This window comes from Seriola lalandi, unplaced genomic scaffold (assembly GCF_002814215.2).
Source record: "Seriola lalandi dorsalis isolate HSWRI2012SDOR001 ecotype SW California unplaced genomic scaffold, Sedor1 jcf7180002054188, whole genome shotgun sequence".
Taxonomy (NCBI): Eukaryota; Metazoa; Chordata; class Actinopteri; order Carangiformes; family Carangidae; genus Seriola; species Seriola lalandi.
In genome coordinates, this window is record NW_019524741.1 from 110,070 (window position 1) to 180,341 (window position 70,272).

Sequence of the window (70,272 nt, forward strand, 5' to 3'; positions counted from 1 at the left end):
AGAAAAAAAAAAACACAATTAATGGTAAGCGTTTAGGAGAGAGAGATTATTTACTGGGGCCCATCCAGTGGAGACAGACACTCAGTGGTCCTGAGAGACAAGCATGTCCATCAGCTTGGGGAAGCCAAGCAATCCAATTAACGTAAAGATCTTTCAGGCGGTCAGCACTAACCGATGGTGTTCATCACCCAACGATAACATTGCTTTAATAATTTGTGATTTAAATCCAGACTAATTTAAGGGCAAAAATGCATATTTCCACTGTAAGAGGTGCAAAATATGCAAGGTCATCTGTTTGTATCAAAACAAGAGGAAGAGTAAAATGGACCAGAACACATCAGTTACACTGGCGTATTTGTGAGATAAAGGGGTGAGGAAGAAGTGATGTTTATGACAGTGTGCATGGAGCATAAAAGACTGGAGTCAGTAGATATGTACTGTAAGTGTTACCAGTCGTTACTCATCAGCACTGAAGGCTGACCACTCTGCAACGAAACAAGGGGATTCTCATTAAGACAACAAAAGGCATGTGAGGATGTGACAGCAGGAAAATTCCTGTGCTCTCTATGGTACGCAGGCTTCACCACAGACCCTCCAGGCTGAGGCAAAAAAGATTGCTGCAATTCAAAGAACAGGACTTTACTTTGAGAGAGGCAAACCAAATGAGAGTCTGGGCCTTGGGTCCCCAGGTCACCTAGCAGGTGGGAATGAGATGAAGCAGAGTGGGGGGGAAAAAACAGGATGGCAGAGTGGGGACATCACATCTGGGCTGAATTAGGAAAGTAATACGGTGGGCCCAGGAAAGTGTTTGAGGATCTGGGAGGCAGATCTCCTTTCCCTTGGAACAGCAGGTTAGTATGTCAGCGGGGAGTCCAGATGAGAATGATTAGAGCTGGCCTTTGAGGAGCAGGTGCCTCTTCTACCTCTGCTGCCTCGCACTGAACGGACTGTCATTAATCTTACATTGTCATAAGGCATTTCAGCAGATGATGCTTTATGAGCTTGTCAAATTCCACCTTGTATGTGGTTTGTTTTAAATGCAGACATTTTTTTTTTTTCACCGTACCGTACCATGGACCATTACGGAGAAGTGCTCCGTTACAAGCCTTGAAGTTGAGACTTGAATCTGCTGTTGCTCTGTGATGGAAGAAAGAAGAAAACAGGGCCTCTTAATCACTGTAAGTGGATTACCTCACCTAACATTACATCACGTTTGAATCTGTGAACACATTATTCGACAATATCACGATTTAAAATCATGTGGCCAGCAGATTTAACATCGCCTGACCAGTTGCTGCCAACTATTGAAATGGAGAAACATCCGCTGACAAAATCCTGTAAGAAGCCAAGAGTAACAACAATGTCTCCTTAATAGTCTCATAATTTCCCCTATGGCTCTATCATACTCACTGTCTCTCCCTGTTCCCACAGCCCTCCTGCTCTGTATAGCAGGGACAGACACATTTGAGAATCGATTCAGCGCTACATTAAGTAATCTAGTAGTCATTTACACCAACTGTTTTTGGAGAAGCATATTAAACAGGCATTAATGTCACTATGAGGAGAATGCAGCAGTGTGGGTGCGATGGGAGCGCCGTCTGATTTGGACGGCCCACGTTGGGGTTTTGCTCTCGGTTACCTCCTCAAGCAGTACAATGAAGTGGAAGATCTCCTTTTTCACGCCACCACTTCCACCTCATTTCTTTGCATTTCATTGTTATCCCTATCTCCAAAACAGTTCAGTCAGTCATGAGGCTCTACCCAAAAGAGCGAAGCACGCATCTGCTCGCAGGCGAGTGGGAAGAGCAGCTGTGGACACAGACCACTGCATGAGAACTGCAGTGTAGGTGTTTGTCAACATGAAAGGCTCTGGACAGACAGAGATACTCTCTCACAGTTTTAGATCCGCAGTGGAGCACTGTGTAGTTATTCAGTCCACATCCTGATTGCGTGCATTTCCAGCACATTCAGCTTCACTTAAGCGTTGTGATACTGATACAAGCAGCAATGTCGGGGACTAGATTATGGGGCTTTTATAGTTTGAAAAGTTCTCCACAACATATTTTACTCATTTTTTTCAACAAAGGATTTTAAAACACACCAAGCTGTATTGTGCATGAAACCTTAAGTGCTTTAATAAGAGTTGTATGGTCTGAGGCTGTGAGCTATCTTAAACCTCAAACCTTGGACAAAGACAGGGATCTAAGCCAAAAGCAGTCCAGTTTGAACAGCTTCATAGACTTGCCTCAAGTGCATTGTGGAGATTTTGGGGTGTAAGAAAAAAAAAGGAAAAGGTTATTTTCACTTTGGAATGGTGTTTTTCATAAAACAAAGATGTTGTGTTCTTATGGAGAATTTCAAAGATAAGAAATTTGACAGTTTCATTCAATAAGAAACAAAGTGATATACAAAAAAAATAGGGAATCAACATTTAGATGTTTTTAAAGTAAAAAAAATATGTTTACATCATTTAAAAAGATGAATAAGAAGAAGCTTAAAAAAAAGCTAAATGTACAGTTAACTTTAATTCAAATAATACATTTCAAATTTAAATATCTGCAAAATATTACTTGATAAAATTGTCCGTTATCAATATTTACTTTGGTCATTTTCGTTAGAAGGAGAATTGCATCAAACTTTTAAAAAGTATATCTAATGTGATTCTGCTTCCCAAAACTTTTACTTTCTCCTCCTCTTGCGTAGGTTTAGGATGGAGGTGTGGGTGGCTGCGGATCAGTAATGATTTACAAATAATAAGTAGAGGAATGAACAAATCAATAAATCAGTAGAGCTCTGGATATTTGTGAGCCAACCTTATTTCTTTATTTATCTGGGTGTTTTATTTGTTTTCAGATCTCCAAGGCAGGAGCAGGAATCCCAAATTATCCAGGGGGTTAGGGGGCGCAGTGCCCCTGAGCCCTGAGCCCCATAGCGGAGGTAACGTATTCAATGGCCTGGGGCGACTGGAGGAGAGGAGCGGCCCTGCTGCATACTGATGGCAGGGAGAGAAGCCAGTAATTGGAGCTGCAGAGGAGAGGGGAGAGGAGGGCAAGCACTGGGAGATGATGGCTTTGTTTTCTCTCTTCCTGTCTGTGCCGCTCAAACTCCTCCCCCCAGACCTCTCTCTCCCTCACACTCACTAAGTAGAGATATGGAGAAATTGAATAGAGATACTTGCTAATTGGTCTCTTGCTGCTTGCTTAAAGGACCATAGACATTCTTTTTCATTGAAACTAATAAACTATGTCTGTTCGTGTGTGTGTGTGTGTGTGTGTGTGTGTGTGTGTGTGTGTGTGTGTGTGTGTGTAGTATATCAAGGATTACATGAAGCACTGTGTAGTTCTAATGGAGAAAAGAAGAAGGTGTGAAAGATTGCTATTACAGTAGTTTTCAGAATGGTTGTTATTGTTATTAAGACTAAAAGGAAAAGCTGCTCACTAAAATGAGCATGTCCTTTAAAAAATCTAAGCGCATTTATAATACCATATCAAAGCTTGACTAGATCATTTACCGCATTATTTCTCTCTCTTGTCGTAAAACATATGCATTTCGTCCATGAAAGCCAATTTAAACCCAGTGCTGCCTGATATGATGTAAATTGGTAAATACTATTTTAATCAGAGCATATCGCAGGTAATTAAGAAAATTACTTTGACAAACAGTTTGAAGCTGGTGTAAGAGCTCAAGCCAACATTGCAATCAGGCTCATTGCTTATGGTGGTGCTCCCTTATGTGGGTATGGGACGCTGAGAAGGCTGTTCCATCATCTACATCACAGAGGATCACAATCAAATCAGCCAGGAGAAAGTGGTTGTGGAAGTGAATCTCTTGCCTAAATACTTCCAAAACTGGCACATTATCCCCACGGCATCCTCTGCTGACACAGTAAATGATATGAAATTTGCTGGCAAATGGCCTGAAAGATGGAGGAAGAGAGGAAGGCGGAGGGAGGGAGGGAGGGAGAAAGGAGGAGGAAGGGGTTCAAGTCACTGCTGTTGGCCAGTCTCCCCTTAACAGGTTGAAGCCCACAGGTCACCAGAAGGACATAAGCAAGTGGAGCTTTCATTTCCTTGTCAAAGAGAGACGCTTTCCGAGGCATGAGTCGCAGGCTAATTGGGCCCCGGTGGGTGACACTGCAGCATCATAAATAAAACAAACAGTTGTGGTGTTTCTGCCACTGGACTCTTTAAACCTTCATCACAGAGCAAGCGGTTCCGATGAAACACCCAGCCTAATTACTCTGGTGCGGGGCTGTTATCTTTTCTGCCTCGCTGTAATTGATCCTTTTTTTTCCTGTATGCATTTATGTTTTTAATCAGAAATGAGAGCATGCTTTGCCTGAGAGCTTGAAGACCTTGTAGGAGCCGATAATTAGCCGCTCTAGTTAATGGGCCTGACTGTGCTTCATGTGCTACATGACTCTCTGGTGTCATAATGTGGCAGGGCTTGGAGGAGACAGTGCTCAGGGGTGATACACATGTGATTAGTCTCCTCACTTCGGCACAGCCCTCTTCACACCTTAGGTTCGAAGTCAGCACCACAAAAGTCTCACTAATCAAGTTTGCTCTCTGTGAACCTCAGACTGATCCATCGCCAGTGTTAGGGGTTTAATCGTTGTTTTTAATTTTCTTGCAAGGAAGAGAAATTCCGAAACACGCAAATAGTGTCTATCAGTTTTCAAAGTATGAGCAGCAATACTTCAAGAGCACCAGATAAAAGTAATGTGGCCTCTTTAATATGTGTGCTGCATTTGTGTGTTTGTATAGCGGCATGTATGCTAATTTGGATAAATATACAACTTGCCCTGGGCCATGAATTATAAAACGGGCTAATAATAATACACTTAAGAGTCTCTTGCTTCTTTTAAATTCACATTGGATCAAAATACATCAGCTCCCCGATTGTCATGTTGTGCATTCTTCATTCTGCTGGGTTTGCTGGAGATTTCACTTTGTTATTCAGCCAGTGGCTCCTTCCTTGGGACCATATATTCATATTCATTCAGAACCTATAGAATGTGTCAAATAGAGGTGTCCTAATTGTGTCCTTGATGAAAGGCTATTAATATTGAACACTTTCACATTCACCCATGTGCCAGCACGGAGGAAATGTGTTTTCCCCTTCTTTCACCGAGACAAAAAGCAGATCTGTTCATATCTCTAATGATACCTGATTCCCCAGGGGTTAGTGGCGAGACTTGCTGTGGCTTCAGCAGATTCATCAAACAAAATATGGTGCTCTTTCCTCAGGAGGCTGAGAGTCACATTGCGTTATATCACTGTTAATTAGAATGAAATATGCAGTTCAATTATTCTTTGTATTGTTTCCTGACGCATGTGCTCGTGCTAACTATAGAGCACTGATGTAACACCAAATGTTAGAAAGCTTAACACTTTATTTCCTTTCTTTTTTTCAAAGCCACAGTGTAGTTTTTTTTTCTCCCGCTGTTTATCCCTGTTCCAACAAAGTAAGCCCATAACTATTCCCTACAGTGGCGATAAAAACAAAGAATTTGAAGGTTCTTGTTCTCATAAGCAGTACTGTCATGACTCTGGCAGGAGCAGGCCTGATTGGCTGGGTGGCCGGGTGTCTGTTCCCATGTGACATTGTTTTTGAGGCAGACAGGAGCTGTCCTGTGGCCAGTGTCAGAACCCAACAACCTCCGATCCTGGAACAGCACCTGTCAGGCCTGCACCTGTAACACTGAGACCTTGTGTCCCCCGCCTCATCCACAACGCAGGGTTGCACTCAGACATGCTTTGCATCTCGCCGGCTCTCATTGGCCCAAGTAATACTCCCGAGACTGGGCATGATCCCAGCTGTTGTCTTCATTTTAATGCACTCTGAATAATATTAAAGCAGAATCAGTTGAATTTATTAATGCAGCTTGCCCCTTAGAGAGATGCTTTTAAAGGCCAATGATTTAATTTCAGCTCTTAAAGGCCATCTTCCATTCTTGAGAAGAATTATGGCTTTTGCCATGTCTTAACACCAGCGTGTACTGTGGCCAGCAAAATGAATTATTAGTAAACTGGAGCTACTGAAAACAGATGCTATTAGCGACCATTTTTCTCTCTGTTGTTATCTCAGTCATATTCCCACCCCTATTCCCAGAGACAACATCAATCCTGGTTACCATGATTTATATCTTCTATCATCGGGAGAGACTAAAGCAATGTGCCGACTGGTTAAGAAACAGCAAAAGCAGGCTACCACATCATTTTAAAAGCTCCCCATGCAGCCTCCTCAGGTATATGTGCTCATATAGGCAAAACAGTCAGTTAACTGTTGCAAACTCAGCTTGGTCTGTCATTTAGATTGTGTTTCCACTGAGCTGATGCCCGGCAAATCCTGCTCTTTATTGGTGTCAGGGTTCTGTCTGGAGGCAGACCATAACCTCTGCACCTTTAATTTAGGCCAGTTGGGACTTGGAGCGCAGCCACTGATCTCCATGACCTGCTTCTCAGGTGGTACAAGCAGACCAAATAACACGTGCATAAGCGCTTTAACACATGTAAGTCAACTATGAGTCGTGCTTTTGTTACTTTGTCCTACTGTGCGCATTATGTCTCTCAGAGAGGAGGTCAGAGAACCTTAACGGCATTGCACATGTAACAATTACTAAGGAGGTGCTGAGAATAGTGGCTTATTCAAATGAGGAGGGTTTTTTTTTCTGCTATGCATCTCCTTGTAAAGCAGCACAGAACTGCAACAGAGAAAGGGTGCACTGTTCTCTCTCTCTGCACTTGGTAGTTTGACGCCCGCTCCGGGGCTGAACATCAGAGGAGCGGCTGCTGAAAAAACAGGTTGTATGGGTCCTTGCACACAGCCTGCCTGTGGTGCTGCCTGAAGGACTGCCATGGAAACAAGGAGTGTGACAGGCTCTGGGGGGATCCGCCACAGCTGCAGGCACTTCCTTTTTGACAGCCTGATGAAGACATCACTGCCACACCATGCACAACAACAACAACAACTACTGGAGAAAAAATGTGATCAGACAATGTTAACTGCTGTGTGGCTCAAATGTTCATTAGCAAGCTTGTAAAACATCCAGGGATTTTCCCCACTGCATTCAGGGCCCATATTGCACAGTGACTTCCTCCACTGAGATTCGTAGCCTTCCCTGGAGAAAATACACTGACAAATAATTCTTTAAATATGATTGCACCTCTTCGAAAAGGGGCTTATTTGTGTTTGTGTGTATGTGTGTATGAGTGGGTAACACAAGTGTGCACTGGTGCATGCAGCGCCAAATCAACAATTGTTGTAACCCTGTCAGACTCTTCTCTATGATCCATTGACTATGAATGATACAGGGAACATCCAAGTCCACAACCTCAGTGCCACAGATTCAAAGATTTGACAGCTTGGAGGCAAGCAACCGTAGTCCCATATGACCCTTCGTAATGTTACTGCCAGCATTTTCCTCAATAATATATGTCCCCATGACACAAAATTATTTCAACTTAAAAACTGCTATTCACCAAAGTGAGTATTTTGGTTTAACTGGGCTCTACGTGCCCACTAATTGTCAGGATCTTATCCTTACATGTTCTGTCAGAGATTTAGATGTCCTGGTGCGGCAGTTTGGTTGTTTGCTGAAATGTCGATTAAAAGTACCCTGGGAGTATAGCTTAATTGGTTTCACCTCTTGGGGACACTTCATCGGGTCTTGCCAGTGATCTGCTTGTACCCTCCACCCCCCCCACCCCCCTTCCTTAGCTCTGCCCTCCTCCCAGAACAGCCAAAACCAGCACCCCACCCCACCCTCTTCACCCCCAGTGGAGCCAAGAATGTAGGAGGGTTTCAGCCAGTGTGTGGGATTTAGCTCGTCAGAAGCTCAGGGTCACCTCCACACCCTCTCACTTTGAAATGGACCCCTGGTGGCAGCTCCTGGGAGAGCCCAGTGATGTCTCTATCAGCCTGTCAAAAGAGATAGCCCGGGGCTCCACCAGGTCCCCCTGAGCCAATCAAACTCTTCACAAAGCACAGATGGATGCTCTTTCACCAGCGTGCTACTGCTGAGGAAGGGGGGGGGGGTGATGCTCAGTCCCCCAGTCAGTTAGAACAAACTCCCATTGCTGGGGTCCAAGCCTCAGTTCAGCCCAACTTCAGTTCTAACTATGTATATTTAAAAAGGCAGTAGCCTACACACCATTTGTCTACTAGAAGACAGATGGCAGGTAAAGGAGGAAACTCATTTTTTTTCATGGAAACAAGATGAGCTGAAATATTGAATAGATGCAATATGATTAAAAATATCTGGTAAATATGTCAATAACTGATTATTTTTTCTGTGTACACTAAATATGGTTGAGAAAATTGATAGGGGATATACTACATCCCTCTACATGGAAAAGCTATTGTGGGGGGACAGATGGAAAAACCAGAGTATGTGTGTGTAGCCATTAGATAGGCCAGGTGATTTTAGTGTAAATGTAAAGCACAAAGTGCTGAGGATGGAGAGAGTACTCTCTGTGAGATGAGCTCTTTCTCTCTCATCTGGACCCTGTTATTGTGAGAAGGCAACAAAGCAATGCATTAGGAAGCACACTGGAGCCACACAGCTTTGATGTGAGCTCGGTAACCAAGGCGCAGCGGTGGCCGGTGTGTGAGCTCTGTTCCAATGGCTGTGTTGTGTAATCAGATGTGTTTACTGTGTATTCAAGTAAAGAAGTGGTGTAATCCATCCTCACTAGAGTGCAGTTATTGCAAAAACACAGGCAAAAACAAGAGCTCAAACTGATCAAGATTCTTTATTCAGGATTCTTGCAAATGTTCCATTTGATGATGCAGACATTATACTGAGTAAAAATAAACTCTCAAATCAATCTAACATGACATAAAATCATAGAAACTTTACTTAAAAAATTAAGTCTGCCAGAGATAATACACATAAGTATATAAATATATATTTGTTGCTAAGATAAAATGTAGAAGGCTGACAGCATATATGTTATATAAAATAAATCCTTACCACAACAAGGACAGTAGAATTCAGTCTCTGTCCTAATATATTAAATGTGCAACAAAACAATTTAATTCTCCCTGATTACTTCAATATCTGCAAGATATATGACCTTTTAACCTTTAATTATATTAACATATGGATAAAGAAAAAATATTGGTGTGGTTTGTTTTCCATAAATTGTTATGCTTGTATTAATGTTACCTTAAGGCAAATTTCTCAGTTTCACCAAAGTCAAAAAAGGCAAAACAGTGGAAGTCTAAGGTAAACCAAACCCGACGCTTTTCATTCCTTTTCTAAATTATATCCAAAGATGAAGGCTGAGCCTTACAGCGCTCTCTTTTCTTTACCTCCCGGCTTGTGATTGACAGCACCATGTGCTGCCCTCCTAGCTGCTGCAGTTCACAGCCCCTGTCAGGGGAGTGGCAAACACACAAGCCAGAGAGCGGCTGGCTGCCCCCAGCAGCAGGGGGCAGAGTTAGGGTGATATGGTGGGGTGGACGGGGTTATGGGCTCTGCTAGTGCTGGAGCATTGTTGTCAGGTAGACTGCGTCGTACCATATTCAAAAGGAGACCAGCCTTTCATCCAGTGTGTCCGCGGAGCCTACCTTTTCTTCCGTGGCTGACTCTGGCTGGTGGGCGCTCTCAGCGCGCTGTACTGCACCTGTAAAAACAAACATGAGTTTGGTCAGAGGCAGGTAATCCGAGCTCAGTGGAGCGCACGGTAATGGCTCCCCTGAGGAGAGCTGGTGCAGGGGAAAGCGAGGCGGGCTCGCCTGTAATGAATCATTTTTTAAACACAGGAGCAGAGGGGATTAATCACAGGGAAGAAGGATTTGAAGAGTCAAGGGTTCCGTACCAGTGTACGCCCCCCCTCATTCTGCACCACAATCACAATATTAGAAACAGACATCAACTGTTGAGATGACCTGCCAGGCCAGTGAGGGAGCTACGAACTGCATAATCACTCACTGTAAGTTATGTCCTCTGAAGAAAACTTTGTTACAGCCTGAGAGTAGTATAAAGTGAGTGTTGTTTAAGTTGAGAAGTTACCAACATCGGCTGATGTGTAACTTTCTTCACGGCTTTCTAGACCCTTGGTGTGACTGATTTCTTCAGGCAAAAACAAGGGCTGAAGTGTGACATTTGAACTTACAACCTTGTTTTTTTTCCTGCCCGTTACATATGTAGAATTAAGCTCAATATTGATTCCCTCATGTTTCAGTCTTTCTTTCAGAAATTCCATGACGTTCAAAAGGATTTACAAAATAAATTCATGTTGTAAAATCATGTTCTCTTTGACATTAAAAAATTCGGTGGCCTGTTTTCATTTTTTTTTTTTCAAAATTGCCACCATAATCTAAAGAAGACTGATCATAGGGTAAACTGAAAAGGAGAAGAGCTGGAATTTGAAAACTTGCTTTTGAAGCATGCTTGCTGAGCTCAAACAATACGGTGAATCTGTTGAATAAAGGTAAGAACTCTATGCTAATTAGCTGGTCTCCATTATTAGAATGGGAGATGGAATGTGGGAACAAAGTGACTGCCTCCTGCATCAGAACATGAAACTGTCCTCAGAACTGACAGATGCTTCTTATTTCGGGACAGACACAGCGTTGTCAGAAGTCCCCGTTTGAGGCAGACTTTGTAGATGTGCACAGGCACTAATTGCCAAGTCACATTTGCAAGAAAGACAGGAGTCAATTTTCAGCCTTTGTGGTGTTTTTGTGTCCACACCTATCTGAGGATTGAAGTTCTAAGTCAACAAAAACAAAATATGTGGTCTATTGTTTTGGGTCTCCTGTGTATATGATGTTAAGGTTATTTTTCACAGTACATAATGAAACGTACTTATGATGAATCTTAAGGGTGTTTTGTTTTTTATGATTGGAGCTATTTTCAAGATGTAGTTTCTCTTTTAAACCAGGCTAAAAAGTATTGTTTCCATGGGATTTGAAAGTGAGTCATTTTCAAAGCTCAAACATTGTATCCCAATGGGGAAGAAGACATACAAAGGATTCGGAATCAAAATGTATTCACCACCTTGTTTTGCCAACTCAGTCAGCCAAATCTCAAACAACACAGGCTCCCTCCAACATCACAGAGAAGTCAGCAATGGCTTGCTGCAGGAGGACATCAAGGGTGCAGCAGAGAAACAGACTGGGGTGAGAGTGTCTTTCCAGATCCAGACTGTCAGGATTTCTCACTGAATTCTGTCTGGCGAGTTACCTGCAAGATGAAGGCACTGTGTGGCACTTCATTTCCTGGCCGAGCAAAAATCTCAGTGAGAGAACGGCGAGCACCCAGCACCACTTACAAAACCCTGACAGCTCTCCTCAGCTCTGTGATGTAAATGCAAATGACATATCAGCCGTGGCTAATATGTAATCACATATGGCACCCAGCAAGACGACTGGGGCTCACGACTACATTAATTGACTCTACCACCCTGAAGTGACTGAGGCCACATCAGAGTCTCTGTGCTGACACAACAGCCAGAGACGTCAGGAGCCCTCTGCCAGCCCTCGGCCAATCACCAGCTTTAATGTCACAGCGCTTCAATCAGACAGGACAAAATTGCTAATAACGGACGAGGCTGCAGCAATATGGCTGAGGACAGATCTGAACATCTCCTCACTCATGCACTACGGCGACTACATGGAGCTGCACTGAGGAATAATTGGGCCAGGGCTGCTTTAAAGGCGAGAGTCCATTAATAATCAAACAAAGCTAGAGGATATATTTCCGCAACACTTGGGAATTCTGGTACAGCAAATAATGCAGACATCTTCAGGGAATTCCCTCCCTATCTGTATGTAAAACTGGACCCTTACCTTTTCAACATCAGAAGGCACCCTCTTGAGGAAATCCAGTATTTCATTACTGTCAATAGTATATGGGTTGCGCAGCTTCTTGGTAAATTTGTTAACGCCTGTGAAAACAAGAACACATTAATAAATAAAGGTGTCACAGCAACTGGCATATTTTTACATTGTTGTCCAGTGTAAAAACTATCAATAATAATAAAGAGCGGTGTAACCCTGTCTACTGTATGTACAGAATGGAGATCCCACCGATATGTCAGAAACCGCATTTCATGATGCTGTTTCAGTTGATCCCTTTCAGACAAAGTGAATTCAAGCATGATCCAATACAATGGTGACAAATATGGATAAAGCAATACTTAATGAATTTGTTACCCTAATTTTAACAACAGGCACACTTTCATCACAAGTTTTACTGACTTGTGTTTGCTTCCATCTGATCATTTCTAGCACATCTATATTTACTCTGCACATGGCTACGTACCACAGAGAGAGAAATATCTCTGGGGTCTTGTAATGGGACCATTATATTCACAGCTCGGTACTGCCTGTACCTCAACATGCAGACAAAGAACCTAAGGACTTAAATATGTGCAAGCAACTTGAAAGGCCTGCCTTGCAACCACAGAGATGGAGGTTAACTGGGGAGGCAGAGGAGTGTCTCAGACTGTGTGTTTTTTGTTTGATATGATGGTTTTTTGGTATTGATTGTGTTGAAGGCAGTGTGGAAGTACTGTGGTTGTGGGCTTACAGCTGGAGGAGGAGAGCCTGTTAAGGGCAGCATATCTCCCTGACCACTGAGATGACTGTCTATTCTGTATGACTACAGCAGATAATGAGAGGCTAGACCAGGAGCCTACAGACTGCCCAAGGACATCATGTATTATATACAGCTTGCTACTCTACCTCTGCTTTGTTTTCACACAAACCCTAGGCCTTGCCTCTGCTGGGCTCTGCTACATCAGCCCACACTGAGCAAAGCAAACCTCTACAGCTGTCTGATCTCTGTGCATCTGCAGAGGTGTAGGGATGGCAGAGTTCTTAAATTACTGTACTTCATTAAATCCTGGATATGCAGTTAGGAAGAGTGAATAAGAGTTATGTTTTACAACAGTGGTATGGGCATTGATTTTTGTACTATTTGATAGGATATTCTGCTCGTACTAATAGACTCTAGCAAGAAAAAGACAGTGGAGGTTTGTTAGCTTTTGGTATTTTCCCACTACACTTTTGATATGCAAAAATTATTTTTTTAATAACAATTTTATGAATTAAATTGTATTTTTAGATGTAGAACTTACCCCATATCAGCACAATATACCGCAGTGGGATGAAATATAACAGCACTGTGGACACAAACAGCACCGAGCAGGCCAGGCATGACAAGAAGGGGACAGACCAATTGAAGATGCTGTAAAAGAACAGTGGCGTGAGATTAACGTTAAGTTCTATTAAAAACTATTATATTTCAAATAAACTGATAATGAGGTTAATAGTGTAGGACAAATTAAAATTGAAATGGTTGAATTACTTCTTGATTCGTTCTCCGATGTTTGCAAGTTCTTCCAAAACATTCTGGACAACCAGCACCACTTCCTGCACCATATGTATCTTGTCCATCAAACCTTTTTTCCCGCTCTCCTAAATAAAGAAACAAAAAAATGTACAGACACTGATGAGGTACACTGTATGTCAATTGTTGGGCAGGGTAGACAATGACCAGTTTATCTCTGCTATGCTATTATGTGTGATTTATCTATTGAATGGCCCATAATGAGCAAACACTGTACATCTTCAGACTATGCTTTTGAAGATGAGACAGACTCAGTGCTCAGAGGCTGTTATGTGGATGGGTGAGAGATTTCAGCTTTTGTCTGCCACACACAATACTGCTGTTGCACAAGTGCAGCACAATCAAGACTCTCTGGTAGATGAAAAGTACACAAAATGGCCATCCGCAATCAGGCAGACTAGACGACCCAGACAAGAAGTGCAGGGGCCTCACAACTTAGGAGAGATTCCATTCCAGCAGCCTGCACAGGACAAGTTTGAACATGTTTTTACAAATCTGTCAGGTCTGGCTTTGTAACACTTTCCCTGCATGAGAAAAACACTGCATCTTGGCTTAGGACACCAGTCCGATGTGTTCCTGTTCCCTCTTTCACTCGCATGAATCTTGTCACAACCATCACTGCACATAACGTATTACTTGCTTTTAATGGACTAAGATAGTAATGACTGAGTCTGGCAAAGCAATAAGTCAACATGTGAGGGGGTTGGAGGGTTGGTTTGTCTAAAAAAAAAAAAGTGATCACATCAAGACTAGAAATAACGAGTGTGAAGCCTTCCAGAGGCAGAGGAGTGACTAGAGATAACATGAGTAACACAAGCTAAAGAAGGCTGAGAAGCCTCACATCAAAAGGAGGAAATAATGACAGGAATGATGACAGAGAGGAGGGTGGGAGAGGAAGAGTGAGATGGGGGAATGAGAGTGTTGGGGGGGGGGGCTCTGATGGACCCTAACAGGAGGCTTGAGGATGTCTATATGTTTATGTTACAAGTCAGCCAAAGCCGCAGCCTGTGTGCATTGACAGGGTCCAGACAGAATGCCTTTATCAGAGCTTCATGAGGCAGCCCCTGGGAACACACTGTCTGCCAGCACAGAGAGACTCCCCACTGTCAGGCCCGCTCTCCTCCACAAAAGGCGCAGGAAGAGAGCAATTCCCACACTAGCAGAGCCTCCCCCACTGGGCTCGGATCTGGACAGACACTGGAGGCTCAGCACTGTCCAAAAAAGGAAGAACTATCACAAATATGCTTTCTTTGAGATTAACATCTCATGGTCTCATCATGGGGAAAGAGGACTATCTGTGTGTACGCATCATCCTTCTCTGCTCCACTGCATTGGGGGGCCGAGCAAACCTTCATGCGTGTTCTTTACTCCACATCAGGTGTTAATTGAACTCTTTATTCTAAGTTTATTTTAAAAGCAGGGAGCACTGTTAGAGTCTGCTAAAAGCCATTACAATCTGTGTCCACGAGCTCCTGATGGCCCCACAGAGCCACGCATTAAGCCTCATCATTTAAGCTCATATTCCTTTTCATATTTCCATTTAAAATTATTTAAGCGACCCAATTACATGTTTTCGAATTCAAACTTAATAAGCGATATGAAGCATTATTAACTGCAGTGGATACAGATGCAAGGTAAATTTAGCCAGAAATACAGCTCCGGCAGGAAAAAGAGAAGCTATATTGGCTTTTATTTCTAAAAGGAAAAACAGACAAATAGATGTACTCTGAAGTATGCATCAAGAGACAGAGCTCTCGTGATTATCATTATTCATCTGCTTTAAGATTCTTGAAATCCTCCATCTCCTTAGCGACCAAAACCGAAGTCCTCCCTACATTAATCATTTGATGATATTCTTTATCTTTGTTCATTTCTCTTTTCAGCATGTACATGAGTGCAGAGAAAACAAAAATAAATAAAAGATCTTCTTCTGAAATGGAAAAAGATGGGTAAACTAGGGACAGACTAAATGAATCCTAAATGTCTACTGATTAGAAAACCTGTGTGAAATCATATTCTCATTTCAGATAAAATTGTAAAAGCTTCCTTTTAAGGTGCAGTAATGGAGAACCAATTTGATCTCCTGCACAAAGGTAAACATGCTCTCCCAGACATGTGGGGTGTTTTCAAAGACTGGAGAAAGCTCATTTAGCATCATTTTAATTAGAATAAACGGTGCCAAATTTGAATTCTCAGACTGAATATTTTTCTAGTGACTTTTCTGACAAAGATAAGAAGTGCATTTAAATGAAAAACACCTGTGTTCCTTGCAAATTATTTCATATGGAGCTAAAATGAGCTAACAAACAATTTGCAGAGATAAAACGCACAAGAAAAGCTCTTTTTAGGCTTTAATGTGTTGTAGGGTTCGTGTGCGGTGGCTCCCATAATGCACATCTCCGATCATGACACGAGCAGTCTGTCTGACTGGTGTGCTCAAGGAGACCCAGCGGTGACTGTGGAGTATCGGGTGAGAGACGGAGTAACCCCCCCCCAGCCCGGTCTAGCACCCCTAACCACCTCCTCACCCTCCCCCCGAGCTCCCCATGGGCTGGGCTCTAGGAGCAAGTCAACCCCAGACCAGCACTGCCAGCCAGGGGGCAATGAGAGGGCTGTTTCATCTTCCATGCTCATTTCTATTGGAGATCTATGGACTTGCTTTGCCTCTCTGTTTCTTTATGTTATGATTAAATATTGTCTATCTGCACAATTGATACCTAAGGCCAAAGGGAAGTCACTTTGCCCACACATAATTTGTAAGCTGTCTCTTTCCCTGAGGACAGATTTGTTCACAGGCAGAGAATCTGTTCTGTATTATCCTGCTGTAACACTGCCTTGCCTTTCGTCTCTCTTTAACATCATGCCTTCACATTCTCGCTGCTCTGTCTGAGGTTTACATATTTCCTTCCTCAAGGGGAAAAAAAGGGGGATAAAAACATATTTGAGTGGTAATCATAACCTTCTCAGAGGAAAAAGCCTTTATTCACATGTTAGAGGAGAGACGAGGGGGAAAAAAAGCAAAGGCTTTGAAGTCATCAAATTTAACACTGATCACTCTTTAACCCCAAATATTTTTAAAGAAGACTTTGATAGGAGGTGTAAAGCTACACTGCTTGATCTAACTGCATGATATCACATTCAAGTGACAGCAAGACCATAACAAGACTTTCAAATAAGCCACTTTAAATTAAAGCTGACAGCTTAAAACAAACATGGGTGAGTGCTTAATTAGTAAATGAAAGGAGATATTTCATTTCCTCTGAGTGTGAAAGGGCTTAGGAGCCTCATGGAAAACCTTTCAAAAAGCTTAAAGAGGCGAAGGCAGAGTTCGGAAACACATGCAGCATACTGAGAGAATCTTAAACCTCTCTAAAGACACTGGGCCTTACTTAAACTCAAAAAAGCAAACATCCCTATATTATACATTGAGATTTTAAGGTAAAGACAAATGAAACACTGACATTCGATTTAATGTGATTGTGAGTGTGAATTTTCAGTATCACTGTTGGTTGTTTAAGCACCAGTTTACAGTTTTCCTAGCAGTGATAGCAAGTGCAGCTTCCCATTTTGTGTGTGCAGACATATCATGCGAGTTTCATCTGTGAATTAGCCCATCCTTTCAGACAGGATTTGGTGGATGTGCCTGTGTTTTTAAAAGAAGCTGGCTTTTTTTCATAGCCCCAGGTCACCACAACAGAATATATTGAGCGCATTATGGATATGAATCCTGGGCCTAGACACGCAGCACAAGGGTCATTGCTTGGAGGCTTTGTGTTAGTTCCACACTTCATTGACATAAAGCAATAATACACATCCCTGTTAACTCTTCCTTCTTTACAGAAAACAGTGGGATGAGTGTAATTGAATATTATTTGCTGTGGGGAAGTATAATTTTCAGTCTACTTAAAGATTTCCTGTTGTTTTTGTTTTTCAAGAGGCACCAGAGAGATGTATTAATAAACATTATCATTTATGATTTCTCATGAACGTGCAAGTGAAAATGACTGATAACCATTGGGGCAGAGTATTAGTTTACTGTTGTAGTATTGTAGTTTGTTCATTTGTTCTGCTAGTAAAAGGTCATTCTCAACATAACTATTCCATTTAGACAATGATGGCACAAAAAAAAAAATCCATCCCCAACAGCTGTGCAAATTCTAATTGATGATGCTGTTTAAATTTGATTTATAGATTTTCAAAGGGCTGCGGTATCTCAGCAGAGTGCATTTGCAGAGTGACACTCAATACCCAAAGGATCAGAATAAAGAGCTACATGCTACAACTGTTTCAAAGATGTTGCCCTCATTTGGGATGCATGAAAAATATTTCTATTCTTAGTTAGAAAAGAGCTTGTGAGAAGAAACTGTCACTGGGACTATGCTAAAATACTGACTAGGACCTGTATAGCTCTTTGGTAGAATATTTTCTCTTTTCAAAGAAACATGTGTTCATTTGTATAAGAATCGCAGCTATTTGCTGAACTAGGAATTTGTAGTATCCAGCAGCATGCACACATTGTCATGTGTTTAATTTAACCTTGGTTATTCAGAAAGGAATATTAGCAGGGTTCACACATCTGGTAAGTCTGATTTGAGTAATGTCACAGTGAGATGTTAAAACAGCCAGTGTTTATCGCAAAGCTTAAAAGATACATAAGATATATTTATAGTGAAGCCTGAGAAGTGATAACGTTCCACCAGAACATATTATCCCTTAAAATGTTAGAAAGAGACAAGATAAAATACCTTCTCGTCTTCCTCTTCGTCGTCACCCATGCTCATGTTCACCTAAGAGAAAATAAAGGGTAGAGGGTGATTTCAAACGAACGGGACATGTGGGCACTGGAGCATTTTTAACAAACACCTAGTAATGAAATTTTCTTTGAGTACATTCACCCCTATTGGGAGAGGCTTGTTTCCATAGAGACTGCATCACAGGGGTGACCTCACACAAAAGCAGAGGTGAAAGAGGGCCTTCTTCACAAGAGCACTGTCACACCAAAGCAATCTCATTTCTCCACAACATAAGCACACAGAAAAACAGAAAGAGGAAAGGGAAAAAAACACATTTAATTTGGATGCTGTTGCCTAGATCACTTTATATCAAGTCATCCCTGACCCCACTGTGGTGCACACTGTGACATTGCCTGGGAACAGAGCTGTGTCATTGCCAGCTAGAGGGTCACAGAGGGGTGACAGAGTCTCCACACTGGATATGAGGGTGAGTCTGGGCTTTAACATTGCCTAGGGACGGCATCTTTTCCAGCAGCCATAAACACAATCACTGGGCCGGGGATGTTGCTTTGGGGAGGGTGTGTGAACAGGCCAGGCCCCTGGCTGGCCAGTGAGAAGGCTTACAACACAGTGAAATTGGGGGGCAGTCAGAAGTGTGAACAGCATTAACCTTCACAGACATGTGTAGGGCAAACATAATTTCCATAACAGTAGACAGAGAGGAGATAGTGGTATACGGTGGAAAGAACTATAGTCTTGCCTTTTCAGATGTGGTGAGACTATATCAACAGACTACAGGCTTTATATACATTTACAGTGATTTAACTTCAGTGGCTTCCTACTGCTTGGTGTTTTATTGGGCCCCTGGAGACACTATAGAAACTAGTCTAACCAGCTATAAAACACATAGAATGCTCCTGTATTATATGCAGGTGTAAGAGTTGTTAATTGTTATTACTGTAAAAATGCAGTTTGCCCAATGTGTGTGAAAAGGATTTAATTCGACCAAGGTATCACCATAGGTAGGTTAACATATAGATTGAATTTGCACTATGCATAACAGCATGCATCTACAGACGTATACGGATGAACATTGAAGAGTTCAGAGTCCTCGTCACTCACCAGGTCCTGGTTGGAGCTGGCCTTCCCCGCAGCGAGCTGGAAGTAGTTCCAGCCGACGAGCAGAAGCAGGAAGAGGGGCAGCATGAAGAGCTCCCAGTGCCACACCGACACAAGGAAGATCTGAGGAGACAGGACATGACAGTATAACGCAAAGCACATCACACTATAGCACCGTCACCCAGCTTTCAAATCTCAGCAGGCCTGTTCCCAAAAACAAAATATACGACGGATTTAACCACGTCCTAAATCTCATGAAAAGCAAGCATGTAAAGCCTCTGAGATTTACAGGCAATGGCAACAGATTTTACTCTCAGTGGTTTGAAAGTAACAGACATTCAGGGACAACTTTTAATATCTTGAAATCCTATTTATATATACCAATAATACTGTGCTGGCAGAGAGCCTTACTGCTCAAAAGAAAGTATGACATGGATAGGCATGGTATGCTGTCTTTTAACTAGCACATCAAATCCTCTTAGATTCGGAGACAGTGAGGCTCTCTGACGAGGCACATATGGCAACTGGAGAAGCATTTGCAACATTTACCCCCTCCGTGGTGATGATACTGAGAAAAGCCAAGACCCCTGATAGAAATAAGATGGATCACACTGAATGAGTAATCCCTCATAATTCTGTAAAGGAGTGGTGCTAAGCACGTTGCACAACACCCACTGCATTTCACAGCAGAGCACTAATTGGACGGCTGCATTTAAACCCATTTAGTGACAACCTAATGAGTCTGTTTCCAACTGAAATTATCAGGAATGTGTGAGGAGGATCACACCAGCAGGTTGACAGGGATGAAATAAAATGTCCCCAACAGCAAGTTGAATCTTAAAATCTATTATAGTGTGATTATGCTCAAATACACCCGACATATGGTCTACTTTTATTTACAACAAACACTTTCACAATATAAATTTTTCCACATACTTTATATAGAATATTTTCTATAATGAATGCATCCTTTGCAACAGTTAGATTTATTGTAGTCTATAGCAAGTTTCATTTATTTATTTATTTTTACAAAGTTTATTTCAAAACATTAAATATAACTGCTATTCTGACCCCACACAATGGTAGCACTGTGCAGTGTAGGCTCAAAGAGCTGCAGGCTGGTCAGAGTACGAACAATATGTTCGAGTTAAGCCCGAGACAGGATGTGAAGCACTGGGGCCTTCAGGCCTCAATAGCAGGCCTGTAAACAGCAGACTGCTCCTGTCATAGCAACCATGCAGAGTCTGTGCATGTTGCTCTGGGGGCCAGTCTACCTACCGCCACACCAGGCCTAGGTTAAAATGGCCACTAGAGAAACGTGAACCATGAGTAATGCAGACACCACTGTGGCCCTAGGCTTCACCACTGTACCGCTTATTATCCCTCCATATGACCTGGGAGATGGTGGGTGAGCTGAAGCGTCACGCAGGAGCACAGCAGGATGACCAGGATGTAGGGAAATGAACAATACGAACAATATGTTTTTATGAGAGCTCGTTTGAATTACGCATACAGCAACAAACTAGAGCTGGTGGGGGATAAAAAAAAAGGTAAACAATGAATATGCATGATGTGCAGAGGTAGCTGCAGTACATCTCCTCTCTGTTATGAATAACCTACGTCATGTGTTGTCACCTCAGTTCCCATGAGGCGATTCTAAAGCGACGCTCCCCTCACCCCAGAGGAATTCAGCTGGCTGGTGGACAGGTAGCTTGTCATATTCCCAGCATTCTCATAAAAAGGGAAAAAGAAAGGTGGGGGGAAATGTGCCTGGAAACTGACATGAGCCCAGCAGGAATGTTGAACCTCCTTGCCCTCCCTGCAAAAGCTGCTACATTAACCACTAAAGTCTAATTGCTTGGTCTCTGTCTTCCTGTGCAAGTCAACAGAGGGAGCCAATTCATTTCCGCCCAGGGAGCCGGCAGAGAGAATCTGTCACAGGTATTCATAATCGCCCACTAATGCAAATTTCTGCTCACCGCGTTCTGGCTCAGTGGACAAGATAAAAGCCTACAGAAATACAATGCCTTGTGTCTAAACTGAGTGCTTAAATGAGGGTATAAACCAAAACTGTCAGAAATATCTTCTCAATTCCTCCCTCATGGTATGTCAGCCCATGTGTTCAGGATTTACACGCTTTTTTAACTGGGAAAACCTCTCAGATTCCTTCACTCAGGTGCACAAACTGAGACTTTGCCGTCAGATATCCCACAGTAATGAGCAGAGGCAGGGCTATACCTTCCCCTTGTCTCCTCACATTCTCTGGAGTTTCTGTGAAATGGAGACAGAACTAATTCCTCCACTAAGTGGTTTATGTTTTATTAGCAAGCGGCTGAGTGATTAAAGGACATGTTGGACAAAGTGCAACCTTTCAGGCGTAAGTGTAAATTCGTAAAAAAATAACCCACATTTTAATTGCCATCAAAGATGGACTCCAATTTCAGTCTAAAGGGCCTGACTGCATATTTTTTCATCCATCAACAAATTATGCATGACAAGTAAAACCTTGAACTTTTTTAAACACGGAAATGCTAATATGTTGCTCAAGCGGTGATATAGTCATTTATTTAACCAAAAAGGACATAAAGCAGCAAACACAAGCAATGGGGGTAATAATTAATGATATACCTGAGCATTTAGGTTTACACACAACAGAGGTGGATAACAAACGACTTGTAATTGAACAAGTGTTAGTATGTATGTCTGGGAGGAGTGTCTCTAATGTAGGGAACCTCCCTTTACAAACACCCTTTAGCTGAAAAATGCCTGTATGATTATGCACAGTGTGCCTAGGGAAAAAAAAAAAATGAATTAATAAAACTATTAGCACACGGTGGAGTAGATGATGGAGATGCACTCTCCTTAGCCACCTGTAAGCGCTTGGAGAAGGGGGCAACCCTGGGCAGAGCAATTCTGCCAGCAGGGTTAAGAACAGCCTGACAGATTTGTTTTATAGTGCCATTAATATGATTCCACTAAATGCATTCTGCGCCTTCTCATGCAGATCCCCTGGCCAGCAGAATCCAGCACCTAATAATAAAGCACTCAGCGATTAAAAGTGTGAATAAAATAACTTAAAGCTGAGCAAGCATGGCAGCTCCCACCACCCACACTCTCCCAGGAGATGGAGAAGGGATCGTAGCAGGAACAAAGGGACAAAGACACCCTCTATAAGAGTTTCTACCATCCTGTAAATTGATTAACAGAGGAGGGGGTGGCCCAGTCTACCAACCCAAACTACTGACTGGCAGACGTACCACCAGACCAAATGGCTGCCAAATGCTCTCCTTATACACCACAGCAGATAACAGGCTATAAATACAGGCGTCACATCAGTATAACACACATAATGCAGTTGATGAGCCAAATTAGTGTAATGTCACAGCACATGGGACCATACGATATAATTACTGTTGCTGTAAAAAAGAAAAAACCAACAAACTAAAAACACCCTTTCCACTGTTTTTTTTTAACATGGTACATTTCAAAAATACCCTTATTTTTAAGTTTTATGTACCATCCAAAAACACGGAAGATTTAATCTTGGCTGTATCTTCACTACTTCTCTTCAGTTGCACTCCACTTGGAAAGCTAAACAAAGCGAGAAGAGCGCCAGCCAACATTATGAGGGTCAGTCATGGGGGCTGTGGACGGATGCCAGATTACGTGAACATATACTGAAAGAATTTAACAAGACTGACTTCAGGCTGCAGGGTTTGTCTGTGTGTTTGTGTATATGGATGTGTGTGGCTGTCTTTGTGCATGAATGCGCACGAGACGGAAAAAGGACATATTTCACGTGTGCGGGTATGTGTAAGTATGGGCTATAATAATATTAAGACAATAAATTAAAATGATTTTTTTTTTTTTTAAAACAGATGGGAGCCTCTACAGAACCTTTAATAGTCTTTACTCTGATAGAGATGTTCTTTTTCTGGGTGAAATCAAGGGCAGTGAAATTAATCTGCATTACTTCCTCAATTAAAATACAAAAAAAAAAGAGATTAATAATGAATCAAAAGCACAAGTAGCAGCTCAGCTCATGCAGGTCTTTTTTTTTTTCAGCCAGGCTGAAACGGAGTCTGGCTGAGGGCTTATGTAGGGGACAGGAGCGGCAGGCTTTAAAGTAGCTGTAAACGCAGAGCAATGAGACATGTAATTTGTGTTGAGCTTGGGCCAGTGTGGGGACAGGCTTTCAGGGGGTGTCGGAGGCAGAGGAAGCACAGATAAGATTTCTCTTCGGGGCAGGTAGAGTGTGTGGGCAGCCATGGTGCTCTGAGCTAACGCTGAATAAATATTTCACATACGCTCAGCTCAAGTCTTATCGACTGGGGAGAGAGGGAGAGAGGAAGAGGGGGAGAAAGAGAGAGAGAGAGAGAGAGAGAGAGAGAAAGAGAGAGAGAGGCTACATTCGAGAGAGAGCAATAAAATGGGGAATTTCATGTCCCTCTTCAGCCGGGCGAAATCGGTTGCAACAGTTCTGGAGTGTGACACAATTTACAATTCAATTTTCAGATCAAAAATGGATATACTAACTTTGATATTTACTGTACTTTGGTAACTCAAGTTCAGAGGTTAGTTTTCCACTTTGTTTACAATTATTACTATTATTCTGCTTTATGGTCGCTTAACAAAAAAACCAAATAATCAACAGAACAACAAACTTAAGTAATAAAATCATAGAAAAATATGACCACAAACAATTATTTTACTTGGATAAATTGGAAACCAAATAAACCATATTAATAATAATGATAACAAAACATGGTGTTGTGTAGTATAATTTCAGCTATTTCAGAGTACACTATTTTTTCTAATTTGTAAATGAAAGGTTAGCCATAGCAAAATGATAAGCAAATGCCACAGCTTGTAAGAACGCCTGCACAGTACAGTGCAATGGTGATAGCAGCTCTTTATCAAAGCACTGAGGAAGAGCAGCCGTGCAAGGCAAGGCATTAGCATTTGCTCGCAGGGCCAACACTGGCCGTTGTCTCCCTGCCTGTCTGACACATGCCAGGGCCACAGCAGCACCAGTTCGAGGCTGGAGCGGGGCAGTCGGCGAGGGCCCTGTGGTGCCTGTCAGTGGTGGCTACACTGACCCCGCACTCCGGCACTGGCCACTAGTGTTTAATCCGTGTCGGGAGCGTTAACACTGAGCGACCTCCTGGGTGACAGATCTGCCATGCGAGCCTTTTCCCCTGAGGAGGTGGGGAGGGAGTGGCATGGACTCTCTCTCCCTGTCAGCTCAGCTCACACGCACGTTAACGCAGCGGGGCCAAGACTGGCCTCGGAACAGCCACACACAGGGGCGGACAGGTCGCCGCCTCAGCTGCCTGGGGAGTGGTGTCCTCTGTGACTAGGAAGGTGGTGAGTATGTTAGAGGCAGACATTATGATACAGCGCACACAATGGGGTTAAACGCAGAGCGCACTTCATCTAGGCTGGAAACACGCATAATATATAACAACAAAGTAGAACAGATGCACAGATAAAACCCTGCCATCTCAGGTGTCAACACGTTCATTTAGTGCAGTATGCAAATATTATTCTGAAGACACTTAACCTGTTCATACTTAAAAGTTACTTCATGCTGTTTAATAATGTTAAATAATAATGATGAATCTAGTTATTTTAAATTGAATAAAGTCCGTTCTCAAAACTGAAATCCATGTCCTAAAACAAATCAAAATGGGAACAATTTCACAGCCCTAATGAAGTGAATATTAACAGGGAAAGCTTATTAATCCCACTAATAAGGGGACATGTTTCAAGGTTACACATTGCATTCAGCCAGCCACAAGAGCTGTCAACTGACACAAATCCATTCAGGGCAGCTAAATAATAATACTGTGTGAAATCAGGAGGCACTGCTGAGCAGCTTGCAAGTAGTCATAGCCTATCATTTAATAATTAATAGATCTCAGACTCAGAACTATGAATACACAGATCGCCATCAGTGCCATCATTTTTTCCCTACTAGACACATTCCCAATGCACAGTCTGTGAGAACTCCCACAGCCATGGCGATGGAGAGTGTAACCCCCATGAGACTGAAAAAACCCACTCCTTTAAGGCCTCCAACTTTTTCAAACAGAGAGAAAACAGATGCAAAGCAGAAACAAGGAGACAATTCACAGGCTCGCACAGTCCTCTCGCTGTTCTCACAAAAGCTCGGCCACACTGCAATGCAGTAAACCACAAATGGGCAGATCCAAGACTCACAAAGCATCTCATTTTCAGGGACAGTGTTAACAAGAACAATTATGACAACTCTGATTATAGCTTTGATCTCGGCTGGGCTGGTGTTCTGGTTAATGGCCCCAACTGCTGTGGCTCTACACAGGTGGTCTCCTGAGACCTCTGGAGCCAGATCTGACCCTGTCCTGCCCTCATCTGGGGAGACGGTGATTCTATCAGCCCCAAAAAAGCGCCCGTTGCAGCTGCCAAGTGTGTTTACAGCTGCACCGCATCAAACATTCATCAAATGCCATCTTTACAGTGTGTGATGTGAGGCAATCAGCATTTCACAGGCTGTCAAATGATGTCTAAAGCGGTTGCTACCTGGCAGTGTCAAAAAGAAATACTCACATAAGGTATACAGGTTTCTTTCTAGTCTAACTCCTGACAGATGAGGTACCTCATATGTTAAAATATTAATTCTACTTAAATACTTAAAGCGGTCTAATGACAGCAAAGCTCAAAATCAGCTTTCAAGTGTAAATGATCTTTTTTTCTTTCTTTTTTTTTTTTTTTTGGTGGAAGAAACTTGTTCCTCTCATTCTAATGCACAGAACGGAGGATTTCACTCCAAGTTGTTCCCACGAATGGCTCCTGTTGGGAAAAGTAACTGATCTCCTTAGTGCTGCCATTCATATTTCCAGCAGTGCTGTAGCTCCATCTACAGGTCCTATTCTTGTGTGCAGCAAAGAACTCTGGGTGACCCCTCTGCAGTCACTGCTGATGTATAGCACATTCATCTCGCTCAGTCTTAGTGAAAAGCACATCTAAAGGCCGTTATTTTATGAAGATTTTAGCTGTCACATTTTCTCTCTCTCAGAGAAAGGAACATGCTGTTGTCAAACTCTTGAAAAGCGCAGATCCTAGGCTCATTACTGTAGCATAAACAAGCAGAGGGAAAAAAATCCAAATTTCTTGTTTGTATTTCCGTTCAGTGATGAAAATGTTTATGAGGATTTGCCAGAACTTTGTTTAAATGCGTGAGAAAGATTTTTTTTCTTTTTCAGTTTTTTTTTTGGTTACATTACCTAATTAGACTCTATTTTAAAACTGCAACCCATTGGGGGGAAATCGAAGGCAACTTCAAACAGTATGGACACTGCTGATGAGATTGCACAATAAAAACAAGTAACCTCCTGCACTTTCAAACAGTGACAATACTGCAAGACTTTCCATTGCTATTCCATAGTTTCCTCTCACACAATAACACTCAGTAGTAGCATAAAAACTAAACAACCCATCAATCTGTAAATGCTCAATTTATATGTTCCAAGGATGTGCAGCTTTCTGATTGCCATTCATGAGGGAAAAGTTATTTTGGTATGAACAAACAAGCCTTCTTCTTTTACTTAAAAAAACAAACAAACAAACAACAACATCAACAAAAAACCCTCATTTTTTCCCGCATTGCCATTCACTAACGTGAACCAGAGCGGTGATCCCTCATGCAAAATTTGAATACCTTACACACCACACACCAACAACCACTTCATAATACATACATGAATCTACATAAACAGGATAGAAATGTAGACTCCATGCTGTGCGGAGGTCAGAAAATTGGCCTGTGGGACTGAGTGATATAATGGCTAAGTATTCCTGGTAAAGCACTACGCGAGCATCCCGCAGTCCCTGTAGAAACCACAACAGCGGTAATGCATTACAGGATGTATATGGTGTAAAAGGGTAAGACTGGTCTGCTTGCTTGATAAATAATGTATTGTAATGTATATTAAAGCTAGACCCACCACTGCAGCATTTCCTACCGGCATACACTGAGAAGCCCTGCGCTGCCTGCCACTGTGGAAAAGAGCAGACACTAGTGGTATAATTATGCACATCTGAGAGGCAAGCAGAGGCCATCTGTCAATGTCTGAATCAGTTACCTTATTACCACTGCCTAAAGATATAAAGATAGGAGTGGGAGCTGCTTTCATTAAGGCACATGGTGGCATGCTGCTTTAGACAGCTCCGAACACTAACTTAATTGCAAATGATGACTTGGAGGAGGAGGAGGGGCTGTACAGGGGCTGGCCTTGGAGTGGGCAGGGGCACAAGTGTGGATAGTGGCATGGCACTAGGCTTGTAATGACAGCCAGTCAAGACCGTGTTGTTGCCCTCACTGACTGTCAGACAGTAGTGTAAGTTCAAAGTTTTTCCTGTTAATAGCAATTACATGCAATATTTACATGTGATTTGCATGTTTCACTGTGCTTCGGGCTTGTTGAGATTATAATAAACCATTGAAAAAAATAAAAAAAACTTTTCACTCGTTGAACTCTCAGTCTGCTGGTGAGTGGGTGATGAATGCACAGTGGCAGATTCACTTTGTTTGGGCGATCCTCACCGCGCACCTTCGACACTTAGACTATTTGAAGCACACCTCGTTGCAGACAAAGGCGTACTCTGACTACTCTGTTACTGTCTACCTTTAAAAATATCAACCACTATGCCGATGGTGGTGTCTGAAAACAGAACAGTTGTTTCAAATAAAAGGACAAAGCAGCCACACTAAATGTCACAAGAATTACCATTTCACTGTCAGGGAGCAGATGACATACAACTGACAAAAATAAGACTGAGAAACACTACACTATAGTAACAATGATGATCATGATGAAAACAGTGAGTGTGTAAGTCTTTTTCTTTCATTCTACGATCTCTATTTGTGTGCTGCACTCCTAAACAGCAGGTGGAGTAGAAGTGGAAATGAAAGATTAGAGTGTGCCACCACACACTCCCATCGCCTGCGGAGGATCTAATTATAGGTGGAAGAAGATGGCCCCATCCCGCTGACCTGTCCCCTGTCAGCCTGCCTATCCTCCTGCCCATATCCCTGCCTCCAAGTCTCTCGCTATCTACCTTCATAGACTACGCTCTTACTGAACTGTCTTCCTCTTTCTGCGCTCCAACTTTCTTTCCCAGATAGCAGCCTGCCTCCCACTCTATCCTTATACAATCGCCTGCATTGTTCTCTGTCTTCCTGTCTGTGTGTCCGCCTGCCTGTCTGTGTGCCGTGCTGTTCTAAAGGCTGTGATACATTGAGCCTGGCCATTGCCTGGGGGGATTTGCACCTCAGGATCAGTGAGAAGGGCTTATAGAATACACCAGGTATGAATTGCATGTCATCCTGAGACAGCGCAGACAGAAGAAAGGCAGTGAAAGGAGAGTTCTTCACACACCCTGTCTGTGACCGCTTCCTCACCCTGACACGGCGCTGGCAGGGCTTTCATAGCAAGTGTACTCTCTTAATCATGACATTACATGTGCTGTACTGAGGGGGATTCACAGGGTGATTTAAGATTATTTAAGCTTAGGACCTTAGATCACATACCCTCATTAAAAACAGCTAAACAGAGACATTTAAACAAGGTTCAAATCTCGGAGGCAGACTGTCACTCCTCCACCCAAGGAAGCTGAGACTGTGATCCTCCTTACACCGTCCCCCGGGTTAGAAGGCTTTACTAAGAAGTCAGATGTACAAACGCCCAAACCCCATCCCTTCAAATACACTCTAATGTCATCAGAAGTGAAGGAAAGCCAAGTGGGGTTTGATTTAAAGGATAAAACACATCCATCACATACACATGGGATAAAAACAGAAGGCAGCCATTGTTTTTCATGGGAAAAAGACTGGCAGCGAGAGAAAATGGCTGAACCAAAGATTCTCCTCAACATCTAATTCACATAAAATGAAAGAGTTAAAACTGGGCTCCAGTGAAATGGGACAAAACTTCTTCGCCCCAAGGCTTAAAGAGAGTTCATTAACGTGAGGCAATGACTTACCAGAAAGGCTATTAGACTCCGTTGCGTGCTCTCCCATTGAAAACAGCTTTTAATGTACTGTAACGTGAACAGAACTGCTGTGCTGATTTTTCGAACCCGATATATATTCCGGGCAAGAACCTAATGGGAAATAATTGGAACAAAACAGCGGTTAGTATCATTTGATACTGGACATAATGTTTATGACTTTGCAATGAGGTTGAATCAGCTTTACAATCCATTATTTGCTACTTGTGAAGTTGGACGTTTAAAGCCAATTAGACTAATTAGCTTGACTATGACCGATCCAAACTGTGACCATGTGTAGCTTTGTTGTGGCTACTTTATTAGTGGGATGTGAGGGGAACCTTCTGGCAAGCATTTTTGTTCCAACTACTAAATTCTGATGAAAAACATCAATAGAGATAACCTTTTTAGAGAACTTCAGGTTGTCCTCCATTAATTTTTCCTCCTTCGGTTGGAAGGTTCTGATACCGGCCCTGACCTGGGACAAAGAAAGAACAAAAACATAACACTGCAATTTAACTACGTTTTTGACTTCACACTATACGATCCAGAATCTTATCACCATTATAACAAACTTGACCCCATTCAGTTTGATCCTTACTTTATTATAGATAACCTCCAGCACCAGTGTGATGTTTCCTTTGGATGCACTTCCCAAGTTTTCCTTCTTCAAGAACAGACACATCTGCTGTCCATTCTGAACCTTTTAGAATTTAAAAATACAGTATATCCACCATCATAATCTATAATATTTATACTACTTTATATTTTGTATATCAAAGGTATGAGAACTTCACAAACTTTAACAAACATACACTCAGTAAAGGAATCGCCACTTTTCCCAAAAAGTTTGGGGTTTTGTCTCCATTTTCATCGAGGACAGTCAACTCTATCACATCATGAATGTCCTTAATTGGCCTGTAACATAAGAGTTACACAAATATTATTGATATTAAAATATACAACATAAAATAGGATGGATGTCCTGATTTTTCTCCAGACGTCTTGCTTACAATGTAAAGGCTTTGTTCCACTCTGGATTGAGGGTCTTGTAGATGGTGTGAGTTTGAAGTTTGCTGTTACCGAGCTCAATAACACATAAGGGGTTACTTTTTCCTGCAAATAACAAATAATTGTTGTTATTTATTATAAAGAAAAGGCCATGAACATGAGAATAAAAACAAAGGAGTGAATTGTTGTTAGAAATTACCATTGAGGTCTGTTGGCGGCAGATCATTTGCCTTTATAACCTTGACCTGAAGGAAGCCAACCTCTCCCACACATTTGTGTGAGTTCTTTAAACTCTGAAAAAAATGTATCTGATTAAAAACATTTTATCCAAACACCTTTCTTAAGCATGGTTAATAAACGTACCCCATAAAATTGCATCCTTAACACCTTTTAACACAATAATGTAATGTCCACCAGCACCACACCTTACTGAATCAGCTGACAACATTAGGGTCTTTAAAGCATCTCTAAAATGTAATTGGCAGCAGAATATTATACCCACATTTGGGGACTTTCTTCTTTTTTTTTTTCTTTTTTTTACACCAAGAAAACACACTTACAAACTTCTCCACTATTTTGTGTTTCTCATCAGGCTTCTCCAAGGGAGCTGTTCCAATGTCAGAGATGGTGACTCCCCAGCAGGGTCTCAGGGTGACCAGAAACACCAACCTGCCCTTTCCTGGGTCCAGCACATGGGTGTAGAGCTGCCTCTCATTAGGTGAAAATCTTGGTAGGTCAATCTCAAACCTGAGAAAAGGAAAATCACTCATTGAAACACATAAGTCCAACTAGTTCTGTGGAGGAGCCAATGTGAGCAAAATTAACACTACCCACCAGGAAATACTCACATTCCCCATGATTCCTCACCCTTCCTCCCTCTCTTTGAGCACACCTCTACCTGCAGAGGTTCCTGGTTATCTTCAAACTGATTGAAGTCAAACTGCTCTCTCCACTGGGGATTGGCCTGAATGCAAAGGTTCTGAGGGCAGTAAAGACACAGATTCAGCACGTACAGTAACGTGGAAACACACACTCTCACACATTTTGACGCAATGTCGGGTTTAATGCATTATCAGACTGAGCAGCTCCTGCATGACAGGTGGATTAAGTCTTCATTCAGTCCAACCAGAACAAGGCAGGAGAGGAGAAAGAGAGGCGTGTTGTGTGTATGTGTCTCTATTTGTGTGTGCTTGTATGTGTACACCTCAGTAGCCACTCTGGGATTGTAAACACTGACAGCTTCCAATTAGAATCAGCTTTGTTCAACAAACAAACAAGCAGAGAGGAAAGCAGAGAGGTTTACAAAAAAATGACACGACAACACAAGACAAGTGCACCATAGAATCATCAGGGGGGAGGCCAACAAGTACAGGTAGATGAACAGGGCATGCTGGGTATGCAAATGAAGGCAATGAAGCCCAGCACCTGAAGCACAGGGAGAAGTGAGTGGCAGCCTTGCCCAGTCTAATGAGCTGCCTCCGCCATGGCCCAGTGAGCCAAGGTGGAGGTGAGTCACTGACAGGCACCTGCTGAGAGAAAGAAGCGGGGAAGTAAGAGATAGGGGCTGGGAAGAAACACTTGAAGTATAAAGAGCAGACATTAAAGAGACAGAGGAGCATGAGAAAAAGAAGTGTAGGAGAAGTGGGAAAAGAGAGAGACTTTTAAAAAAAACAAGTCCAACCTTGCTCTTATACTTCTGATCACCAAGGCGAAAGCGGACATAAATGTCACCATGGCCATACTGAGGCAGGTCCTGTCCCTCTATCAAGGTGAATCTGAGCACCCCAGACCACATCTGGTTCTTCAGCTGGTTCTTCTGCGTTGGTTCAGCTGGCCGCTGGGTTGGTGTGGCCTGGTTCTGCTGCAGGGCAAAGATACACACAGACAGTTTTTTTGATTTTTTTTTAAAGCACCATGTGTGTGGAGACTCTGTGCGTTCTCCTCTGTTTACCTGCTCCTGCCTCAGCCTGGCACCTCATCATGTTCACAGAGTGCATGAAAGTAGGACAAAGGTTTACACTATACAGCACATCTCTGTTGGAGCACATTAGCACATCTCTACTGACAGGCAAGCCACACCACGGAGGCTCCTGGAGAGAGAGGAAGAGAGGGACGTCAGCAAGCAGCCAGATGTCCCTGGCTGTGACAGTCCCACTCATCACTGGCTCCCAGACTGAGTGTGGGGAGGCAGGACACTTGGCATACTGCACCAGAGACAGCAGGCAGCAGTGAGTAATGATGCAAACCCCACAGCTCTCTCATCAGCAAATTATGCATACATGCAGTATGTATGGCCAGCATCAGAGTTTACTGCATGTTGGCAAATTCATCCAATTTTAATTTAACCAAAGAAATAACAAATCTTTTCCACTAATGTGAAGCTATAAAAATAAAAAGATGTTGTGCATTAGAGAACTCTGGAAATCAAGGACAAGCACAGCAAATAATCCACTTCTCCTGCCGTGTGTCACAGAGGGAGTGAGAAAGAGAGGCCTTGATATGTTTCCATGTAAGAGTTCCCGTGAGGCCATGCGGTGATAGGCCAGGGCTGTAAAAACAAACAGCAGAGAGGTTGTGTAGGGCTGACTGTAATTAAAGAGCAGGACCGTAATCTGCTCTAGCCTCTTTGATTGCCCAGCTCCTTCAGCTGCCCCAGCGATGCTGCTTCAAACAGCCCCACTACAACTCCCCTGCCACTCCGGCCCCTCCTCCTCACTACGGGGTCACAACCCACATTGCCACCCAATCCGAAGGGGATCAAAGCACATCTCAGGGACCTGAATTAACATGGAATACCACAGGCACAGCCCTATAAATATCAGCCCCTTCAAAAGAAGAGGAACAGAGGGAGTGGAGGAGCGATATAAAACAGGCCTCAGCCAAGTCATCCCAAGTGTTTATCTTGGACACATTTCTATCTCAGCGGCCAATAAAACAATTCCACTTAACTGTAAGTGGCCCCTAAAGAGAATCTATTCCTGGTCCTAAAAGGGCTGTGCGATTGCTTCCATATGGTGGGACAGCATGGGGACAAGCACGATGAGCTCAGACCCTGGACCATTTGGCTAGTACCTCAGCACTGTCCATCCACAGCTGTGATATTACATCCTAACATCTGGGTTATTGCCCGCTATGCCTGGGAATTATCAGCCTTGCCGATCTTAGGCATCCCACACTGGCAACATGCCTCGAACAGCAGAGCCCCCCCTCCCACTTCTACCATACGCCCCCCTCCTGTTTGAAACACTATCACACAGCAGAGTTTTACTTCGGCACTTGCCATTCCCTGTCTCTGTGGTGGTAACACAGAGGGAGAAAACGATGTTCTGAAAGAGGGGGAGTAGAGCCGTAAGAGCTGGGTATTCAGCACTTCCAGGATAGGTGTTAAATGCAATAAGATATTGTATGTTTGTCAAAAATGAAATGGGAAAAAAAATGGCATTGTTACATTGTTAAATTAGCACTGTGATTTAGGCAGCAGAACGTTGTGTAGAGTCCCATCACACATTTCTGTCTCCCTTTGAGTATCTTTAACCATCTGTAGTGGATAACCTACAATGTGTATGAAAATGGCTTCATTCCTTTGTCATCTAATTTCAAATTGAGATTGTCTACTGGACCATCAAGAGACTGAACAGTGGCAGATGTAGTGACTACATAGGTGTGAATATAAACCCACTCGCTGCAGTGTGAGTCCCAAACAGCCACCCTCCTATTTCACTCTGAATCTAATTACAGCTGCAATATATTGAAAGCCACTTGAGAAGAGATGGAACTTTGTTTACTACAAAACCAAATACTGCTCTATAATACTAAACTATGGGCTTTTTTATGACAACATATTCAGACAACGCTATTATTTTGGTTTTGATCAGAATGTAACATTGTACCATACTTTTTCACAGCAAACGATACCACTGAAAATAATATGCATTGCAAAAAAGGTTCACTATAAAACCACAAAAGAAATAGGCTATGCTGAAACCAAGGTTACACACAAAAGCCTTAGTCCTGAGCATACACCTCATTCTTTGTTGCACCATAGTACAGTGAGCTACTGCCCCCTAGTGCTTCACATCAGGGTAACTGTAAGCTCTACTGTGTAAATGACAAAGTTAAATGCAGGAATACTAATAGCATTCAGGATACAATTTGAAAAATCAAGTTAAAAAATAAATGTAATGATGTCATAATCCATACCTTATTCTTCTTTGCAGGCCATCTCTATAAAAAGAAAAGAATTACAAGAATCAGTGCAAAGAATCCAGAGACTATGGTGAAAATAATTGCATCAAAAAAATACTTAAAATACTCTTACAGGGCTTCTTTTGATGGTAGCATCTCTGAACATTAAGCAGACTTCAACAATAATCACCCCCATGTCATTTTCTTTACGTTTTGGATCATCAAGACGCAACTCCATTTCATAGGTTCTGTTAAAAGATAGAAAGGCAATGCCTTTGACCAAACTGATGCCCATTTATGAATATCCTTATGATAATCTGTTCCCTGAAATATAAAAGATTTATATATTCCTCACTTGTACAAATCAATATCTTTCAGGGGAATAGCACCGGAACCCATGAACTCGTCAGCAGTCCGATTTTTATCATAGACCTGCAACGACATTACAAACATCACTAAGATTACAAATTTTAAGTGTGGGCTCCTGTATCGTAAGATAATGCACTCGTTTTCAAAAAAACCTTGCTTACTCGAACTTCCACAATGTGTTCTCGATCTCGCAGAGGATGAGAGAAGGACTCGTTCCATTGTGGGTTCAGGTTTTTATACACCACTTTGCTTTTATAGAACTGTTTTCCTTCAAGTTTGAACTTCACATAAGGATCACTAGTACCTAAAATTCAAATGAAATAACAGCAAATCAGCAAGACAATGTGGCCTCAAGTGTTAACATAAAGCATAATCAAAGTGTAAAAACACTGCTTTCATAGCAATCTATGGTGAAAAAGAATTATTTGATGCAAACTATGTTTACTTCGTGTGGAACATATTATCACTTTAGAAATGTACACTGTGTATAAACACACACACACACACACACACACACACACACACACACACACACACACACACACACACACACACCCTTCCCCCATGCTGGTTGTGTGAGAGACTGAAATATGTGAGGAGGAGGCGCACCCCACACATGGCAAAAACAGAGGGATGTAGCTGTTTAATTGTGAAAGAGTAGAAACACTCGCCAGCATGAGGCAACCAGAAACCAAAATCTAGAAGCAACCAGTGTTAATCTCCCAAGCCTGTTAAGAAAGTCTGTTTGTGAGTGGGGTGGGGGTATGGGACTTCTTTGTTTCTGCAATTGCATGCAGATTGGCCAAAAAATGAAAGCCAGTCCCATGCCTTCATTTGTATAGGGGAATAAAGGGGTGCTTGAGAGAGCCTGCAGGGAGGCTTGAATCACATGACAAAGGCCCTGTGGGGATGGGCTGTCAGGCCTGTCAGCTCCCCACTCCAAATGAACATCTCGCAAAGGCAGGCAGGACCCACAGCAGCTCCACCCTGCCAGCCTGTGACAGGGAAACCTCCAGGCAACTTGACAGGAGGAGAATGTGGCAGCTAGCAAGGAGAAAAGCTCTGGCATGACTGAGAACGGTGACGATGGAAATTAATGGGGAAAAAAGGGGAGAACAAAAACCAAGGAGTGGGGGCCGGTGGCGTGGGTCCTTTCAGAATATGTAATGACAATGTATGCCATTGGTGAGCCTTTGGCACGGTGTTGATTGTTGGGCAAACAGTGGAAAGACAGGGGGCGTGTGGGGATTGCATCATCATGGTGCCATCTTGTCAGGGAAAGTAAGGTCTCAACTAGCAGGGAGTAGGGCACTGGGTTAGGAGGTTGTCCTGCCACCATGCAGGAAAAAAAAAACAGTTAAACATCATGGTAAAAAAAAAAAGTCCTTTCACTGTTAAGCTGTGAAGTGATTTCCCAAAGCTACAGGAGCTACAAGTATAATATTAGTTAAAATCACAGCATAACCAAAGGGTTTATATTTTCAATTAGATCAGATTAACATGGCTTTGAAGTACTGTCATTACAAAAACTTCTGCTATAAAAATAATTTTTACTTTAGGTAAACCTAACCACATTAGTACAAAAAATTGTCAGTGAATAATCACTCTTAATGAGACCACACATGAATTCACTCATGTCGTAGTTCCATTTATGTCCACTTGATGTCACTGCTTTCCCAAAGTAAACTCAACAGGGCCTCAGGGAAGGGTCATGATGAATGAAAATTTGTATTTCATACTCTCTGTCGATCTTTCTCTCACAGATCAATATGATTGTCACTGGTGACTCAAATCTCAACAGGCAACCCGGTTATGGAAATCAGTTCATTAAAATGAGGTTATGTTTGATTTTATACCTGGATGGTGTCAATTACTAACTGCAGAAAAAGTAAATACATCAACAAAGTAATTTGAGAGAAAAAACTGCGCGGCTGGAAATGTTTAAATACATGATAATTTGTGGGGTAAGTTGATAGCAACTTTTTCTTTAAAAATTGTGAGCCACATTTTTTGTTTCAAGAAAGCCTATTAGATATGAGATTAAGGATTATAATTATGTGATCATCAATTAAATTTAGCAAAGAATCCACCACCAATATCCCTGGCATACCATTCAAAATCAGCTGTTTAAACAGGTGTCAGTACCAGTGGTTTCATGTAATGAGTACCAATTGCTTTATCCCAGTCTGGCTTTTGTCATACTGGTCTGACAGCATACTTCTCATTTTTTTCTTTGTACATACACCACTTGACAAGAGACGTCATCCTAACAAGTAAACAGGAGCATTAACTGAACACGTCTCATCTTGCCTTTATACACAATAACACATTTCCCATTCACGACTTTCCGCAGTTTGATTGGTTCATGAACACAGCAAGATTAACAAGATGTATACACACTGTGTGTACATGCAGTGCTTCATCAAGGGCGCACCCTTTCTAAAAGCCAACACACAAAGAACTGCATATTTTTAGGGTGTACAAGAACTTCCAACATCCAATTTGGCATCTCTTGATCTGTACTGATGCATCCAAAATTCCTACAGTTAAGACAACAGTGTGATGTTAGCTTATAAAGAGATAGTAATTATCCTCTTAAGATCCAAGTGAGACCGCTACTTGGTCTTTCAGGCTGTGAAAAGCCACAACTTATACATCACCTGCAGGTTGCTGACCTACCAGAGCGCTTGTCCCTGATGACCAGGTTCCTTCCCTGCTTTAAGTTGATGTTCAGGAGGTATCTCTGGAACGGGAGAGGTACTTGAGCCTCAGGCCCTGCCGTCAAAACCTGCTGTGGAGAACCATTCACATTTGTATGCTTTCTCATGTCAGATGTTATTTCAATGGGTACAGTTGTCCAGTAAGTACTCACAGAGTTTTCTAAAGGATCTTGCAGATTTTCGTCAAAGTAGTCATACGGTTCACTGCACATCTACATAGAAAAAAAGGTTGCAATGACATTTTATGAAACATCAGAAGCTAACATTTTGTATAGTATAGTCAAGCTGAGATTTGTGTGCACTGCTCTGTGGTTCACATAAGGATGTTCATCCATTTCAAGACAAACTTTAACGTTCCTCATGACTATAGAGAATGTCTTTTAGGGACAAACAATGTGTCTACAGTACGTAAATACTGTTGAGGCAAAGTGAGATGTTATCAACCTCTGAGTACTTTTTTTATAGAGTTCTTCGTGCCACATTGTGTCTAACTAGTCACACTGGTTTACAACTGGTTTCCATATCTAGGAGTCATCTAGACAAAACAGCACACAACAGCCTTAGTTTCAACTATACCCAGGAGCTGTATAAAGTCAAATCCCAGGTGGTGACTTTATATTTAACACCAACCTTGTGAGGATGCTTTTGATATGTTGCACCAGTAGACTGAATAGTTACTGTCATAAAGTACATGCTCAGACACCATATTAGAGTGTGAGGACACCTCTTAGCATAACAGCTGAAGTATGCGAAATGACAAACTACACTATTTTAAAGTGAAAACATGCAAACATTCAAGTGAATGTGACCAATGTTGAAATATATGTTACTCAAAGTACTTATTGTGTTGATGCTTTATATTATATTTCTGACAAATTATGTGTTTTTATTCACAATGCCTTCATAACTTCACACATGATCCTCTCGACCAATTTACTGTGGCACTAGAGATTGCATACTTGAATATAATTTCTAAGGAATAATTAGTTTCATCTAAGTTTGTAGAAGTATAAGGTCTTTGGTGTATGGACTGGATCGGTTTGGATCAGTGTTATTTCACTAATAACTAAATGACAGGACAAATTTCAAATTACATAAATCTAAAGTGCATGAAGACTTCAAATAAAAACAGGATCCTCTGTAGTTAAATTCACATAATAAAACTGACCTCTATTTCTTCCAGGCCTTCCTCATTCTGGGCTTCTTCAAGTAAAGCCTGTTCTGTGGAGAACTGTCTCATCACAAAGGGAGAGCAAGGTTCGCGGTCCAGTTCCTCCGAGTCTGTCGTCCAGGGCATGTTGACTTGCTCTTCACTGGGGGTGCCACAGGCGGAGTCCATTGAGGTACCATCAGCACTTTCCAAAGGAGTACCCAGAGAATCTAATGTCAGGAAAATGCTATCTGGAATAAGAGCATTTTTTCTGAATGTTTGCGGTGTCTCTTTTTCAGATGATGGCCTTCTCTGTTCAAATGGTGTGGTCCTCTTTTCTATATTTGGCTTCACTTGGTCTCCCAATGAGCTTGCTCTGGCCACTGCTGCTGCAAGAGGACTTGAGAGCACTCTCTCTTCTCCATTGAGACTCTGTCTCTCTCCAAGGTCTGGTCTTTGTGAAAGAACTTGTGTGTCAGTAAAAACTGATCTTGGTGCAGGAATAGGGTCAACAGAAAATGTTGGTACATTTCCGTGGGCTCTTTTATCCACTTGTGCATACAAGGCTTCTCGAGTCCAGTTCACGTCATCCTCTGAGCCTGGATTTATCATATCATCAGTTTCCTCATAAAGGGTCAGTGTCTCGACTGGACCACTCATCCTTTTCAAACCTGCACCCATGTGAGCTGTAGGAACCCAGACTGTAGTTTCTGGGACTGAGTCATAGAGTTTGTCTGTGAAAGGTGGTCCATCAGTGACTGAGCCGCTTGCATTAGAATCAGTATCACTCAGACGGGGAGAGATGCCAAAGGTATCAGAGTCAGTTGACAAGGCGTTATCTGCAGAAAATGCTCCACCTGGCACCAACCGTAGGTCTGGTACAGAAATACTGCGCCGATGAGCCAGACTCCTCCCCTGCTTGGCAAGTGCCTTCTTACCTGGCTTCTTCAGGTTGGGCAACTTAGTCTTCAGACGCAAGTTCTCCAAGAAATTCTTTTTCTTGGTTTCCATCTTGAGTGATATCTTTCAGATAAATAAAAAATTGTGTTACAGGTCTAACACAATGAAACAAGGTGCTTTATGTACTGCTCAGACTCAGTCAAGGGAAATGATATAAACTACAACAGCCAAATATAAATCGCCTCTTGGCGTGGCCAGTAAAGTTATGATTCTATCTTGAAAAAATGTTGGCTATACTCACACTTAGCTTTGAGCAAAAAACACAAAACCTCTGAATATATTTTCCTATTGTGTTCTATATTAGAGTTCCTCTCTGAGATTTTGGCTTGAATAATATTTCATGAGGGCAAATTTTGATCATTGAACAGGTATTACTGTACAGAAGGGGAAGATGTACATTCAGTTAAGACATAGTAACATAGTGGAAGATAAGATAAGCCCAACAATAGCAGAGACATCTTAATTGTTGGTTTACCATCTGAATTAGTGTTACATCAAACTGTACATACTTCTCCCAATTGTCTGTCTTGACCTAATAAAAACAAAACAATGCCTTCTGCTAACTAAATCAGCACCTTACAAAACCAAAACTGGGCGGTAAGCTAGATTATCATAGTAAAATCTTAGCATTAATTATAAGGCCTGATATCTGATCTTACAAACATTTCCAAATTAATTATTTCACCATCATTTCAGTCTTATTTAGTCAAAGAAAATATTGTGCTATACCTGTTCAGTTGACCTCTACTGAAAAGCCTGAAAGAGCAACAAACTGATTCAGTTTCCACCGAGAGCAGCAACAAATTCTCCAACAAGCAGCTCAGCCATCCTAACTATGATGAAAAAGAGGAAGGAGTAAACGACAGTGACTTACCTTTCCTGCTTGATGACAACTTTGAAGACAAGTGATTGGTTGGAGAGGCCAAGCTGCGTTGAAGTAGCCATACCAGTCTCACAGGGTGAGTTTCAACGATTATGATAATGCCAGTTATATGGTGTTAAGGGTTGAGTCCTGCCCAGGACTAGCATGACTAATAGAGCAACAACAGTACAGTATGACAAGTTATGCGGGATCAGAAAAAAAAAACGAGACGACAAATATTCAGAGAATTAAGACACTGTGAGAAAAGATTAGATAGACACTGAAGCACTGAAACTATTATGAAAAAGTTGCTCACTATACAGCAAATTTAACAGCCAGTTTTGTCAGTCTGTTTATTGTTGATTTGAAAATTTGACTGTTTATTTGCATTTGTTAGGCTATTTGTCTGTTTTAAGACTTGCATGCATTACACTTCCTCTAATATGGGTTCTCTTATAAGTCCAAGTATTTGAAAATATACTTAATTCCATAATCTATCCTAATTCTACAATACAACTGTCCTTCATATCTGTCCAAAACAGTCTCAAAATACTGCTGATGGATTGTGCAACATGACTGTGGCATATGAAATGTGAAATGATGAAATGATCTGTTCATCTTATCTCATCCCTCATCTTCAGCACGGATCTGGCACTCAGTGGCTGCCTTGTCATACCAAACTCCATTTCTTTCCCACAGCCACATATTTGTTTACAGTGGAACAAGGTTTAGCCTACGCTCGTCAAAAGTGAGCATTTGTGTTTGCAAAGTATAAACTATAGCTGTCTGTCCACACATAGAAGCCACCCACTGGTGTTCAATCTCCCTCTCCTTGTCTGTGCCTAACGGTGGAGACTACAGTGTATGACAACAGATGTGTTTGAGTTTGGACAGAGTCTTGTTCAATATTTGCCGATGTCTGAAAGAGATCAGGCCCACATGAAAGAACCCCAACTTGGCTCCCAGTTGAAAGGCAGGGCTGGCGATCCGAACAGGGCAAGCCCCTATGGCAGGTGGCCTGTCGCCCTCCTTCTCACACAACTCAAACATCCCAAAACCCTGCTTAGTTACTCTACACATGCATACTGGACCTGTTCCAGGCTGCAGCACAGCTGGTCTGATGGACTTGAAGCCAAGAACATGCACTTGGGGACAAATATACAGAGTGATGCACATGCAAGCCTTTCAGAGTGAATACCGGATGAAAGATTGAACTACACAGCTGACCTTAAAACCCCTGGTTGTCTCGCGGTGTTTTATGATTTGCTATTCAATGGTGATGGAAAAAATGTTTTTACTTATGCATAACCATAGCAACGCCACAGTGGAGAAAATGAGAATGAAGTCCAAAATTCAGAATTCAACTTTGGCAAATAACTGTAAGTAGTAAAATTTACTTTTGTACCTAAAGTAAATGTATTTAGGTACAACGTATAACGTTAACTTGTCATTAACTTGTTTCCACTAGCTAGCTATACCAGTGCATATTTTATGACCTTATTTAATGTTTTGGACGTATTATCCAATTGTACCTTGAAGAAACTCATAACTATTGGTAAATGGGTTTAAAAAGTACCTCCAGCAACCACTTAAATGTATTGAAATCAAAGAATTAAGACTAATTCCAAAACGGAAATACTCACGTAAGTACAAGTAACGCTGACTTTTGAAATTATGAAACTTACTTTATAGATTAAAAACACAAATTCTTGAGTCCCTGTGGATATATATCTGTATATTTAGTTTAAGCCTGTTATCTTTTCACATCTTTTAAATGACCGACTAACAAGTCCAACCAGCGGTTAGCTACCTGTTGTTGTTTTTTTCCAGACAGTTGTTGTCGTGACCTGTTAGCTTCAGTGGTTTACCAACTTACCTGAGCTGAGCTAACAAGATGTATCGACTCATTGTGTTACAGTGCCTTCTGCTGGTGATACCCTGGAATTACACGGATGTCGTCTGCTACTGCTACAGGGGAACTAGGTGACCACTATGTGTCACCTGTGAAATGTTGTTTCTTGTTTCTACTGTGTGGTATTTGCATTTGATCTGTATGAAAATCCATATTATATATAGATAAAACCTAATTGATTTAACACCTTTCAAGTCAACTAAAGGCTAAAAGAGACACCAGTAATAGTTATCCAAAAATATATGAAAATAATAATAATAATAATACTCTGACTGTAGTCACTCTGCATAACGAGTACTTTTACTTTTTATACTATATACATTTAAACTGTGCTATTATTACTTTTTCTTAAGCAAAGGATCTGCCATTGAATCATCAGCTATGTTTCTCTTTTAATATTCATTTCATAACTGGAATTCACCAGAAAGAGTATGTCAGACAATCTTCCTAAATAAATTCAGGGATTTGAAGATTTTAACAGGATTGTATTGTCTGCTTCGATTGTATCATTGTGTGATAGACAATGGCAGTGGCTCCAGACAGTGTACCAACTGATCTATGAGGTCAATAAAATACATTTTCAAAGTGAAATTCAAAGAGGAATAGACATTGAGTTCAGATTGAGCATACACTGAGGTGTTTAATAAAGTTGACAGTTTCTACTGTTTGGGACTTCACATGAGAACAAATTCTATGTAAGAGTTGTTTACTTCATTTTATACAGAATAAGAGAGATAACCTAAATTACACATTAAAAGCCAATATTTGTACTTTTGTGAAGAATACAAATTTTGTACAACAATATCTAGCATAGTATCTTATTTGTTTAATAAAAAGTTCACTTGAATATTTATTGTATGATGAAAATAAAATAACACATTCAAGGGAAATAAAATGTAGATTAACTTAAAATCTCTTTCGATTTTGAAACAAATAATTTCATTATTGGCAACAAAGTCCAGCTTGTGCCGCCAAACGGTCTGAGCATCCAAACCGAAAACAGCTTCTTTAGTTAAGTGAACTATCAACTACAAACACTTACCAAACACATAGTTCTGTTTATAAAAGCCATGAAGCAAAGCAGTGTACTCTTGCACAGCAAAGTGAAGAAAGTCCTCTACAAAGGTTCATTGATTACCCTTTCCTTTCACATTCATCAGTTGTGCACAATTTGGACATAGACCCAAAGAGCAAAGTGTATCACAGTGCATTCACCGTGCATTTTCTTGTGTGAGTCTTTTCTGAGAAGAGGCAGGTCTGGTCAAGTTTGAGTGATATCTGCATTGTTGGTTTTTTTCTTTAACTGAGAGAAAATAAAAGTGGTGTAATTTTTCTTTGGGATAAGGCATTTTCTAACTGTGCATATAGATAGAGAAACTACAAAATTCCCTGATATGTTATCAAGTGCTAAAGTATGTGCTCAACTACGAGGTGATGCTGCCAAGACAGGCAGACAATTTTTGTTGTAGTCATTTATTATTGCTATTTTCACCTGCTGTGTTATACTGGATTACATTATGAACTACTATACATCATGTAATGTCTACTAATGTATATGAACATGAAGAGATTGCCCCGGGGGATCCAAATCAATCAATTTAATTAAATGTATCATATGCATCTTGAAGTTCGGGCACTTCAGGATAAGAGGCTAGCAGTCTCTTGCTAATGCTTTGTGGACTACATATGACCTGTAATGACATCATATTCTGTGTACGTCATGTGAATTGAGGGTAAAACTGCATAGATCATTATGGGCTTATACTGAGAACTACTGTGGTGTTGATGATGGGGGGCGGCGAGAACAGAAACCCTCAGAAACACACACAAGATATGTCACGGCGAATGCAGAGCGATAACCTCTCTTGTACAGCAAACTTCTCATACAAATGTGTGCAATCCAGCAGTGAGATTGAAGTCAATGACATTGCATTGTTGTTGTTGTTGTTGTTGTTGTTGTTGTTGTTGTTTTTGTTGTTGTTATGAATTAGCTGCTGAATTATTCGCTTCTGTGATGATGGAGAAGAAAACAAGTCACAGCCCCTTTTTCCTCTCTGCAACGTGTGATGACTGAGGCATCAGACTTATGTTGCAACACCTTTCACGTACATGACTTAAGCACCTTCAGATTTTCACTTTTCTGGCTCCTAAGGTTCCTAGGCCTACAGTACTCCTACAAGTTATAGGGCATTGATATAAGATACAATTTCTGGAGCCAATTAAGGAAACACAGGAGTATTTTTGTACATAATTATGACTGACATTTCAAGTAGACTGCGATATTTACAACCACATGTGGGCACAGGCATGATAAATTTTGTGTGAAGGTCAGCAGCCACTTCTACCACGTGTGTGTCTTCTGCCTAAACTCCATGAAACCGGTAACAGGATAGTGGAAATAGCCTGAGAAATGGCATGTCTTTCAGTTGAGCTACATGCAATAACAATAGATTATTCTTCAATGTGGGGCTGGGACCTTGGGTTTGAATGTTGGCAGTGTATTCCGCAGCTGCTGGTACACAACTAACACGAGCTAACACAATAGGAGGGAAGAAACCCTATTTCCCCTAGCCTTGTGATCATCCTTCACAAATATGAAAATAGTGGAACTTCAACCTCACAGCATTATTATTACAATGTCTTAAGGACAAACAGTCACCACTAATAGAGAGAGAAAAAAAAACAAATCGACCATCTGGAACTGAAACACATAGGAGATTATCTTGATAATTCAATTTAGAAGAGATGACAGTAAAATGAACACAATAGCAAATATTGACCAGTGAATGATCTACTTTTTTAAGGGTCTACTCTTGTAAACTTGGCTGTGATCCACAAAAATATACTTTTCTTGAAAACAGCGATCGTACAGTACTTTCAGTATGTACTCACACCCTGGTGATATATATTAAAGTCGCTATTTACACAACAAAAGAAAATGTTTGGCTCAAATTTTCAATTATACAAACAGAACAGCAAATGTTCATGGCTTTAGATATTGATTCATGGTCTGGTTTACATGACTTTACACTGTTTGTAATAAAGCACAATAAAAAATTAAACTATGGCGAGAGAAATGGTGCATTTGAGTGAACTGTTAGGAAAAACCATAGCAACTGTACAAAACAACACAAAAGAACAGCTTTGGCTTATATTACTGATGAACTGTTAGCAAATGTGAACATGTTGATTTTCTCACCAGTTCAACTGGACAGGTTCGCATTATCGTAATTGCACATGTATATATCCTACTCTTTTAAATTATAAAATGAATAGTATGTCATTATTGCGATAAATTCTGTTGCTATTTTTGTTTTTACCTCCCCATTTATTTCATTTATTCACTAAAGTAGTCTCAACTGTTGTTCTTTGTATGACCAAAATTCCTGTATAGTACTCATTAACCTCATGCTGTCTGTATCTCCTGATTGACTGAATCAATAAATTAGAAGAGGCCACTTGAGACAAAGGTCTTGTATGGTTACAGCATGATTTTAAAAGATAGTTCTTGCAGTGAACGTCATATGTAAGGGTCCTCAGCCTGAAAGCAACACAACTTTCTCTGATTGTTTGCAACATGCGAGCACAACAGCAAAACAGCAACTACATGTAAGTGTCTGACTAGACCAGTGACTACATTAATCTACTGCCTATTGTTTAACATTTTTCTTTCTTCTGCAAAAGTCATCTGAATTGCACCAAGTACCTGATACCACCTGCTTGTGCATATAATTCAGTCCAGCTAACTGAGATTTTTTTTTTATCTTACTGTATCAGTTTGAGAATTGACTTTAGATATGTCCTGACATGTCTTATTACATTACATCTCAGTCTTACAAATTGAAAATGGAGTTGAGTAATAGTATCATAATGATAGCTCTAAGGACCCTTCTCTTTCTTTTATCGCCATGTCTAACCCCTCCCTCTCTCTGACTGGCTGGTGACTGGAGGCTTGATCGGGGCTCTTTATGTCACCCATGTGTCCATGCGCAAGCGCTTGACCGAGGGGCTCTCCCTGTCCTCAGAGCCAGCAGGGGGTCTTCCGAGCCCTAGCGGGGAGTGGAAGTCTGGCCGGTGGTCTTCACGATCGCTGCCATCATATGAGCTACAAGAGGAGCTGAGGCTGTCGGCAGGTGAGCGTCCCAGAACTTCCTGACGGCTGGACCCTTGCTGCGGCTGTTGCGGGGGGAAGCCGGACGGGGTGACACGCTCCCGTGGCGGCGAAATGGGCTCGGACTTGATGTTTATGCTCTGGCTGGTGCTGATGGAAAGGTTGGAGCCCTGAGGTAGGTGACCTCCACCACTGCAGAGAAGTCAAGCAGGGCATTTTGAGTTCAGACCAAAAAATGAGACAACAAATGTGAGGTGCAACAATGTGAAAAGCCAGGAATATGTAGATGTGTGATTCAGCATAATATCACAGAGCGCAGTGGGTGTTGCTTTTATGTGAGGGCGTCTGGAGAGTGTGCTTTTGTTTGGAAGTGTGTTACTCACACCAAAGAATTAAGAGCTGCCTGGCCCAGTTGATGCTGTTGCCATGCCGACATGGAGCCCAGTGAGAGCCCAGGAGAGCTGAAGCCCTGTAGGGAAGAGATCTCTGCACTGCTCAGGGAGTACTCTGTAAAAACAAAAGCAGCCACACACAGTGAGAACTCACTCACATTTCAGCTTCAGCACTGACAAAAGAGCAGGAACCAACAGCGTGTAGTACAAACAGTCACGGCTAAGGCGGTTGTTTTGAGTCTGAGGGGAGAGCAAGGCCAGACTCACCAGCAGGGTTGTAGGAGGTGGGCATGCCTGAGTAGACCAGGCCCTGTGGGGGTAAGCTGGGGGTGGTGACAGACACTACTGGAGTGGCCAGTGGCTGACTGGACTGGGAGCTGCTTATCCTCTGGGTGTTCTGCAAAACACAAAAAGTAACAAGGAAAGTGAGCACAGGCACAAAATAAAGCACTCTAAAAACATTACAGTCTAATACTAAACAATGTGTGTATTTTTTTTATCATTTAAGACATTTAATTTACAGCCTACACTTTTTTATTTTTTTTTTTTACATATTGTGGTAATCAGGGATGTGAGTGTAATAGTAAGAGCTTCCACAAGGTGGTGGTGTAGCGTTATGACAAGTCAATATTATGATCCTCCTGATTCAATACTTACTGAATGTTTTGACAAAGATCAAAAAGAGAGCAAGAATAAAAACAATAACATATCAATGTATCAATAACTGATGTTGTGGTTTCTTGAAGGGATTTTATGATATTTAATAAAATATGGCTCACTAAAAATATGTGTAGGCTACATTTGTGTACCAAAAACTGAAGATATACTTGAGAATTTACCACACATCAAAAGTGGTCAGCATGGGCTTTGAAATAGCTAGGTGGATTTCAGCAGTAACAATAAATAATTCATTTATTCCATCAATTTAAAGTGGACAAGTGACAGATGCAGTCAGTGCAGAACTCACAAGAACTGACATGCAACTATAGGCACAACAAATTATTAATCAGATTTATTAGCTTAATGAGTTTTACTTTGTTAGTCATGAAAAAATGCTTTTATCACGATAGTGCAGGAGTGAGACAACTCAAGGAGAGTCTAGAGATCAGTCTTATAATCAAACAAACAACTCTTAACTGAGAACGTGCGAAAGGATTCTATAAATGACACATTTCAATTCCTACGGTGACGTAGACGGAGAGCCCCAGTGGTTTATTAGTGCAGTGACTGGCATGCAGTCCACAAAAACACACCTACAGAGCTTGGTGTGGTCATGCAGCAAACTACGCAGTGAGCTAACAAATGCACACACTCCAACTACACTCATCAAATGCTGAGAACAATACCATAACAAATCCTCAGAATATAATGTAACAAGCATGTGTGCAGCTGCCACCAGTTACGTCTGAAGCAGAATTGCATCATAATCTAGTTGATGGCTTCCTTGCATTGTTCCAACACTCTCCAGCCAGATGACTTCACCAAACCCAAGTATCACACAGAATGATATCATTTAAGATGATGTCATCCTCTCTTCCTTGGAAAAAAATATAAATGGCTTTACTGATTTAACTCAACACTTTTCAAATTCTCAAACTTTTCAGATTGTCACTACAATTTAATAGTTTTAAAAATTAAACATTGATTTGTGCTTAGCTGTTTCTCTCTCTCTCTCTTTTTTTTCTCTCTCTCTCTCTCTCTCTCTCTCTCTCTCTCTCTCTCTCTCTCTCACACACACATACACACACAAACTAAAACACACACACACACACATACACAGACTACTGGTGGTATATGACTAACACTGACGTGTTGGGAATAGAGGAGCCAATTTAACAGGCTCAGGCAATTTTCACAGGCCAAACCCAAAACATGCAGTGACAAAACGTTTTTTTTAATTTATTATTGCTGGCAGTTCTGAGAGCCAATCTCCGCTTTGAGCATTGCCTTTAGTCTAGCATGTGTGATTACCGGAAGCATGTTCACATTTCAGCCATTTGCCCAGGCATTTGTCAAAACTCACCAAATCCATTTCCTCCTCCTCCGACTGCCCTCAACAGAAGAAAAGAAGACAGGCAAAGTTACAGAAAAGAAGCAGAGCAACTGTAAATTGCTCTGGAAAACAGTGCCAGCTATCTAGATTTTACAGTAAAAGGGGACAATAGGGGACATAAAAGTGTGGATGACTTCTGCAGTCGTTGTAAAATCACACTCATTTTGTGCCTATAGTCTGTTGTAATACTCAAGAACCAATTTATCCAAAGCTTAGGCACATGATTAACATTCAAGTATGTGGCCACAATCTTCCAACAGTGTGTGGACATGACGTTTGTTTATCTTGCAAATGATGAAGAAGAAGCAGCTAATTCCTGGACAAAAGCCAGTGAAGTTAGGAACTGAGAGTACAGTAATGCTGAAAAATTGTTCTGGATATTGACTAATGCTCACCTGATTGTGAACATGACACTGCAATCACCTCATAATAACCAGAAATCACAGATAAAGTTTCTTCACTGGTACCAACAATGACTGCTTAGCACTGTGCACTCCAAATCCGCCCTGTGCTGAGGGAAAAACCAGAAGGCCATCTTCCATCTTTCCTGTGCTGTGGGACATACTGTGACCAGACCAGGGCTGTCTTAATACCCACACTCAATCAATAGCGGCAGGAAGACACGACAAGGGCGACAAGATATTATCTGGCTCACACCCTGGGCCCCATGATTAAGTCTTCATCTACACTCTGTCACACTGAGATGTGATTAATTTAATACCATTATGTCCTAATGACAGGCTGTCTGCAGACCTGCCACAGCCAGCACCGAACTGCTTCCGTGGCTCAGACAGAACAGAACCGACCTCCCACCCCTGCCTAACTGGTTTCAGATCTCTTGCAACGCAACCTGTCCTGCTCCACTGACTTCACATGCCGACATGGTGACACACAGTTGTTTTAAACACTGATCCAGGCTAGTCGAGGCTCTGCAAAGGAAGAGCACCCACAGTAACCTGAGGTTTATTTACCAAACACAATCATTTTCCTGGCCTGGCTCCTGTTGCTGACAACACCGGCAACACGCACATGCATTTTTGGCCGGGGTGTCTGAAAATCCCCCACTTACAGCGTTTTCTGAATGTTGATTTATGACCAGCGGAATCTGGTTTAGCCTCAGGTGTTCACTGTGGTCAGAGCGCTCTGCACCTTCATTATTAGAATTAGAGAAAGCCTCTTTAAAATCTGAATAACTGGGCGAGAGTTGTGACACCTGGGCAGCAGATTGTTGAAGAGCGTAGTGCAAGAGGAACGCTGCTCACATGAGGCCTGCATGCTGTGATAGAGTTCCACTTGGCAGATAAACATAGTCCTTGGTGAGGTGACAACCTCAGTAGCACAGCATGCTACACTGATGTGACATCAAAAATGTATGTAGGCAAAATCCTGCAAAGAAGAACGTCTCGATAAAGACACTAAACAATGCTCTACTCTGCCCTGCAGCAGAGAGACTTAAAGGACTTTCGTCGGTGATGTGTGCAGCAGTGTGCTCTGTACTCACCAGCGGGGGCATCATCCCTTTGCTCGATGGAGGGATAACAACCCTTAGGTCTGGCTTACGGCTACCCATTCCCATGTTCCCTCCAGGGGGTGGTGGAGACTTGGTGGGCATGACTTTACCCAGGCCATTGCCGCTGGGTGTGCTGAGGAGGCCCGGAGAGCCCCTAGGGTTAACAAAACCATTCCCTGCAGAGGCACAAAGCAACAGAAACACATCATCAAACCATGGACTGTGACTGACAACACTCTCAGTCATCAAGCAAACCTCTCACTCCGTGTTGTTTCCAGCTTGCTGCAGCACACAGTGTTAAGTGTTTCCAACCCTCTGGGAAGTTTTAATAGACTTGGATAATTATCCTGCACATTTACAAAAATAAAATGTCCATTTCAAAATTGATGAGCCTTTTATTTTTATTGTAAATGATTACATCAAAGTCAATTCTATGTATCTTGGGATGAGGAGCAGTTCACTGACAAATGTACTGTGACTGCTTAAAAGAAATAGCTGAAGCCATTACAGTTGAATAAAAACAATAAAAATAGATGTTTTTTTTTTCTAATTGTGCACACAAACAATAGCAAAGTGCTAGACTCCCCCTTCAACTTTCACACCTTGATGTGCATGGCCATTAGTCATTTCCTTTTCTTTTTTCAAAGAAAAAAAGAAAAGTGAGTATGAGTACCCACCAACTTATTTTAAGAGCCTCCAAACACCCACAAACACTAGACAAATCTCTCATAAAAAGGATTAATACTATCATTGGGTGTGGACAGATTATTGAAATTCAATCCAAAATGTTATTTTTATTCATTTTGTTTGTTTTGATAGCCCACAAATTTAAGAAATACCTTCTTCTTCATTGGTAGTTTGCAAATGGAAATAAATCATTCTGATGCACAACTACAGTTTCAAAATTTGACCAATGCACTGTAAACTGTCTGCACCTTGGTATTTTGATATCTGCAGTTTTTCTGAATACAGGTTTCAGAAAAAAGATTTATTCAACCCACAGTACCTTGTTTGAATTGTTAACCAAACAAAGACAATTTTTGTGAGTGTACTTGGATTTTAAATTGAATTCACTTTATGTAAGTCTGAGTAAAAACTATACTTATATAACACAGACTCAAAATGCAAAGCAAAAAATATGTAGAAAACAAGGGGAAGAGCAAATGAATGGTATCTAACACTGCATCAACAGATCAGTAACACTTCAACAAGTTGCTGACTTCTCCATTGTGTTCAGTGTATCCCAGTGAAACACAAAGTGTGCACAACGAGTAGGCTCTTGCGTAGGAACATAATGGAACAATAGCCCCTCTGACTGCAGATAAGAACAGCAACAATTCACGGTCAAATAAACAGTAATGACACCTACAATAGTATCTCACAGCTGAATCAACAGTATATACAAGCAGCTATCGCCATCAGCTCTGGCTTTGATCATACAAGACTTGGCTGCTGCAAGAAAACCGTGTTTACAGAATTAGCAGAGTAAATGTCCAAGGCCCTAAAAATAGCAAACCTGATTAAAAGCAGCGAAGATGTCATTCTGTGGGAATGAGATGTTAGTGCAAATAGAAGTTGATGTAAAGCAATGGGTTGCAATTTGGCAAATGAAATGCTTTCTGAGTAAGCTGTGATATTTTACTTTGAGATTCTGCCCTGAAACATAAAGCTGTTGTTAAGAAAAGACAAAAGAGACAGCAGAGAGAGGCATTTTTTTCACAACAGACATCTTGACTTCCCATAGGTACACAAGTATGCAGCCAGCATTGATGATTGCTGCATTCCAATATGTGTTGTAGTAAGCCACGCCATTGGCTAGCATGCACAGTACAAGGGCCCTGAAACTGGTCAGCCTCAACATAATACAAACATTTTTAATTACACCACATTTTCTGCTATGAAATAATAATAATAAAGTTACTAGTTAGCTAGTTTTTATTTTTGTTTCGTGCCATTTGGACATTCCCACATCAAGAACATAACAAGACATCTCACAATAACACCCATACAAAACTAAAAGAAAAGACATCAATTATAAGACTATATGTACTTATGTTTACCTTTAAATGACAAATGTTAAATCACAGAATTTAAATAAATTGTGTACTGAAAGCAAAGGTATGATATAACCCTGAGGTTTATCCTGAAAAAGGCCACTGTTCCCTAACTTAGTGTAAATGTTTTATATGTGAATAGCCAAGAATATATCATTGTAGTGGAGTCAATACCAACATACGCTGGGCTGATAACAGCGTGACACACTAGACACTGTGCCAGTTCATCACAAGGCAAAGACAAGACAGACAGACAGACGGTGCTGTCTTTATTGGCTAATTTAGACTTGGATTAACCCACCTGACTTGCATATCTTTGGAATGTGCCTCTGATTACAACTTCAGATGTCTGAGGATCACTAAATCCCCACACTTCTTTCAAATAATTGCCAAGACGGGAACACATGTCCGAACAAATACTTAGACCACAAAGTTAATTCTGAGCCAAGATAACAGCCACAGATTAAGACCCAGCCTTTCAGCGGGGACATTACAGTGGGCTTTTCTGATGTCTGCCCTCATTCTATATTCAGACTTGTCTAACAGATTGGTTACGCCAATAAATCCTCGCTGGCTGAAAACTGTGCATGTTGAAAGCTGTTTGGTTTCTGTTCATTGTCCTGAATTATTAACACAGTATAAGGCATTACATAAGGCCTTGTGTTTACAACTGAAACATTCAGTTCTCATTTTAAGTTCAAGGAAAGAAAACACGGTGACTTATTGTGCCCAACCTCCCACATGTGTCACGTTCAGGCAAAAGAGAAAATGTCTTGATGAATGAGAAAGAAATAATAGATGTGAATCAAGGGCCTCAAAAAAAAAAAAAATTCTCTAATAGTAGAAGTCACGCACAGTCCTAGTGTTGTGTCTCGGAAAAAAATGACCGGGGAAGATGTGCAGAGGGTGATTTTTTTAAGACTAGATACTGATGGTAGCCAGGCAAATTATTGTACTTGCCCCCCACGCTTTTCCTAGAAACTTAAGACCGTTCACGTTATTATTATTTTTTTTTTTAAACAGCATGGGTATGATTCATCACCATCCTCCAACTTTGAATACAGGTTTCACATTCAATTAACTTTGGCATGAAGAAATCACAAACTACAATAAAAGGAAACGACTTTTTTGAAACTAAAATCTGCACCGACGCAAACTTGGTGCAGCCACAGTACTATTCATTCCATTGCCAGATGTGATCTGCTGAACATACAAACCATGCTTTGTAAATGTGTTTCAAGAGCTTGCAAAGCTCCAGTATTAATGAAGGGATGTGTACAGCTTGCAGACATATTGCATAACAGAGAGAGCACTCTTTAAATCCTCCCTGTTCACCACAACTTCCATTCTTAATGCTCACCAGTCAAGGACCATAGCTTGTAATTAGGTGTAATTGTCTGAGTTGTTGAGAGAAAAGATCTATTACAGAACTTCACATAGAAGTAACAGCAGCTGCTGAACCATTATCTGAACCAGACACTAGATGAGAACAACCATAGGTGGCTTATTTCAATTTTTTTTGCTTGGAAAATCTTTCCGGTAATGTTCACTGCGACATCAACCTGCTTGCAATCCAGGTTTCACAATCAACTAATTACTAAATAATCACTCTTCCAGATCCCACATATAAAACAGCTGTCCATCACTATTAACCGGGACCCAGAGGTTGCTAGGTACATAAAAAGAGGTCAGTTTCCTCTTCTATTTGTCAGTGTTTCACAGCAACTTTGCTGCACATGTGCTCAATCTTCTCTCCATGGCGACACCATTGAACAGGAGAGAAGATGTCACACAGCACATCGTCCATCTGGCCACTTTGAAAGGCTTCTGCTGCGGTCATAGCTGCTACTTGTGAAAAATCAGAGCTATGTCAGGAATGGTCATCTGACAGCAGGCTTGGAGAGGTTTCTCCTCCCCGTAGTCTCTGCTCTTCTACACACTTGGTACAAACAACAGCTGCAGCATGCTCACACCATGCCAAACGCCGACGCCCCCCTGGCAGAGGATCCTAACTCTAACCCGACCCCGGTACCACACCCAAAACTTAAAACTCACCCAGCGCCCTCTTTAAAATGCTGACTGTAAACCAATATGAGGGTGTCTTCATACTTTTCTAATCAATGCCTAATCGAATATCGCCCTTAACCCCATATTCTGGTGGTCTTCAGCTTGCTGTTTTCATCGAGCGTCATACAGTTCCATAACTTCTTTCTGCATTTTGTCAGAAAAACTATATGGAACACATGCAAGCTAAGTGACAAGGAAAGAGTTAAAGTCCACCTGCCTCCGCCTCTCACACAGCACATTGCAGCCATGACAGGCTGTCCGGTCATTGTGTACCGAGGACTTAGTGGGATGTCATGGCCCGAATACCTTCAGGGTTATGCTGGTCTAGGCATCTTACAGACCCTCACCAGCCTTATAAGGGCTGCCAGGGGGGGAAACAGATGCACCTGTCAATAGAGGGAAGGAAAAAGGAGGAGGACGCGCTACATAGAGGTGACAGGTTTAAAGGAAACGCTGCGTTTATTTATCTGCCAAAGTCAGTTGGACAGCTAATTACCTCACCTGGTTACCCCTTTCAAGCACACACACACCACACTGTGTGAATACTACTGAGCTGTTTCCCATCTCTGAAACATGCATTTAACAAGCATATGATACATTTCCTCTGTTGAGGGGAGCATCACATGAATTCCATTTGCATGCAGTGAAAATATAGTCAGGCAAAAGCACTATCAGTCAATGATAGTGACAACTGTCTTGAACCAATCACAGATGGATACGCAACTATCCAGCTCGCGTGCTAAGCAGGAGGCCTATTGGGCAGAGCTACAGAGAGCTAATGAATCTCTCCGGGAGGACTTACCCGCTGGGCTGGAGCCCGCACCACTTGGCACTGAAAGGTCTGTGGTATCCAGCATGCCACCTAATGAGATGCACAGAGTGATATGATTAACCATCTGCATCCTTCTGCAAGCTAGTAGAGCATGTGATGGAGATGCCAGACCAGACATGAAAATGTCATGTAGATCTATCTTCACTGCACACAAAAGGGAAGCATGTACTCCCGCCAGTGTTCTCATGGAGGGGAAATATTCACTATGTGATTATGGAGAGCAAAATCAACCATCCCACTATGAGGATGCACCTTCAACAAGCAATTATTCAGTCTCTTGGAAATCAGGGAACGATTGGTGGAGTCTCTCTTAATTGTATTATGAACACTCTGCCAAGCAAACACTTTCAAGAGATACACTTAAATCAAAGCACACAATGCAAATATGAATCATAAAAAAGTCAAAAGAAAAAAAAACTTGCAGCGAAAATTCAAGAAAGAATAGTTATTGTGGAAAAACAACCATTAAGTAAACTCCCTGCAAATGGGTAAGTGTCAACGAATTCTGATATGTGGTTAAATTTGAATGAGGTATTTCACACCTTGTTGCATGTACTTCTATCGTATGCAGTGCAGCTGAATCTTGCAAAAGCCATCTGGACTAACTGAGTCAGACCAGTCATACAAGTACTAGCGTAAACTGACGTAATTTTTCCACAATGCTGAGACAGTAAAAGGTGTGATGATGAGCATATCAGAGGGTGTGAAAAAAACATGTTTCACACAAATATATTACCCTTACACCCAATGCCATTTTGGAGAAACAGAAGTATAAATGCTACTGTATACATATCAGAGACAACCAAAAAAAAAAAAAAAAGAAATTATCTTTACAGAATGGTTTAACACTGAGAGCTAAATCTTATTATTACTATATATTTTATTTTACTAGGTAAAAAGTCTCAATGAGATTAAAATCTCTTTTCCAAGAGTCACCTGGCCAAGACAGCAGCATAAACACTGTTATAACAATAAACACAAACAATAAAAACAGACGAACTCAACTGTCAGACACTACAAATGACAAATCCAGTTAATATACAATACTATTGGAGCAATCATATTGACCCTTTAATATTGACTTAAATTCTCCCACGGTCATCAGCTCTGATCATTTCAATTCTGTTCTGGGGACCAACGTGTAGAATATTGTGAAAGGCGATAAGGAGATCGATACCAAACCTGAGTATATGTGCTAAGTATGTAGCTGGAGACAAGAGGCGTTTAGCCTAGCTTAGCATAAAGAAGGTGGAGAAAGGGTTTTTATGCGAAGCCAAGCTAGTGACCCCCCGATTGACCACCATCAGTTTTCACTAAAATGTTGTCACAATAGTTAGAAAGATGCTATAATCACAAGAAAATCTATACAGAAAGGCTGTATTTCCACTGAATTTCCACTAACCTGCACTTCCTGCACTGGTGGGCCTCTGGGGGCCTCCACTGGAGCCCACATTTCTGTGCAGAGAGGACTGTGGAGGGGACAGCATCCCACTATCACTCAGAGAGGCTGTGGCTGCCGCCAGGGACTGGCTGCCCAGAGTCCCTCCTGGCTGGTACATGGCATTAGGATTGGATACAGGCACTGCCACATGCATGGAGAAGTTCTGCTGAGGCAATGCTGTGGGCTAGAGGAGGGAGACACACACAAACACACTCAAAATCCAAGGTCTGATGATGAGTCCAATGGGTCAGTGGTTGTCATGGCATCATTAACAAAGAGCTACCCTTGAGGGTCAGCTTTAATAAAACTAATACATTCACAAATAGTCAGGCAACGTAGAGGATATACTATAGTTGCTTTAAAACAGAATGTTTTCAGAAACACTAGTGAGTGACACCATACAACCATCAAAAAAGTTTATTCTCATTAACATCATACATAGAATATACACAAATCTTCAGTGCTACCACAGTGCACACAAAACACAGAAAACAAAAACCCAAAAAACATGCATTCAGGTGGTCACTTTGGCATTGCAGCAGTCAGCACTACAGATGTACTTGTGCCTTTTCAAACACCACTGTCTAATGTTGCTCTCAGTATGACAGAGAAGGGTAGTGGGGATTCACAACTTCAAGAATCGTGACTCACTTGCATTTACCTACAAAGTGCTGACTGTGCAAAGCGCAAGTGAGAATGATAGGTGGTAGTGAGAACGTTTCATCATAGCATTATCCAGTGAGCCGGTCGGTTGTTATCATTAGTTTGTTAATGGCAAAGTGATGCTCTTCAAGTCAGGAACATAGAGAAAATGACTGCTTAGTAAGCACTATGTTCTTGCACATTTCTAATATTGTCACGCATGATAAGATCACAACAGATTTGTGGTATTTTAGAGGGTGAGCCAGTGTGGTACTTGATGAAGGAGAGGGAAGATGCTAAATGACAGCGTAGTGCTAGTGAGCTCTGAGAACACTTTGCGGCTGGAACTGCTCAGGAGTAAGAGATGTTTTATGCGAGAATGCAGTAAGAGACGTAATAGAAAGATTTGAAAGGAAAATTATAAACATTATATTAAATAAATCTTTATTCGTTTTTTTGTTGAGTTTGTTGAGGTGGAAATCAGGGTCGAGATGGAGACAACCCACCCCTACATCACACAGTCTGCAGATCTCCAGTATACGTGAGTAAGTATTTACTGTTCCAGATGCGTTTAAATAGCAACTGTTGTTTTATTTATGATAACATCACCATGATACTAGGGCTATAATCTTTCTAGCAGAAGGATGCAACATTTCACCTGTTAATGAAATGTGATCTTATCAGGGTGTGCCAAAATATCAGTTGCAGAACAAATCAACATAAGAAACAAATGCACACCCAGTGAAGTGGGTATTAATCTTAAGCTGGAGTAGTTCTGAAAGAAGTTGACAGAAGTTCTGGGGTAGGGTAACAAAAAGAGGAAAAGTTAAATGAAAAAAAAGAGTGAAAATCCTTTGTGCCACAAAGCCAAGCAAAAACGGTGCATTTACAGTACTTACGATTTTATGATTTCTCATCATATTATCAAACTCCTCATTAATTTTTTTATACTTTTCTTCTGTGTGAGGAGTGAGGACATATGAGGCATCAGGGTCCGGGCTATCACAACCTCTGTGTTCTTTCTTGTTTAGCGCCTGTAGTGAACATCAACATAAAGACAGGAATCAACACAAAATAGCAGGGGACAAAGGAAGTACTTACACCACAGCGCTTGTACATTAAATCACTCTCTTCGCTTAGTTTGCCGAAATGGTCGTCCATGAGGGGGCTGTGCCCAAAACAGTCATCAGGATCAGGACTAGCACAGTCATTATGGCCTTTGTTTCTCAATTTCTGAAATGAAATTGCACAGTTGAAAAGAAACAGTATACAAGATGTGGCTCTGTGTTTTTGCTGCTTGTTAACTATACATCTCTATCTGAAAAACATGTTTTTAAAAAAAATAAAAAAAATGAATCAACAACTATTGCTGTCGTCCTTTCTTATTAATGTTTGTCCTTCACATTTTTCATTTTGTTACAGTAAAACATTAAGAGGTGCAACAGCAATGCTAGGCTAAACTCTAGTTCAATGCAAGGCTCTGGAACAAGGGGAAACTGAAATGTCACTCCATATCCTTTTACCCTTCAGAAGTGTTCGGAGAAACAAAATATTGTCCTCCTCCCTTTTCCTCCCTTTCTCTCTCTCTCTCTCTCCTCGAACCCCCCTCCCTGCCTCCGTCCCTCTCTGTTCTTCCTTCCCTCTTGCTGCAAGTGTGTGTTTGCATTTTTCATTATATTTCAGTTATCATAAGCTACCCAGCTGGAAGAAACCCCTACATAAGAAGATTCTACAGCAGAGCACTTTAGCTTGTCCCAGACTGTGATTCAGTATGGTTGTCACTCATGGGATCTTATCAAAGTTAATGCATGTGGGGAATAAAATGGATTATCAAATGTGGTCAAAATGCCTATTTGAGCATGAAATTGAGCAATTATTGTAAAAGCAAAGAGCTCATAAGTACATAGGGTGGTGTGTTGTGGTGTTATAAAGAGCCTATTCTAACTTCAGGAGAAAAAAAAAAAAAAAACACATGTCATACAACTAAACAAATAAATGCAGCACTGTGCTCTTTTGCTCACTTTCAGGCAGGCTGTTCTCTGCTCCTCATTACAGCTCTGAATAGCGGTGTTAACAAGACTTGCTGACAGCATGTGACAGCTTGTGATATCAAGGCAGTGTACATCAAAACATGATTTATGTGTGGCTCTCAAGGTTTCTCTATCAGGCCGCTGCAGGTCCACAGCAGCGCCCTGCCCTGTCTGTGGGCTGCCTCAGAGGCCTCGTGTCTACAGGAAGGTCGCTGACTCCTGTGGATGTAGGGGTCAGAGTGTGAGCCAGGGGAGAGTTACCTCCACACACTAATGAGACCTTACTCGCTGTTTCTGGTCTTCATCACCCAACAAAGTGGAAAATGTGTGTGTGTGTGTGTGTGTGTGTGTGTGTGTGTGTGTGTGAGAGAGAGAGAGAGTGAGAGAGAGAAACAGAAACTATAAGAGTAGGAGTGTGTGCGGTGCATATGTGAAATATCTGTGTGTTGAGTGTGAGAGAGTATGACTTCTGTGTGTGTGTGTGTGTGTGCGGCGAGGGGGGTCGGGGTTACTTCTACAGCTGCTACATCCTCTGACAGCAGTGTGACAGTACGTTTAGGTCTGTGCAGACAATGTGGCTAACCCAGCGCTGCTCACCACAACCTCAGTGTAAGTCACATTTCCTAAAACCTGTGCCATGGCTTTATGAGACCCCTGCATATCACATCATTGCTCATTAAAAAAACAGGCACTGCTAACTCCCTAACTGCTCACTCCATCTCCATGCATTCACGTGCATACAATTTGTGAAAGATGTACTGTACACATTTGGACACAAAAACAATGTTAATCTGCAGTGTACAAACATAAATGTGACGCTGTGAACAGCTGAGACACAAAGAAGGAAGTTCAGAAAAGCACCCACATTTCTTCAAACATAAGTGTCCACAATGCCCAGAGGACAGCGAGAGAGAGAGAGAGAGAGAGAGAGAGAGAGAGAGAGAGAGAGAGAGAGAAAAATCTTCTGGATAATGAATGGCCAGCATTGTACCACAGACGCATTACTGTTTGGTGTGGTACAGAGCAGTGGCATTCTTCTCATTCTAAGAAAACGCCTTGCTGGTTCATTTCCTGTTTACTGAACGAACCCTCTTTAGTTAGGGTCCTGAAAGGCCTGTGTTTACTGGGGTTAAACTATGCACTTTCTCCACCAGTGAGCCAAAGATCTGATCTCAACCTGCAAATTTTAAGTTCCAACCTGCTCATTATGTGAATATCTTGGTCGGAGTGGTCAGGCACGGCTGTGCAAGATGGGCAGGGCTGCTCTACTTTCACAACAAGCCTGGCCAGCCTTCAGTTTGCCGCACCCACTGGCCCAAGCCATTTAGGGAAGGATTGCAGCAGCGCGGTGGGTGAGCAGGAACCAGATAGCAGCGGGTAATGGCAGGCGGCATTCAAATCTATTCCATGATACATGACAGGGATCACTATAACACATTATCTTCAAAAAGACGCACTAAAGCTGCAATGAAAGATGCTGCATACGCACGACATTTGGTGCGCAAGAGTTAATCACCCCTGAGGAGTTCTAATGTATATAACACCGAAGGCCTGGGAAAGCATGGCTGTAATTCTCTCTTAAATGGCTTGGCATGTTTTGGGTGTCCCACAGACGCTGCCCACAGCTCCCAGTAAATGGATCACTAAATCAGCACATGGCCAAACAGGTGTCCCTCTTCCAAACACCTGTCAAGACCTGGCTCCCCATGCTGTCCAATCAGAGGCGGCCGCGCAGAGACATGGCCGTAGAAGGGACCACATGTAGCCCCGAAGGCCACCTGACCCCAGCTCAACTTCGCTCTTATATGTCAATGCAGCAGGCCGCTCCAGAGACTACAGTGCTGTGACCTAGAAAAGGGGAAACTTACTATACAATCAGCTTGCAAAAAAAAAAAAAAAAAAAAAGGTAACTTCTTTTTGAATTATGAATAGGTTGATGAAAGCCGTTTCAAAATGTCTCTCAAATGTTGAATCAAGCTGTGGGGTTTGTATTTTGGAAAGTTAAGTTGGCTGGATGTGAATACAGCTGAGGTTGGAATTTTCAGTAGCATTTCTGATGAAAGATATGGGCCGTTGTTGCGGGAGGGGGGCTGCAGAGAGTATAGACAAGGGAACTTGTGTAATCTATTCACAGGGCCCTGAGAGGCTCACAAAGATGAGTGGGACCAAGGCCAGCTGCTATTTTCTCACAGCAGTCCAAACCTGTATTGATAGAAATTTGGCTCTTCAAATAAAAATGAGACTCTGAGTGGCTGACGTCAAACCAAATGAACGCTATTGTGTGTTTTAGATGTCAGTTTGTTCATGTGATACTTCACTTCAACTTCTCTTAAAGAAACATTTTCCATTGCAGGAGGCCTTGAAGGTTCCTTGTCCTAAAGAAAACATCTCCACCTGAGCCCTGACTACCAACCTAGCTGTAACCATGGGGAGCATTCAGTACAGTAATTGCCTCTCCCAGTTTGCAGTATTTGTTCAGAGCAGAAGGCTATAGTGCAGTGAAAGACAATCTTGCATACCACTTTGATTTGTTATCAATGTGAATTCTTTTTTTAAATGTAATTCTGCACAATGACTACCTACTTAGTACATCCTTTGCATCATCCCTTAGTTATCCTCTATTCAACTCTGGACCACAGATTTACGTTTAAGCACTATATTTACATTTTTATTTCAAAATTGACACAAACACTATTGAATGGATTTAAAAATAAAACACCAACCATTGCATAAGCCACCTACATCACCTGTTTCTTGAGAAGTACTTTCAGTGAAATGGGCCCAAGCAATTTACTCTGCTGCTGTGAGTCTTGGAAAACCATTTCACTCTGATGTTCTCCCTCTCTTGTGTCAAGAGAGCTTTCTGCATTTAACTTATTCATGTACTGTACAGTACTGTATGTGAATAGAAGGCAGGGTGAAAGGAGAAAGATAGTAGTTAGGCATAAAAGCTGAAGTTCAAAATTGTGGGGGAGATGGCTGAAAGGAAGGTATGAAGAGGCTGTTTCTATGGTCTCCTCCATTGTGCCTGAGTCACAGCAAAAGGCTATACTTACAGTAGCTTGCGCTATTGGTGGAGCACCACCTGACCTATGACTGGTGCACCGCAGCTCGGATTACATGGCCCTCGACAGCAGGACAGTTTGTAGCGTAATGGCAATACAGCAGGAAATTACACAAAATGTTCCAAAAGTGGAGTAGATCATGAATGTTTAATGCATGTGTTTGTTCCATCCTTCCCTAAAGTACACACAAGCTATATTTTAACCGCTTGTTGTGCAGTGGCCTGCCCTCACCTCATTTCAGCCGGGTGTTCCAGCCTCTCACCCTGCACTGCTCTGAATTAGCCCTTGTGCCCACCACTACACTAAGCAAGGTGGCGTGCTAATCCTCATGACATCACTATTGTGTCCAGGCCGTTCCATCTAATGTGCTTATCAAAGGGCTTCTTTGAGTGTGAACGCACTAAGAAATCAGCATGGGGAGGCGGCTGATAGGAAGGCTTTTATCTGCTGAGGAATATTTCTGCTCTTATATAACATCTTAAGAGACTTTCACTACCGTCATGTTCCCTTTCCCCTGTGGTGCTGTAGTCTTCACTTGAGGGGAATAAAAGCCTCTTTTTGTTGGTCTTTAGGCACTGTATGCCATGGCCCATGCAACACTGGGTTACTGTAATATACGAAGCCTTCCTCTCTCCCCTTTTCCCACCACATATTGTGAGTTGGGAGCGAGGGGGCTATTAGATAAGGAGACCTCTGTAATTCCCAGACATATCTTGTTTAATCTCATGACCATTACACATTACTGAGTAGACTGATGTCAGGATATGAGGCTGGATTCATGTCCTTCCTTTGGCTCACTCCATTGTCTAGTTACTCAGTGGACAGGAAGAGCAGCGGGAGGGGGGCGAGCTCTCAACCCGACCGTCCGCATTTTATTTTCATATTGTTGTCTTGCAGCTGTTAGAAAAACAATATACCTAGTGAGATCCAATTCCACCTGACATCACAGTGACAATGGGCAGAGCACGGTGGAGTAAGAGCTCAGAGTCAGTGGGCCATTAATGCATAGTGAGTCATGCTCACTAAATCTAAAGCAGCCATAGATACATATGAGACAAATTCATCATTTTCTGTCTTGAATACTGCCAATGATCACCTGCATTTGACTGACTAGATTGCCAATTAAATATAGCGAATCCATTTTACTGAATAAGAGGCAATTGCAAGTGCAGTGAGCAGTCCCTTCAGAGCTTTCTGCTCTGAGACTGTGGTGAATGACTGATGTGACAAAGCTATTAGCTGCCACAGTCAGAGAACAGTCTCAATCAGTGGACTGCATATTTTCAGTATAGACAAGAGGGAATTAAACTACAAATTGAGGATAAAGGCAAACCAATGTCATCATTATCTACAGATTGAAAAGAATGAGAACACGCTCTCTGTTCCCACTCCACATAAAGAAAAGGTGGCACAGATTAGAAAATGATCAGAAGAAATTACAATCAAGACAAAAACATTAACATACAGATTATTGAAAATCTTTCGGATTGTTTTTACTCCCACTCTCTGTATCTCACTCTCTCTCACTCTCTCTCTCTCTTTGGTCATTGAGTGGATCATTAGCTGTCAGGGCCCTTGAAACCATACCCCCAACCCTGAACTCCCATTCCTGCTCGCCTCTAAAATATTCATAAGGACAATTAGGAGTTCCGATAAGGCGAGTACGGAGGGCTGGGGGGCGTGCGGCAGAGAGGGCAGGATGTGCCAGCAGGACGTCTGTTCTGCAACACTCTATACCCAGACCACAGACCTGTCCTCATCAATCTGAGACACAGCAGCCTCCCTCTTTGCCCCCAGTCAGGCCCGGCAGCCAGGGGAAGGTGGCACGGTGCCAGCTAACCCCAAGTCCCCCACCCCCACCACTCCCAGCAGGCTTTGCTCTGTCCTCGCCCCTGGGCAGGAGGGGTTGGCCGCACAGCGTGCACAGTGGGAGGAGGGGGGCACAAGGGCAAGCTGATTGTTGCACGAGCTAACTCACAGAAGCCGCTGTGCACATAAGCAAGGTCTCATTTCAGCCGTTCAGCCTGCAAGGTCACTGAAGAACACAGAGGGTGGACTCATGGCTTGTGGTTCTAATGATCTTTAACATAACTAGTATCACTGTTGCTCTGTAACTAGATCAAACCAAATTAGGTCAGCTCATTGTTTGACCTATTTCATGTGGTTCATACCACAGTTTATGAGGGGTACATGATTTGAGCTCAGTTTGAGAAGGACACATGATGCATTGTTACCAGGTATATGCCATCCAACACAACTTACCTTACCATTACTTTTGTTATTAGCAATGAGTTAATTAGCTTAATATGTCACCCAGACAAGTAAATTTAGCTACAGTACTCATTACATTACTTTTGTGTTACACCCAGGTATTCTGCTTAAGTCACTCAAGTTCATCAGTCAGTAATATAAACTAAGCAGGGACAATGCAAATAATGATAGCTGCAACAACTTTATTTAGGATTTTAAAGACATTTTGGAAAGTGCATAACTGGTGTGTTGCCAACAAGAGGGAAATATGTTGAGCTTCAAGTTCAAGAAGATAATGGATGTAATACATGTAACAACCAATATGAAAGACGTCAACACTGCTTAGCAACACAACATATGACAAGCATAAAATATCAAAACAAACAAAAATATTAAATCATTTCAATTTGACAACATAAAGAATTGTCATGTTTAATCTGTGTAAAAGTCATTGTAGTTGACAAACTATGAACAAAATGCTGAGATACACTTGAGAGCTTTAATCAGGTTTGTTTTTCTGGTTATACACGGACCAGTGTTGTGTCAGTTACCTTCTTTTCTGTGGAAGCTGATGTATAAAAAAAGAAAACCACTTTTTCACTGCTCTGAACTGACTGAGGCTTATTTATGTCTTGTTTACAGAAAGGTTAAGACATGTTAACTTGCTTTCATACGAGATACAAGGCGAAAGCAATGCATGTCCACACAAATCAGCTCAAATGCAGTGTCTGCACCATCTGTGTTAGTACTTTGTCAAACGAATGTTACTATCTAAGCACCGGTTCCAAGAAACTCTGTAAAACCACCAACACCATTGTAAAAAACATTATATATTGTGACAGAAAAATTTGCCATTCAGTTGAAAAAAACAAACAATTTCTCTTTATTGAATAAACTGTAGGGTTTTAGTTCCAGATTTTGATATAGCATATCTAATTTTAGATGGAGTATTAACTCATTGGTGTCACTGGAAACTAATGTTAAATAATAATAAATAAATAATAAAATAATTAAGTAGGCAACATGGCCCGTGGTCTTTTTTTGCTGTGTCTCCTTTCATTATATGCTCTCTAAGAGACCCTCAGTTTGAAATGAGACATATGCAATGTAGTTGAGAGGGTGGAAAAAAGCTCTGACGTCAATGAAGCACGACATGTGCCAAAAGCAAAAATCTCTTAGCAGTTACCTGGTAACAAGCATCACACACCGGAGAGCAGAGACATAATAAAACAATGAGATGTAATACATGATGGATTTAAAATGCACAGAAAAACCAGTACTTGTGTATGAAAAGTCTCGTCTTGCCAAAGTGGCTGAAGCAGTATTAATGGTTCTGTTGCGAGCAACATGCTGGGTTTCAAAGTGCCTCTTTTTATAGGACAAGGACTCCTTTTCCTCTGGGCTTTTAGTGAAAAAGGGTCACCAGTCCTCTTTTGTAGTTTTCTGAGTGTAATGAAACAGTTGTGGTAATGTTCATGTGAGTATAGGGCAGACTATTCTGTAATATGTGTCCTCTGTTATTGAACAGATACAGTACACAATAATTGTTACCTGATGGCAGAGGAATGGCCTTTGATTTTCAAACTGTGAAAATGTAGTTTGATTACTGGAATCAAACTGACCAGCAGTGTCCCTGCTCTTTATATAGGATTCTGTCCTGTTGGGCTTAGGGTGAATATTTCCAATGAAATCATACATGCAAGCATCTGGATGCATTCTTGAAAACATCCATTCAACAACAAAAAACTTATTCCTTATAGGTTTTATCTTGTCATTTAGTCTTTACTCTGCAAATGAGACTCACAGTGGCTTACTGTGTAACTGAAACCTCATGCTATAACTTGAAGTAGCATTATCAGAGACATCACTGTGGCTACCAAAGATAATGCTTCTCTCTGTTTTCACTATAACATTTGTGAGTTCTTATTTATTTTTATCCTGTCCTACTGCACTAGTCTGAAAATAGATGCTTGGTGCTGTATGAAGAGCCAGCATGTTTGTTTTGACTAGCAACACAAGTTAACTCTGGAGCTGACCCGGCCAGAAACACAGGCCCAAAGGTTAAGTGCCAGCTCTCAGGTATACAAAGCAATCTGAGCGCACAGGAAATAGGAAGTCGCTTGTCTTCACAACACGGTGTGTTTATATGAGCGACAAACAAAGAGGCGGCGATAGGATTTCGGAAACACAAATTAATACTGCCCCTGCTGTTACTTTACCATCCTCTCCGGAGACGCCAGATTGACTGACAGGCTCTGTATTTACGTGACAAAGAAGATACTTAAGAGGAAACATATTCCTCATTGCAAAGCAGTATCACAGATAATGTGCATATCCATTGATTAAAAAAAATAAAGTTCCAAAATATAATATCATCATACTTAAAGTAATCTGCAGTACTGTGAGTGACCTACAGTCAAAATAAAAATATAGAAAATCATTTTAATATCACTCCAATAAATCACAGAAGCCCAAAAGTGCACATACTGTTTTTTCTGTAATATTAAAAATGGCCTGGCAGAAAATTTCACATATATTGAAAAGCACTGGAAAATCAACATCGACCCAATAAGTCTATGTCAATAGCAATGACATTTGGTTTAGCTTAAAAGGGATATCTCATCACTGCAGCTCTATGGTGAAGTACCAAAAAGGAGAATAGTAATATGATGATGGCTCAGTCAGGGAGGAAGATACTGGTGAAGAGCTGCAGGTGGATATAAACTGTTTTAGAAGTCTAACAATGAAGTGACTGAATATATATATATATATATATATATATGATTAATGGAAACTTTTGAATTAGCTAGATTTGTCCAACATATTCCAGGATGAAGAAAAAGGCCAACTTTTTATTTGATTTGCCACTTTTCACCTCATTTAAAGTAAATTTGGTAAATATTAAAGATTTTCAATCAGGTATTTGATCTTTTTTTTTTTTTTTTCTTAAATCTGCTCTGAATTCTGATTTTGGTGTTATATTTAGACTGCTGCTCTGCCTTTCCAAACCATTGTAAGTAGACCAGCAAATGATAGATAATGATGTAGATAATTATATACAAACACTGAGCAATTTGTCCAGTCAGACAATAAGAAATCATGGATATTTCCAACTAGAATAATGACTTGTCACAAGCATAATCTTGCCGACATACAAAATGTTTAATTAACTTGCTATTTTACTTTTCTCCAAATGAGAGTTCGCTTGTTTTTAGAAAGAAAAAAGAACAAATAAAACTCTGAGAACACAAGCATATTTCTCTTAAGACCTGAATCACAAACCAAAAACTGAAATAATGATGCCTCTCTCACATTAAAGTTCTACAGTCCGGCTTCAATTCACCACCTCACCATCTGTGTCGCCAATTTCCTCCTTCTCCATAATGTTCGTACGCATGGGTCAGAGTTTCCATACGGGTGCGCACATTTTCCCGTCAAGTTTGTTTTTATAGATGCCAGCTTTGGCGTACGCTTCTTTCAGGCTCCGTTTTGTGCGTATGCAGCGGTAATAAATGAAGCTCGAGGACAGTGCAGCAGATTTACATCAACAGGTCAACAGCCGAGGGACGTGTTTTACAGTTATTCTGTCAACATAAACAAGTAGTTTAGATTTTGTCTCTGGGCATCAACATAAGTAAAGTTGCCACTACAACAGGTAGATCAACACAGGTCTTTCCAGAGAAAATAAAATGCTCCGCTGCAAAGCAACTGATGTCATTCATGTTTCTGGCAACAGCAACGTCACTTCCCTCAGAATAAAGAGATATCAGAAAATAGAATTAGAAGCACCCAACAGTGTCTACACTCATGGACCCAGGACAAAAGATCATCTGAAATACATGAAACTGCATTAAGACAACCAACTTTCACTTGTTTCCTCTAACAACAACTAATAAGTACAGCTCAAACTCAACAACTATAATACCAGTGAATTCTTATACTTATCCAGCAATTGTCATTTCATATGAGACTTCTAATAGATAGCATGAACACTGTATCAATAAAAATATAATGGGCCAACTGCATCGACATTCCACAACTGTTAAAAAGTAAAATGTATACATGTATACTGGCACACGATTCACTTTAGCAATTTAAAGATCAGATGCAAGTGACCAACGTTTTGACGCACACTGCGTCTTATTCAGAGTCAAACAACAAGAGCATAGATTAACAAGAATAACATTCCTCCAGGCAGAAAACAGTCTCTCCTTGGTTGATAGGGGTGGGAGGTAATCAATCAGTGAGGCGATATCAACATAAATAACAGATTAAAAGTTCACGAAACAGCACTGAAAGCAAGAAAAAAATGGACTGCTATGCCATTCAGTGTGTCATAAATGACTATATTATACTGTTAAACTATATATAATGTAAACTATACTAGTTTAAATCATCTTCTACCAATATAACTTTAAAGTTGCTGTAAGTGGTTCTGTGTTGTTTTGGCCTGTTCACTACACATGAATGAAATAAATGAACATATGTTACTTTACGAAGGCAGAGCAACTAATACACAATTAAGTCACCAACTTATACAACATTTTCTCATCCGTATTGATTTTCATGCTGCACGCTGAAAACAGTAGTGTAAATTGTGTATTCCACCATAAAAACGATGTTTGACTCATCATCTTAAGTCCATTACTTTTACAACACAACTATCACACAGATGATTTGTCATTTTTGTATGAATCCTATTGAATGAATGAGCCCGATAGTTAATATTTTCTGTAAGTTGCATCTCTCTGTGTGCCAGCCAGAACCTCATTTGAACATCCTTTTATGTTTTTGTGTCACAATTATAAATACGCACTCAGGACAATCTGCTTTTGGTACTCGGAGTATGTCTCACCAGTGTGCTTTGATATTCAAGGATTTGTGCTTTCTGTTAAAACCAACACAAACAAGTCGCACAGCACAATATCCTCGACAGACTTGAGAGTTGAAAAAGTACTGATCTACTAGATATTTGCATGGCTGAGGCTCATCTCTCAGAGGGATATTTGATCAGAAATTCAGCTGATGGAGGATCAGACACAGATTTCAAATGCAAATTGTGTTTTTGTTCACGTAAACTCGATGTATATTGAATGAAGCCACTGTCTTTATATATCAGTAAGATGGAGTAATACTTGTGTTTTTCTGTATTAATCTAAAGGATATCAACCTCTGATCTCTAACCCCCCCTTTTTTCTTGTTCAAAGATCAAAGGCTTTTCAATTGTACTTATCACAGTCTATTTTTAAGAAATGTGTGTTGAAGTGAGAGGCCTCTTTGAGTAAAATGAAATTTCAATATTCTCTTAGTATAATCAAATAAAGAATCAGATTTAGGGAGTGAAGGTTTAGGACATTTTTCTGTGCATTTTTTTTTTTCTCATGCTCTTTCATCTCTCTTCCTAACACC

General features: G+C 41.4%; 2 protein-coding genes across 14 annotated transcripts in view; both read right to left on the reverse strand.

The window, feature by feature from the left end:
- Nucleotides 1-8,737: 8,737 nt before the first annotated feature.
- LOC111653382 (multiple C2 and transmembrane domain-containing protein 2-like) lies at nucleotides 8,738-40,476 on the reverse strand. 2 transcript variants are annotated; one of them, XM_023403981.2, is made up of 23 exons: nucleotides 40,372-40,476; nucleotides 38,701-39,705; nucleotides 37,685-37,744; nucleotides 37,492-37,600; nucleotides 34,974-35,116; nucleotides 34,799-34,875; nucleotides 34,577-34,691; nucleotides 34,459-34,482; nucleotides 31,940-32,119; nucleotides 31,107-31,237; nucleotides 30,819-31,005; nucleotides 30,458-30,551; nucleotides 30,261-30,363; nucleotides 30,063-30,165; nucleotides 29,849-29,950; nucleotides 29,651-29,725; nucleotides 29,242-29,361; nucleotides 19,222-19,341; nucleotides 18,112-18,153; nucleotides 13,325-13,434; nucleotides 13,095-13,204; nucleotides 11,803-11,900; nucleotides 8,738-9,632 (listed from the first exon to the last, which is right to left on the reverse strand). In XM_023403981.2, the coding sequence occupies exons 2-23, from the start codon at nucleotides 39,691-39,693 to the stop codon at nucleotides 9,573-9,575; spliced, it is 3,156 nt and encodes a 1,051-aa protein (XP_023259749.1). In that variant the 5' UTR covers nucleotides 39,694-39,705; nucleotides 40,372-40,476; the 3' UTR covers nucleotides 8,738-9,572. The 2 variants fall into 2 exon arrangements, with proteins under 2 accessions (XP_023259749.1, XP_023259748.1); XM_023403980.2 differs by having other exon boundaries at nucleotides 37,492-37,603.
- A 2,554-nt stretch (nucleotides 40,477-43,030) lies between these two features.
- The window catches only part of mef2aa (myocyte enhancer factor 2aa), a 59,513-nt gene continuing 32,271 nt past the window's right edge, over nucleotides 43,031-70,272 (reverse strand). For 2 of the 12 annotated variants that reach the window (XM_023403952.2, XM_023403953.2), the window contains exons 4-12: nucleotides 58,620-58,751; nucleotides 58,418-58,552; nucleotides 56,838-57,060; nucleotides 55,406-55,465; nucleotides 50,474-50,658; nucleotides 48,943-48,966; nucleotides 47,187-47,316; nucleotides 46,911-47,034; nucleotides 43,031-46,719 (exon numbers count right to left, since the gene is read on the reverse strand). In XM_023403952.2, coding sequence (XP_023259720.1) covers nucleotides 46,383-46,719; nucleotides 46,911-47,034; nucleotides 47,187-47,316; nucleotides 48,943-48,966; nucleotides 50,474-50,658; nucleotides 55,406-55,465; nucleotides 56,838-57,060; nucleotides 58,418-58,552; nucleotides 58,620-58,751 — 1,350 coding nt within the window. In that variant the 3' untranslated portion in view covers nucleotides 43,031-46,382. The remainder of the gene's footprint in view (nucleotides 46,720-46,910; nucleotides 47,035-47,186; nucleotides 47,317-48,942; nucleotides 48,967-50,473; nucleotides 50,659-55,405; nucleotides 55,466-56,837; nucleotides 57,061-58,417; nucleotides 58,553-58,619; nucleotides 58,752-70,272) is intronic. The other 10 variants (XM_023403958.2, XM_023403956.2, XM_023403954.2 and 7 more) reach the window with 10 other exon arrangements.

What these genes read in the sequence shown, in the direction of transcription:
- LOC111653382 (XM_023403980.2), bottom strand. Translation starts at nt 39,693, where the DNA reads ATGGAAACCAAGAAAAAGAATTTCTTGGAGAACTTGCGTCTGAAGACT. An exon ending in CTACCATCAAAAGAAGCCCT is followed by an intron (nt 34,483 to 34,576) that starts GTAAGAGTATTT and finishes TTCTTTTTATAG; the next exon opens with AGATGGCCTGCAAAGAAGAA. An exon ending in ACAAAATAGTGGAGAAGTTT is followed by an intron (nt 30,552 to 30,818) that starts GTAAGTGTGTTT and finishes CATTTTTTTCAG; the next exon opens with AGTTTAAAGAACTCACACAA.